Source organism: Stegostoma tigrinum, chromosome 16 (genome assembly GCF_030684315.1).
Source record: "Stegostoma tigrinum isolate sSteTig4 chromosome 16, sSteTig4.hap1, whole genome shotgun sequence".
Classification (NCBI taxonomy): domain Eukaryota; kingdom Metazoa; phylum Chordata; class Chondrichthyes; order Orectolobiformes; family Stegostomatidae; genus Stegostoma; species Stegostoma tigrinum.
In genome coordinates, this window is record NC_081369.1 from 47,929,591 (window position 1) to 48,001,679 (window position 72,089).

Here is a 72,089-nt window from a genome sequence, read left to right on the forward strand (position 1 = left end):
CTCAGGTTAAACTTGCCACCAGTCTTCTCTCTCTGAGAGAGTGAAACTGGGACTTTAAGATAATAAAGTGTGGAGCTGGATGAACACAGCAGGCCAAGCAGCATCTCAGGAGCACAAAAGCTGACGTTTCGGGCCTAGACCCTTCGTCAGAGAGGAACTGGGACTTTACTTTTTTTACACACACAACAATTAGTTCCTCGCACTTTGTGAATATTAAAATGAAATAACATTATGTAAATTAATTACCAATCCTCAATTTGAATTTTCTTCTGGTGCAGAATTTTGTTTTTTTCCCCTTTAACAAAGTTTCACTGCTCAATTTCTTAATACAAATTTCAATTAGTCAGTTGAAATAGGGATTTAAGCAGAAATTTAATATGTGGAGTTCTGCTGTAGAGGCCATTAAAACAGCATGACCGAAAGTTCAGCATCAAGGTTCTGGGGAAATCTCAGGCCACTTTATTTAAATGGCCAAAGAAAGTTCTTGTGTTGCCTTGAAGAAAGAACAACAGTAACTATATGTTATTAGTTGAATACTTTTATTTGAGGCATCACCCCCACCATCAATCTAATGCAGAGAACTGACAAAGAAAAACTCACGCAGTTTTGACTAATAATCTGATGTCTCTGTAAACTGCTGTGCCCTCCTTATATTCTATTCCTACAATAGAAAATTTCCTACAATATAAAATTATGTCTGGTGCTCAGCAAGCATAAATGCATTGTTTTTATTCCAATTAAAATTAATACTGCACAAGTCAGATACCAGAATGAAACCAGGTTTGATAAATTTTAAGTGTAATTTTCATTGCTCTCCACTGTTGTGTTTAGGTACTGAAAGTACACATGTGGAGGTTGTTACAGAACAATGTTGAGCCATCTTCTGGAATATTGTATCCAGTTCTGTTTGCTCAGTTATAGGAAGGATATTATTGAGCTGCAGAGGGTTCAGAAGAGATTTACTAAGATGTTATTGGGTATGGATGTTTTGAGTTATGAAGAAAGGCTAGATAGGCTGGGACTTTTTCATTTTAGGAGGTTGAGAGGTGACCTTTATAGAAGTTTATAAAACAACAAAGGTTATAGATATGGTTAATTGTAGATAGCTTTTTGTTTCTAGGATGGGGGATTTCGAAACTTGGGGGCACATTTTTAAGCTGAGAGGGGGGAGGTTTAAAAAAAACACTAAGGGCAATTTCTTTACAGAGTGGATAGTTCACGTGTGGAATGACCTTCTTGAGGAAATGGCGGATGTGGGCAAAATTACAATGTTTAGACGACATTTGAATAGGTCCATGAACAGGAAAGGTTTGGAGGAATATGGGTCAGGAGCACGCTGGTGGGACCAGTTTAGTTTTGCGTTATAATAAAATGTGAGGCTGGATGAACACAGCAGGTCCAGCAGCATCTCAGGAGCACAAAAGCTGACGTTTCGGGCCTAGACCCGTCATCAGAGAGGGGGATGGGGTGAGGGTGCTGGAATAAATAGGGAGAGAGGGGGAGGTGGACCGAAGATGGAGAGAAGAGAAGATAGGTGGAGAGAGTATAGGTGGCGAGGTAGGGAGGGGATAGGTCAGTCCAGGGAAGATGGACAGGTCAAGGAGGTGGGATGAGGTTAGTAGGTAGGTGCGGCTTGGGGTGGGAGGAAGGGATGGGTGAGAGGAAGAACCGGTTAGGGAGGCAGAGACAGGTTGGACTGGTTTTGGGATGCAGTGGGTGGAGGGGATGAACTGGGGTGGTTTAGGGATGCGGTGGGGGAAGGGGAGATTTTGAAGCTGGTGAAGTCCACATTGATACCATTAGGCTGCAGGGTTCCCAGGTGGAATATGAGTTGCTGTTCCTGCAACCTTTGGCTGGCATCATTGTGGCACTGCAGGAGGCCCATGATGGACATGTCATCTAAAGAATGGGAAGGGGTGTGGAAATGGTTTGCGACTGGGAGGTGCAGTTGTTTGTTGCGAACCGAGCGGAGGTGTTCTGCAAAGCGGTCCCCAAGCCTCCGCTTGGTTTTCCCAATGTAGAGGAAGCCACACCGGGTACAGGGGATGCAGTATACCACATTGGCAGATGTGCAGGTGAACCTCTGCTTAATGTGGAATGTCATCTTGGGGCCTGGGATAGGGGTGAGGGGGGAGGTGTGGGGGCAAGTGTAGCATTTCCTGCGGTTGCAGGGGAAGGTGCCGGGTGTGGTGGGGTTGGAGGGCAGTGTGGAGCGAACAAGGGAGTCACGGAGAGAGTGGTCTCTCTGGAAAGCAGACAGGGTTGGGGATGGAAAAATGTCTTGGGTGGTGGGGTCGGATTGTAGATGGCGGAAGTGTTGGAGGACGATGCGTTGTATCTGGAGGTTGGTGTGGTGGTGTGTGAGATCGAAGGGATTCTCCGGCATCTGCGCTTCCCATTATCACTGATATAGTTTTGCATTATGTTTGGCATGGACTGATTGGACCAAAGGATCTGCTCCATTCTGTATGGCTCTATGACTCTATGTCAAGCTGCAATGTTATTTTTAACAAAAGTCGCAGCTTTGTCAGTGGTGATGTTTTGAGTCCATATCAGGACTCTGGAAGCAGTGGCAAGTTGGTGATCTGGTAGCGGGGTTGCAGCTGTAGCAGTAGAAGGAGAATCCTGTTGGCAGGGCAATGAGGCAACAATAGCAGCAGTGGTGTCTTTATGCATCCAGAGTGAGGTTCCTGTCAGCAGAACAACAGATAAAGAACTAAGTTGGACTCACTTTCAGACTTTTTTTCTATTTTTAAGTTATTCAAAATGGCACCAGAGCATGGCCACAGTTGAGGCTCTTCACTGTATTTTCCCTTGAATGCAAGCAACAATAAATCATTCAATTTTAATTGTTTAATTAGGCATTTGCGCAGCACGGGTTTAAGATATCTGTAATCATAGAAATCTACATGTGAGACACATTTAGTGACCAACAACGTTGAAAAAAATCCTTACCACAAGCAATGTTGACCATACAACAGGTGACCTTATAAGTGTAGTATGTAGGCAGTACTTCAAAAAGACAGACCAAGGCCTCACATATTGCAGAAAGGCGCTGACCAGATTTCCTTTCATTTTGAACCAGAAGTGTATGATTACATGTCCTTCTATGTAACACTGCATTTCTTGAGTGACAAGGGGAGATGGTGTTGGTCAGAGTTTCAGCAATCCAGCTGGATTTACAATCTCCTGCAGGATTTGTTATTGCACTTAAGCAACAAGGTAATGATGTAAAGATGCAATACATTTACGAATGTGCGATTCTGTTCCCAATGTGCGATTCTGTTCCCAATGAAGTGTTACCTATGACACATATGTGCCCTCAGAATCTTAGAACATAGAACATAGAACATTACAGCACAGTACAGGTCCTTCGGCCCTCGATGTTGTGCCGACCTGTCATACCAATCTCAAGCCCATCTAACCCACACTATTCCATGTACGTCCATGTGCTTATCCAATGACGACTTAAATGTACCTAAAGTTGGCGAATCTACTACCCTTGCAGGCAAAGCGTTCCATTCCCTTACTATTCTCTGAGTAAAGAAACTACCTCTGACATCTGTCCTATATCTTTCACTCCTCAATTTAAAGCTATGCCCCCTCGTGCTCGCCGTCACCATCCTAGGAAAAATGCTCTCCCTATCCACCCTATCTAACCCTCTGATTATTTTATATGTTTCAATTAAGTCACCTCTCAAACTTCTTCTCTCTAATGAAAACAGCCTCAAGTCCCTCAGCCTTTCCTCCTAAGATCTTCCCTCCATACCAGGCAACATCCTAGTAAATCTCCTCTGCACCCTTTCCAGAGCTTCCACATCCTTCTTATAATGCGGTGACCAGAACTGTACACAATACTCCAAGTGCAGCCGCACCAGAGTTTTGTACAGCTGCAGCATAACCTCTTGGTTCCGGAACTCGATCCCTTTATTAATAAAAGCTAAAACACTGTACGCCTTCTTAACAGCCCTGTCAACCTGGGAAATCTTGTATTTTGTTTCCCTCCCAATATGTGTACTGTGATCTAATTTTCCCGCATGACTGTGCTTGACCCAGCACATATCTGGGCTCGAAGTATGGTGTTGCCAGTGCTAATACTGCAAGGTCCCATCAGTGCTGAATACTTCCACCACTAATGAGTGCTTTAATAGCATGAGCATTTTGCCATGGAAGTGTGGTATATGAATAATGAGATAAGAATTGTACAGGTGCATGGGAAACTCAGCCGAACTCTCAGAAAGAAATCATCCATGAAACTTTACAAGATGACACACACACAGGTTTTTGTAAAATTCAGCTCCTTACATTTAGTACCATCCAAATGAGCTCCTGAACTTTATAAAAAAACAGAACTGAAACTACACATGAGGTTTTATTTTAAAATTCAGTATCGTAAATGATAGTAACATACATTTCAATTCATTTATCACAAATAGATCCTTAACTGTGTCAGAGAAAATAGGAACTGCAGATGGTGGAGAATCCGAGATAACAAGGTGTGGAGCTGGATGAACACAGCAGGCCAAGCAGCATTTTAGGAGCAGGAAGGTTGACATTTTGGGCTTAGACCCTTCATCAGGAATAGGGGAGGGGAAGAGGGTTCTCAAATAAATAGGGAGAGAGGGGGAGATGGATCAAAGATGCATAGAGGAGAAGGAACTCCCTATATCCATGACACCACGCACGCCCTCCACCTCCCCAGAGCTTCCAATTCTCTGGTCCCCAACACCTCATTTCCACCATGGACGCCCAGTCCCTATACACCTGCATTCCCAATGCAGATGGCCTAAAGACCCTCCGCTTCTTCCTGTTCCACAGGCCTGACCAGTCCCCCTCCACTGACACCCTCATCCGCTTAGCCGAACTCGCCCTCACCCTCACCCTCAACAACTTCTCTTTCAATTCCTCCCACTTCCTACAAAAGGGGTGGCCATGAGTACCCGCATGGGCCAAAGTTATGCCTGCCTCTTTTTAGGTTACGTGGAACAATCCCTCTTCTGTACCTACACTGGCCCTAAACCCCACCTCTTCCTCCATTACATTGATGACAGCATCGGTGCTGTCTCGTTTTCCCATGAGGAGCTTGAACAGTTCATCCACTTCACCAGCACCTTCCACCCAAACCTTAAGTTCACCTGGACCATCTCTAACGCCTCCCTCACCTTCCTGGACCTCTCTGTCTCCATCTTGGGCAACCACCTAGAAAACATTTCAAGTCCACTGACTCCCAAAAACCTCGAATACACCTCCTCCCACCCACCTTCCTGCAAAAATGCCATCCCCTATTCCCAATTCCTTTGCCTCCGCTGCATCTGCTCCCAGGATGAGGCATTCCACTCAAGTACATCTCAGATGTCCTCGTTTTTCAAGGACCGCAACTTCCCCCATGCAGTAGTCAAGGATGACCTCGACCGTGTCTCCCGCATTTCCCGTAACTCATCCCTCACACCCTGTACCCCCAATCACAACCAAAAAAGAATTCCCCTCATCCTCACGTACCACCTCACCAACCTCCAGATCCAACGCATCATCCTCTGACACTTCTGCCATCTGCAATCTGACCCCACCACCAAAGACATTTTTCCCTCCCCACCCTTGTCGGCTTTCCAGAGGGACCACTCTCTCCTGTGACTCCACACTCCTCTCCAGCCCCACCACATCTAGCACCTTTCCCTGCAACCGCAGGAAGTGCTACACCTGCCCCCACAACTCCTCCCTCACCTCCATCCCAAGCCCCAAGAAGGCTTTCCACATCAAGCAGATGTTCACCTGCACGTCTGCTAATGTGGTATACTGCATTCACTGTACCCATTGTGGCCTCCTCTACATTGGGGAAACCAAGCAGAGGTTTGGGGACTGCTTTGCAGAACACCTACACTTGGTTCACAATAAACAGCTGCAACTCCCAGCTGCGAACCATTTCAACTCCCCCACCCATTCCTCAGACATGTCCATCCTGGGCCTCCTGCAGTGCCACAACGATGCCACCCGAATGTTGCAGGAACAGCAATTCATATTCCGCTTGGGAACCCTGCGGCCCAATGGTATCAATGTGGATTTCACAAGCTTCAAAATCTCCCCTCCCCCTATAGCATCCTTAAACCAGCCCAGCTTGTCTCCGCTTCCCTAACCTGTTCTTCCTCTCACCTATTCCCTCCTCCCATCTGAAGCTGCCCCTCCATTTCCTACCTACTAACCTCATCCCACCCCCTTGACCTGTTCATCCTCCCTAGACTGACCTATCTCCTCCCTACTTCTCCACCTACACATACCTTGACTGGCTCCATCCCCACCTCTTTAATTTGTCTGTCTCCTCTCCACCTATCGTCTCCTCTATCCATCTTCGATCCACCTCCAACTCTCTCTATATTTATTTCAGAACCCTCTTCCAGTCACCTAACTGGATTTAATGGCTGTCTTATTTGAAGTGTTATGCAGGCAGTTGGAATTTGTTTTACTATTCAGTGAGAGAAGACCTGAAAAACAGCCTGCTCATCTCATCTTTCCTTTTTCTGAAAAATTCTTGTTGAAAAGTAAGTACGAAATCTGATTATCCTCTTGATAAGAGACCAAAAGATTATGTTTTCTGAGTAAGTTGCATGTGCTGAGACACCAGAGACAACTGCCCTGTTTAGTGATCTATTTACTGTGTTAGATCAATGGCCATCTGAACACTTTGCACCTCATCCTTTTTGTTTCCTTCAACTACTAATCATTATTGGAGAAAAGCATTTCCCCCAAATTGAATATCTGTGGAAAGAATATCAATTTTTCCCTTTACCCAGTGTGCATGTGTTTGTATATGTGTGTGTCTTTTTGCTTTGTGTTATCTACAGGATTAAACATATATATTGTTACCATATAAACTGTGTGAGATAACCAATGCGGCATTTTCATGGAATAGCTTTTACTTTATAATAAATCAAGAGTTAGTACTTATTAAAGAAACCTAATCATTGAGTTATTTTATTCTCAGTCTAATACAGAGAAAGCACATAATTGACCATATCGGAACTGGTTAAAACAATAAACTTCAGTTTTGTCAATTGGTGATATCCTGAAATACGGAAAATGGAATGGCTAAGTCACAACAAGACATTGAAACAATTCCTTCACTGGGAGGAGGATAAACAGGTATACTAGGTAGTAAGGACTTTGGAAATGAGAGAGATAGTGAGAACAAGGGAGGAAGACTGAAAGTTCACAATTTCCAAATTGAGTCTCCCACCATCAAGTTAACTGACACTTAAGTATTAGGGATATTGGCCACCATGCCTTCATTTTTAGATATAGAGAATGATAGGACAGAACAAGGTGATTCTCAAAATTGAAAGGAGTTGAGAAGGACAAAGCAGGGTGTACAACTTTAGCCATATATAAAGATGATGTTTTAGAATCCTGTCTTATAAAACAGCATCCTTATCATTTAGGTCCGGAATATAGCCAGATGAAAGCAGAAATTCAACATAGTTTAGAAATTCACCTAAGATGACGCTTGCGACTCAATTTCTGTGTCCTCGCTCTGGACCAGGAGGCCTGGGTTCAAGTCCCACCTAGTCCAGAGGTGTGTAATATCATCCCTGAACTGGCTGATCAGAAAATATAAACAAAATCACCTAAACCAACCTCATCAAAGCAGCTGCAGCCATGTTAGAGCTTTAGATTGATGGTTCAATCAGATTTTGCAGAGATTACAGAAACATCTCTGCAGAGAAAGGAGCTCTGAGAGTACAATGCATTCAATTGTAACTTTAACTACAGCTATGAGACCAAGTAAAATCACTGCAATGAGTGGAGGGAAGTAATTCAGTAACAAAGAGAAATCCAAAATGCCAGACTGTTTCAGTGGATCTTGCTATAATAGTCACCTTATTTTTTACAGCCCCTTGTCACAGAGAGCTATGAGGCAAAGTCAATGTGTATATATAAAACTGATCTAGAAAGACTCTTGATCAGATGGGTAAGCAAGGGATACAGGGAAATGGCAGGAAAGTGGGTATGAGGAAGTTTGGATTTGGCCACAATCCTACTGAATCTTCAGCAGCTTTGAAGGCCAAACAGCCTACTCTTGTTCCTATTTCCTGCGATCTTATTGTCTTAATATTTAAAGATTGTTCACTCTGTGGGAAATAAAAGCAATGTAGTTGTCAATACTCTATCAATAATATAATTTTGAATTTTTCAAGTAGCAAAAAAGGTATGAGAGACAGCTGAAAAGGTTATATATAAAGAGTGATGTGAATGAGTTGGTAACGGACTTGGTTCATATATAATTTTTGTCTACATTTGTAATGAATTACAAGGTGTTATAAAAGCTTCATTTTTATTTTTTTGATAATTTGAATTTTGGAGGATTATAGAAAAATTGATTTACAGACAATTCTCCTATAATGTGATAGTTGCATTGTGTGACATTGTGCGACATTGTGCTATAGAAAATCACGCTATGGAATCACCATAGGGAATTGCTACAAAAAATTACTATACCTGTACAGGAGAAAGTTTGCTTTTCCTAACAGTGTCCACTATTCAGCAATCACATTACAGCCAACTCAGTTTCACAAAACACACGTTATAGCAGAACTATCTGTATTTCAAATTCTGTAGAGGTCCCTGGATTGATTTTTTTTTTTGAAAATACACATTGGAACCGTGTTTTAATAAGACATTTTCTGAAACCAAATGTTGTCATCTAATTGCTGGATTTGTTGCCAGAGATCACTTGACTACATTTTATTTGAACAGTGTTTCGGGCCAAAACCCTTCAGTCGGACTGTAATTTTTGATTTGTTGTGTTTCGCTTCCAGCAGAATACTTTACCTGATTTAGCAATATCTATCTCATCCCTTATAACAGAAGAAATTATCACATGAACAACGTGAGATGAAAAAATCCAACAGTATCTATTACATACAAATGTTATTCAGTTACTAGTGGTGTACCGCAAGGGTCTGTTTTGGGGCCACTGCTCTTTGTCATTTTTATGAATGACCTGGATGAGGGCGTACAACGTTGGATTAGTAACTTTGCAGATGACACTAAAGTCAGTGGAGTTGTGGATACTGCGGAAGGATGTTGCAGGCTACAGAGGCACATGGATAAGTTGCAGAGATTGGGTGAGAGGTGGCAAATGGAGTTTAATGTGGGAAAAGTGTGAGGTGATTCACTTTGGAAGGAGTAACAGGAATACAGAGTGCTGGGATAATGGTAAGATTCTTGATAGTCCGGATGAGCAGAGAGATCTCGGATTCAATAGATATGAAGCACAATAGTCAGACAGCATCCGAGAAGCAGGAAAAGGGTTGGGGGTTGAGTCTGATTGGGATGTTCATCGGAGGGTCAGTGTGCACCCGCTGGGCTAAATGGCCTCTATCTGCACTGTAGATATTCTATGACAATAAACCCAACCTATTCAATCTCTCCTCATGAGAAACTCCTTCCATACTTGGAATCATCATCATAAACCTTATTTGGACTGCCTCCAATGACAGTATATCTTTCCTTAGACATGAGGACCAAAACTGTTCATTGTATTTCAGGTGTGGCTTTCGTACTAGCTTGTACATTTTGAACATTCCTATTTACTCCATCCCTATTTATTCTCTGTTCCCTTTGAAATAAAGATCAAACATCCATTTGCCTTTCCTATTACTCAATGAACTTGTACGCTAGTTTTTGTGACACAAATCTTGCTACTAAAGGGTTACTCTCTGTGTATAAATTCAGCAAAGCAGATACTGGTTCTTTTGCTTTTTCTAAAAGAAAATGGCATTGTATCATCTTCAATTGCTGTTTGACTTTTTTAAAATATGGTTTTGCATGCTTTTAAAATCCAATTTGGAACCAATTCACTGAACAGGCTCACGCATCAACTACTCTCAATTTCTAGATGGATTTTTTTTTTCCTGGGGAGCCAGTGTATATGTATGACACTGATTCAAGTCTTGCCCAAGAACTCCTTCAGTTCTGAACCTTGCATCACTGTCTTTGTTTCCCATAAGAAAGCACCAATCGTCATTGTGTCATTGTCATTTGTAACTAACATAGATTAACACAACTGATCATGGCATAGTCACTGGCAACACAGATTAACTGGTTTTTGTGCAACCTTTTCATCTCCTTTCTAAGAGACATGTCAGTGCTCCATTGAAGCGTTATCGTTTCGCCCTGCTCTAAATTTGTGGGGTCTGGTCTGTCCTGTTTCCGGCATTGCACTGTATGTGGTATGTAGATGGATCTATTTCAACGTTTGCTAATTGCATCAGTGGTTAAAAACCAGGTTTCCAGGAATTCTCATGCTTGTCTTTGTCTCGCTAGTCTTGGTACTATTTTGTCCCAGTCAAATTGATGTCCTTCCATGGAGTGTATTAAAAGGAGTTGGTTGTGCTGTTTTGCTAAGAGCTGTTGTTCATGTATCCTAGTGGCGTGTTTCCTGCCCATCTGTCCTGTGTAGTGTTTCTTGCAATTGTTGCATGGTATTTTGTATAACACGTTTATCCTGCTCATTGCAAGAATAGGGTCTTTTGACTGAGAATAACTGGCAAAGTGTGTCTGTTGGTTTGTCTGCTACCCTTATTCCAAGAGGTTGTTGGAGTCTTGTAGTCAGTTCTGATGTGTTGCTAACGTAGGGTAGGGTGGCTAGTGTGTTGGACAGTATAGTGTCTCCTTGGTGGATGAAGCTATTAGGATCACCATTGTTTGCAAAGACTCTATATAGGTGTTCCTCTTCATTTTGCACAGCTCTGGGATGTTGCAGTGAATTACTACTCATTTAAAATGAGTCTTGACACAGTTCTGTTTGTGGACGCCAGTGTGGTTACTGTTGTAATTCAGGATTTGATTGGTGTGCGTAGTCTTTCTGTATACACTGGTAAGGAATTCCTGTTTGTTCGTTCCACCATTACATCTATAAATGGGAGTGATTGTCAGTTGATTGTTATTCTCTTCTTTCCTGGTGAACCTGATCCCAGTGAATATGCTGTTAATAAGATTGTGTGTTTCCTCACAATTTGCTCATTTAATGATCATGAAGGCATTGTCGAAATATCTAACCCACCAGTTTAGGCTGGATCTGGGGGAGGGCTGCGTATTCCAGTCTTTGCGAAACAGCTTCTCCTATGAGCCCCAAGTCTCATCTTCAAGGGCCAGGTATATGAACAAATCAATGGAACATCCATGGGTTCATCCATCTTGGGGCTCTTAGTGGAAGCTGTTCTGCAAAGACTAGAACGGACAGCCCTCTCCCAGATCCAGCCTAAATCATGGGTTAGATATTTGGACAATAGCTTCACAATCATTAAATGAGCAAATTGTGAAGAAACACACTACCTTATTAACAGCATATTCACCGGGATCAGGTTCACCAGGAAAGAAGAAAACAATAATCAACTCCCTTTTCTAGATGTAATGGTGGAATGAACGAACAAACACCTTACCAACAATGAGCAGGACAATATAAAATACCATGCAGCAACTGCAAAAAGCACTACATAGGACAGACAGGCAGGGAACTCGCAACCAGGATACATGAACACCAACTCTTGGCAAAACAGCACAACCAACTTTCCCTCATTTTGATACACTCCGATGTGGAAGGACATCCATTTGACTGGGATAAAGTTACAGAACAAGGATAAGCAAGACAAAGACAGGCATAAGAATTCCTGGAAGCTTGGTTTTCAAGCATCAATGCAATTAACAAACATGTTGAAATGGACCCCATCTACATAGCACTACAACACAAACAATGTAGCCGGGAACAGGACTGCCCACCATGACAGACTGGACCATATAAATTCAGAGTGGGGCAAATCAACAGAGGCTACAAGGCAAACAATGGCACCAAGAAAGGAGACGAAACATTTGCATGAAAATTAGTCAGCTTGGCAAATCAGCCAACTACACCAACCCCAAACCAGGCTACAGATTTTCATCAAAATATTAAACATATTAACTAATCTAATTGAAAATCTCAAAAAAGTTCATCCAGAAGCCCAGACTGCAACTCAAAGTTACTAATACTTATGAATGCATCCTGCTTTTCACATGCTGGATTGCACATGGCAGTTCGTCACATGGTTACATCCTGTTCCTTTGCTCATTAGTGTACTCAGCTCTTAAAGCAATAACGGACAGGAATTTGTTAGGGGAAAACTGTACAACAAAGACAGACATTTCCGAATGGGGAAATTAAATTCCAGCTTGATATCAGCAATCATAGTTCACAGTATGAAAACTACTCCACATTTCCAGTGGTTCACTCTTTTTTACTTCCTTGATTGGCTGCAAAGATTGTAAATACTTTTTAGCAGCCATACTTCACTCCAGTAAAAACACAGCTTGCCAGTTTACCAGAATCAAATAAGGCGGCCATTACAAAGTTTACTTGAGCAAAAAGAATTACTAAACCAGAGAACAGATGCGTCTCCAAAATTTTCAAAAAAAGGCAGCGAGAGCAAGCTTTCTCCAGTTCCAGTTTCCAAATCCATCTTTCTCTGTGCTGCTCTACCAAAGTAACTGGTAGAAATATAGCCAATTCAAACTGTCTGGGCTGAAATTTTTTTTTTGAAACTGGATAATTGGCAGGCAACTCTTTCATGACTAATAATACGAAACTTATCCATTAAGATATAACTTAAATAAGACATACAAACTGGAGTTTCACTATCTTTTGAAGATATTCATTTCCGCTCTGATTTTAAACTCTGATATCACGAAGCTGAGCTCACTTGTGGTCAACTGTTTACTGCAGCCTCTTTAATTGTCAGTGTTTTCACTTTATTAAAAACAGTCTATGAAGATCAGAGATCTTAAAATCAGATGGTAGAAATTGAAAATGAATAGTTCATATTTTACCAAAATCATGACATGTTACTGTTTCAAGGCAATAATGGATAAGTCACAATGCACAATTTTCCCTAAATCAAAATGTTCCCATTTGAACGACTGGATAACTGTGTCTTAATTAGTTCCATTTTTAAAAAAAATTCACTCCTGGAATGTGGGGGAATCTGGTTGGGCCATTTTATTTAATGCCCATCCCCAAGCTGTCAGCTTGAATCACTTCTTGGCAGGACGTGCATTAGACGGGGAGTTACCTTCTGTGGGATTCCTAACCTCTGAGCAGCTTGTGACAATGGTGTAGATGGGGATATAATATCAATTAATAGATATGTTCACTCTTTAGTGCAAAGCATGATTGTGTACAATATCTTTCACTGGCTGATGGATGATTATGTCAGGAACCACAAGGTTATAAGACGAGTTTTCCCTGACTTAATTTCTCTTTTGATGGAGTCTGTTCAGTTGTTGTTTATTTCATTTTTCTGAAACTTTTGTAACTCATTTCCACAGGTTGTTGGGGATAAATAGAACAACTTTCATGAATATGCAACTGTCCCCAACTGTCTAAAAGGGAAACATACTGACATAAGTGAAAGCCAAATATATAATCAATAATGAAAGCAAAGTAACTGTAGTATTCACTGCAAGTTAAGCAAACAATGCCAGGATAAATAATTAAATTTATTCAATTTAAAAACTCACCATGGCATGAAATTCTCTTACAAGAGAGGTAACAGTATGTAACGGCAATGTTAAATAGTTTTTTTTCCCAAAACCCTAAAGTCAATTTAAATCATCTTCATAGGTAAATTGCAGGTCGATACAGCAACAAATAACTTTTATCACAGAGGAACTTTCGATTTAAAATATATGACAATAGCTACAGAGTAGTATATGGAAGTCATGCAGCACTGTTGTAGTGTCCTTATCTCTGAGCTTGAGATTCCAGATCTGAATTCCATTTCAGCACTTGCCAGCTGTGGAAGATAAGTTCATCTTGAACTTATGATAACACGGCTTTGTGAGGGGTAGGTCATGCCTTACAAACCTTATCGAGTTTTTTGAGGATGTGACTAGAAAGGTTGATGAGGGTCGAGCTGTGGATGTGGTGTATATGGACTTCAGTAAGGCAGTTGATAAGGTTCCCCATGATAGGCTCATTCAGAAGGTCAGGAGGAATGGGATACAGGGGAACTTAGCTGCTTGGATAAAGAATTGGCTGGCCAACAGAAGACAGCGAGTGGTAGTAGAAGGAAAATATTCTGCCTGGAAGTCAGTGGTGAGTGGAGTTCCACAGGGCTCTGTCCTTGGGCCTCTACTGTTTGTAATTTTTATTAATGACTTGGACGAGGGAATTGAAGGATGGGTCAGCAAGTTTGCAGACGACACGAAGGTCGGAGGTGTCGTTGACAGTATAGAGGGCTGTTGTAGGCTGCAGCGGGACATTGACAGGATGCAGAGATGGGCTGAGAGGTGGCAGATGGAGTTCAACCTGGAGAAATGCGAGGTGATGCATTTTGGAAGGTCGAATTTGAAAGCTGAGTACAGGATTAAGGATAGGATTCTTGGCAGCGTGGAGGAACAGAGGGATCTTGGTGTGCAGATACATAGATCCCTTAAAATGGCCACCCAAGTGGACAGGGTTGTTAAGAAAGCATATGGTGTTTTGGCTTTCATTAACACGGGGATTGAGTTTAAGAGTCGTGAGATCTTGTTGCAGCTCTACAAAACTTTGGTTAGACCGCACTTGGAATACTGCATCCAGTTCTGGGCGCCCTATTATAGGAAAGATGTGGATGCTTTGGAGAGGGTTCAGAGGAGGTTTACCAGGATGCTGCCTGGACTGGAGGGCTTATCTCATGAAGAGAGGTTGACTGAGCTTGGTCTGTTTTCATTGGAGAAAAGGAGGAGGAGAGGGGACCTAATTGAGGTATACAAGATAATGAGAGGCATAGATAGAGTTGATAGCCAGAGACTATTTCCCAGGGCAGAAATGGCTAGCACGAGGGGTCATAGTTTTAAGCTGGTTGGTGGAAAGTATCGAGGGGATGTCAGAGGCAGGTTCTTTACGCAGAGAGTTGTGAGAGCATGGAATGCGTTGCCAGCAGCAGTTGTGGAAGCAAGGTCATTGGGGTCATTTAAGAGACTGCTGGACATGTATATGGTCACAGAAATTTGAGGGTGCATACATGAGGATCAATGGTCGGCACAACATTGTGGGCTGAAGGGCCTGTTCTGTGCTGTACTGTTCTATGTTCTATGTTCTATAATCCAATTGATCATCAGCCAGTAAATGGCTCCAGTAAAGGTGATGGCAGGTAATAAAAGTGGAAGCGTTTCCTGGTCAACCTTTCCGCAGAAAGAACTGGAAGATCACCCCAGTACTTCACCCATAAGCAGAGACTATTCCAAAGGGAGGCCACAAACCAAACCTTAGGAACAAGGACAAAGAAAAGATAGACAAACCACAAATGAAGCAGTGGTATACTGATTGTTGTCACCATCATGGGAGAGTCATTGCGAAACTAAAAAAAAGAGATAAAGAGAAGCAATATAATGAATAGAAAGTTGGCTCTGATAGATTTTTAAAATTGAAGAAACACACTGATGCCCTATTGAAAATAAGTACCTCTTTCTATCAGACTGGCAGATGTTACAATAACACTGGATGGCATTCAAGAGGAACTACAGATCAATATTACTTCATTGGCAGCAAGACATCCTGTGGCATCGAAGTCATCATAAAACGTTCATTCTTTCTTTCTAATGGTTTACAATTTATCAGTTAGACATTAATAAATTTACTGATTTGGAGACTTCAGCATTCATGTAGCTCATCATTAAATAGGTTTACATGATATATTACCAATCAAACTGGCCAAATAACATTGCTGTTTCACAACAAATTTCATGTTTAATTTTTTTTGTGGCAAGTCCTTGTTATCTAAACAATAACGGGTAATAATGATGGTTAAAGTTAATTCATTATTTTCAAAACAGTTCATTTTCCTGTGAAGCTCCAGTTAAAGTTTGCTGATTGTCTGACACTGAGCTACAAGACTCAGAATCTGCTCAGATGCCTCAATGTGCCTTGTTCTCAAGTACTGGACACTATTACGATTGGTATCTTCGAGGAGATATCGATAATTTGCCATAATTCCAAAGGATGATGAAAGACCACGAGAACTTGTGTCAGCCAGCCAGTTTATTCGCCACATCACAGCACCATTTTGAAGATGAAAGTTAGCTACTGGGTCAAGGGCACCCCCACGATGTTTTTCTCCATACAGGTACCAGGCACAAAGTCGCATAAGTGGTGTCTCAAGAACTCTAACTAATTTGTCAGACTTCACCCACTCATTATTAGAAAGTAGGTGGTGAAGTCTTTCTGATACAGGTCCTTCAATGATGTCCTGGATTTCCTTGAATTCAAGTTCCGTGAAAATCTTTTTTGCTTTCTCTTCCTTGATTTTGTTATTGAAGGTTCCAAGCAGCCATTTTTTGAAGTCGGGAATTGGAGACAGACTGGAGAATTGGTTCATTTGAGGAAATTCAGCCTGTAAAGCACAGACAAAACAAAACAGATAAATGTCAAAGTAGCATTGCTACAATCCTATAATTATTGCTTTGCTTCACCAAGTCTGTTTCTGCTATTCTATTCAATATTGTGAAAAGAAATTAAGCCATGGGGCTACATACATGTAAGATTTGAAACAAAAAGTTTCTTAATGGAAAAATGGAAAACGTGTCTAATTTCTTATACTGAGCTGTAGAACATTCATAGAGTAAAACTGATCTGAGTTATTATTCTGAAACAGACAATATTCTGAATTCCTTCCTGAAAAACCATCTCTGACACCTCTCACTCCTTCCTGGGCGCCTCTGTCTCCATCTCTGGCATCTGCCTGGAAACTGATATCCATTTTAAACTTACCGACTCCCACAACTACCTGGAATATTCCTCCTCTCATCCACCTTCCTGTAAAAATGCCATCCCCATTCCCAATTCCTTCACCTCTGTCCCATCTGCTCCCGAGATGAGGAATTCCACTCCCGAACATCCCAGATGTCCTTTTTCCAAAAACAGCAGCTTTCCCTCCACAGTGATCAAAAATGCCCTCGACCGTGTGTCCCGTATTTCCCGCATCTTATCCCTCACACCCCCCCATTCGCAATAATAACCAAAACAGAATCCCGCTCATCCTCACATATCACCCGGCCAACCTCCAAATCCAACGCATCATCCTCCAACATTTCCACCATCTCCAATCCGACCCTACCACCGAAGACATTTTTCCCTCCCCACGCTTACGTGCTTTCCGGACAGACCACTCTCTCTGTGACTCCCTTGTCCACTCCACACTCCTCTCCAGCCCCACCACCATCGGCACTTTTCCCTGCAACCGAAGCAAGTGCTACACCTGCCCCATACCTCCCCCCTCACCGCCCATCCCAGGCCCCAGGAAGACTTTTCACATCAAACAGATGTTCAGCTGCACATCTGTCAATGTTATATACTGCACTGCTGTTCCCGTTGTGGCCTCCTCTACATCGGAGAAACCAGAGGCTTGGGGACTGCTTTGCGGAACACCTACGCTCTATTTGCAACAAACAACTGCATCTTCCAATCCCGAACCGTTTCAACTTCCCCAATAACGCCTCGGACGACATGTCCATCCTGGGCCTCCTGCATTGCCACGATGACGCCACCTAAAAGATGCAGGAACAGCATTTTATATTTCGCTTGGGAACCCTGCAGCCCAGCTAGTCCCTGCCTCCCTAACCATTCCTCCCACCTCAAGCCCCACCCCCATCCCCTACCCACTAACCTCATCCTGCCCCCCCTAACCTGTCTGTCCTCCCTTGACTGACCTATCCCCTTCAACACCCCACCTACATTCACCTTCACTGGCTCTAACCCTGCCTCTTTGACCTGTCCGTCTTCTCATTTATCCATATTCTATCTGCCTCTCCCTGTCTCCCTATTTATTTCAGAATCCCCTTCCCCTCCCCCATTTCTGAAGAACGGTCCCGACCCAAAATGTCAAGTTTTCATGCTCCTCTGATGTTGCTTGGCCTGCTGCGTTCATCCAGCTGCACACCGTGTTATCTAATATTCTGAATGGACGTGTTTCTTCTCAACCTGATCAAAATTCACTCTTCAGTTAGAAAGAAAGGCTGGATCGTCTGGGACTTTTTCCACTGGAGTATAGGAGCTTGTCAGCCAAGCTGATAGAAGTTTATAAAATATAAAATGAAAATAAAAATAATAAAATAAAAAATAAAACAACACACGGCACTTTTCCCTGCAACCGAAGGAATTGCTACACCTGCCCCTACACCTCCCTCCTCATCCCCATCCCAGGCCTTAAGAAGACTACACACATCAAGCAGATGTTTACCTGCACACCTACTAATGTGGTATACTACATCTGCTGTTCTCATTGTGGCCTCAACATCGGGGAAATCAAGCGGAGACTTGGGGACTGCTTTGCAGAGCACCTACGCTTGGTTCACACTAAAAACTACACCTCCCAGGTGCGAACCATTTCAATTTCCCTTCCCATTCCTCAGATGACATGTCCATCCTGGGCCTTCTGCAGTGCCACAACGATGCCACCCGAAGGTTGCAGGAGCAGCAACTCATTCTGCTTGGAAACCCTGCAGCCCAACAGTATCAATGTGGACTTCACAAGCTGCAAAATCTCCCCTCCCCCTACCACATCCCAAAACCAGCCCTGCTTGTCCCCGCCTCCCTAACCTGCCCTTCCCCCCACCTATTCCCTCCTCCCACCTCAAGCCCCACCCCTATATCCTACCGACTGACCTCATCCTGCCCCCTTGAAATGTCCGTCAGCCCTGGACTGACCTATCTCCTCCCTACCTCCCCACCTACACTCACCTTTACTGGCTCCATCCCCACCTCTTTGACCTGTCTGTGTCCTCTTCACCTATTTTCTCCTCTATCTATCTTCTGTCCACCTCCCCCCGTCTCCCTATTTATTTCAGAACCCCCTTCCCCGCCCCCATTTCTGAAGAAGGGTCTAGGCCCGAAGCATCAGCCTTCCTGCTCCTCTGATGCTGCTTGGCCTGCTGTGTTCATCGAGCTCTCCATCTTGTTGTCTCAGGCTTTGGGAACGTGGGTTACTCGCTGCAAGATTCCTGGCCCTTGCAGCCACTGTATTTATATAACTGGTTCAGTTTAGTTTCTGCTCAAAAGTAATTCCAAGGTCGTTGAAAGGAGTAGATTCAGTGATGACAATGTCTGCAGTTGGTCAACAAATATTATCTAGCCAACCTCATGCATATCGCAATTGAATTTTTAAACATGCCCTTAATCTCAAAATGTGATTTTTTTTATTTAAAAAAAGACAAAATGACTGCAGGTGTAGATTTTGTGGCTTGTTGGCAAAAAAAATTGGTGAGTGACTGATGGGATATGATTAAAACTTTAAACAAACGGCTTTATAATTTCTTATAACTACAAAGAAATCGAACAGCAGATAACTCACCTGTTCAATAGCAAGCCAAGCCCTGTGAGTTACTTACATCCAAACCTGCCAATACACTGTCTTTTCCCCATGAAGGATACACAAGGAATAGGTTTTAAAACAAAACATTTCAACTCTACAGGAGTGTGCTGGTGGGAGTGAATATTCTTATATGTTGCAGTCTGGATTCGATTGTTAGACTGCTGTGATGATCACACTAGGAGGACAATCCTTTGTCATCCCTGTGGCTGTGTTGCAGGTAAAGGAACATGCACCTGCACTCATGAATGCTGCAATCCAGAAGGCCGTAGGGTTCCCAAGTGGAAAATGAAGTGCTGTTCTTCCAGCTTGCACTGAGCTTCACTGTAGCAAGCCTAAAACAGAGATGTTGGCCTGGGAACACACTTCAGCCAAAAGACACATAATCCCCACCCCTCTCTAATCAGCTTTCCACAGGAACTGCATTCTCCAGGGCACACTGGTCCACTCCACCTCCTTGCCCAACATGTTCCCCAACCCCCTAGCACGTTCCATCCAATCACAGAAGGTGTAAAACCTGTCTGTTTACTTTTTCCCTCCTCAATATCAAAGGCCCTGCACTGCACTCAATTTAGTCTCTTCTATTCACGGCTCACAATGTGCTCTGCTCTATGAGGCGGTGACTGGGTGATCGCTTTCTATGACACCTATGTTCTGTCTGCAAAAATGACCGAGTTTCCAGTTGGCTGCCATTTCAACACACCACCAGGTTCCCTGACCAATACCTCTGTCTCAGACTTGCTACAGTGCTCCAGCAAAGTTCAGTAAAAGCTGGAAGAATAACACCTCATCTTCTGCTTGGGAACGCTGCAGCCTTTTGGGCTCAACATCGGGTTCAAAGATTTTTAGCCTTAAGCACCTTCTCCCATGTCCTTACCCAAACATGCCTATTCATTACATGAGCTGCTCCCACAAATGGTCCACTGTCAGCCACTAATGGCCCCCATTAGCAGCTATTCATTCTCCCAGGCTAACCATTACCTATTTCTTTGTCTGTCGAACTATCATTTACATCTTCCCCTCTTTAGCATATATACCAAGCTTTTCCTAATTATAATCAGTTTTGATAAAGGGGCACCAGACTTGAAATATTAATTCTGTTGTCTCTTCACAGAAGCAGTCAGACCTGCTGAGATATTCCTGCAATTTCTGTTTTTGAATATTGAGTTGTGCCTACTGAATAAGCACAAATAAAAAGGGGAACATCTGCAGTAATCCTTTTAACGATTGCTGATTTATTATTTCTGCACTCAACTTCAAAATGATGATGGGTGGAGAAATAGCCTGGATGTAGGCACTCTGTGCAAAAACACAATTTGGCATTGCACAGAACTAGGAAGAAACAAATTAATTTTTAACAAGGCAATCATTTACTGGAACGCAGTCTTCACAAATTACAGATTTAGAGTCTTCCAGTTTATATGTCAATGCACAGGCCAACTGTATTGCAAGCAATACAGTCAGAACTGGTATAGTTTACAAAAATAACTTGCTACTTCATGGACCCTTAAAGAGAAAAGTTATGCCAAAAGATCTTTGAATTTTTTTTGGCTGTTGATCTTAAAACAGGTTAAATAATTTGTTAAGTAGGTGTGTTTTACAGGGAGGATTCAGAGAAGGACCGAAAAATGGAGACATTTAGGGGCGAAATTAAAGAGTGGGATCTAGGCAGCTTAAGGAAGGATTAGCAGTTGTATCAAGGAAAAAAAAAGACTGAATTACATAAAACTGAATGAAAACTGCAGATAGAGTTTCAGCCATAGAAACTAGAACACAGCAAACAGAAATGAAAAATACAGAAGACACTGGCAGATGTTCAATTCAGAAAAGTGAGGCACGTTCACAACATACACTAGAGATGTAGATTTATTAGGCAGGTTAAACAAGGATTCAACCTAAACACTGAGACGGAGGAAACAGTGCAGTAACAAAAGCTAAATACATAATGTAACTGAGATGTCAATCGTCCTGTAAAAGGTGGTGGAAATTAACACTGAGGTTGGTAATGTATGAAAGTCAGCTGTCGACATTATAATGTGAATGTCTATCAACAGGTTTAGAATGTCAGAATCTGAATTCAAAGCTGATTAGCTTGCATAGCTCAAATACCAAGGCTGTTCTTTCAACACATATCTAAATTTCAAGGTTACTGAATGAACCTTCGCCCTGAATAAATAAGAACATTTTACTGTCGGCACATATTGTCTCATTAGCACAAATTCTTTTTTTTTCAAAAATCTACTTTAGAAGGCTATTGTAACTCTGTCTGTCAAAAGCAATTAAAGAGATATTCCAAGCTCCAGGAAACTTCTATAAAACTTCAAACAACTTGTCTCTTATTCCAGATAATGCATGTCAATTCACTTTGGATTTTTCAAACAAAGTAAGCTAACAGGTCCATTTTCCCCCCCAAAGAATAAAAAAAATGCTGCTGACCATCACTATATCAGGTGGTCATTTTATGTGTTCATTAATTAAATCACGGCATGAAAAGTGTCAACTACGTCGTTCAGAGAGTTGGGCAGAGTGGCTGGTTCGAGAAATTTAAATATCACAATGGTGAAAGATAGCCTGCTTTTGTAAAACTTGGGAGCTTTAAACTGCACTTAAACCTTTGTGGTGTCAAATTGATGACAACTTACTGCTGCCAGTTGATACGAAAAATACTTTTCAGACTTTCCTCATTGTAATACAAACAAAAGTAGTAGATTTCTTCAGTAAAACAGTCAGCACAAAATAATAAGAGCGGAGGTTGGAATCAGTGACAAGCAGTTAGGTGGCTTTACCCACAGAGTTTACATTGAAGATTTTCATTGAAAATAAATGGGAAAGACTATGTTTGAACCAAAACAAACTGCACTGGACTCAACATTGAATGTTTTAAAGCTAGGACAGATAATTCATTTACTGTTCAAAAAAGTAAGAGTTATGGTGAGAGGGTAGGTAAGTGGAGCTGAAGCCACAAAAAGATCAACCATGATCTTACTGAATGCCAGAGCAGGCTTGAAGGGCCAGGTGGCCTACTCCTGCTCCTGGTTCTTATGTAGCACGTTAACTCTGTTTTTCATCTATTCATGTTGCCAGATCTGCTCAATTTCTCAAGCAATTTCTATCTGTGTCAGAATTACATCTTCTGCAGTTTATTTTTATTGAAGGCTACGTTTGAATTTTTCTCAATCACTCTCCCCATAACTACATGCCAAACTCCACATACAAATCACTTGAATAGCATCGTGGAGAAATGGTAAATGAGAGAAATTTGGTAAAAGATTTTAGATTTAAGTCTAAAAAAAACCAAACAGAATAATGATCATTTAAAAACGTGGCATGGATGGATACCAGTACAAGATGATACTTTAAAAAAAACTGTCCTGCATTTAAGAACATTTTGTTCACACACTCCCTGCGACATGACGTTTTTAACAACAGTAGTGCTTTAGATTTTTTCAGTTCTAGAAATTAACTTTTCAATGTATTGTAGTATAATGGCACCTGCTACAAACTAAAATCTTTCATTGTCACTGGTCTCAGATTGTAGGATGTTGCTAATTCCAGCCATATTTGACAAGAGTCATTATGATCTTTATACTTGTTGTGACTAAGGCCTACCTGAAGCTCTTTTACAACTCGCTTGATGAGGTATGTTCCAAGCTCTACCCCTTGCAGTCCTCTCTGTGAAGAGCTGATGGAGTAGAAAATAGCTGTGGTGATCTTGTTCACATCCTCAGTCATCTCCAGAGAAGGATCTTTTTGGACGATAGCCTACGCAAACCATCCCATTAATGTGATTTTTTAAAACCTGCATTTATTTTGTAGTTCATTTTATAATTAGGTTTTGGAAGATATGTTCTATCTTAAAACAACAATTTCTTGGCAAACAAAACAACTTTGATACTCTCTTGATGATAACTATGACTGAAAACAAAATGTGTTGATCCACTTTATTTAATACAGAATTTTATTTCTTCATTAATTAGAATGCAGACTAATTAGAATCATAACCAACCCAAATGTTTTACAAAGAAAAAAATGACAAACACTCATCTTAAAATATACTTTTTCTCTATCACACCCATTTCCACTGTACAATAGTGCTTCTGTCATTAAAGAATAAATATGAAAAAAAATTTCTACCAGAATAAATCAGGAAGAAAAGATCTTTGCAACATGTTATAAAGGATTACTGGAATATCTTCTATAGATTTGTAAAAACACCATAAAATAGCATAGACACACATTTTCAACTTTTCGCTCTTCTCTCGCTTAATCTCCCTAAATTGTAGGAGATTGGAATAAATTATTAAAATTGCACTAGTGTACAGGTCAGATCCCAGAATGAAACATGGCATGATAGGTAACAAGGTGGTTAGTTTCAGAAAATATTCATAAGTCTAAGATTCTTGTTAACAACAGAACAGATGTTTATTACATTGCGGGTCAGGGACATTAACGTTTGTCACCAAGAGCAGCACAACAACTGATCACGCAGGTAGAGTCGTAATGAAAAAAAATTTCTCACTGGGTCTGTGCAGGTGATGAAGACACTCACAAAACGCCAAAACATGCTTGATTTCTCCCCATCCAATGCAATTACTTCATATGGATTCTGTCCCTGACGGGGTTACTGAGTGAAGACAAAATCCAGTCTGTGCATTGGTGATAATGGGAACTGCAGATGCTGGAGAATCCAAGATAACAAAGTGTGGAGCTGGGTGAACACAGCAGGACAAGCATCATCTCAGGAGCACAAAAGCTGATGTTTCGGGTCTAGACCCTTCATCAGAGAGGTGAAGGGTCTAGGCCCGAAACGTCAGCTTTTGTGCTCCCGAGATGCTGCATGGCCTGCTGTGTTCATCCAGCTCCACACTTTGTTATTCAGTCTGTGCATTGATTTGATTTGACTTATGGTCACAATAACCTCAGTACAGAGAAAAGTTTTGTTTACGAGCTGTACAGATTACAGCAAACAAGGCCATACAGATCATTGTGTGAAAAAAAAAACTTAAAGGCATACAGGTTACATCACATAGGTCGCATTCTGGGCAAAAACAGCATTATTTGAAGTTTAGACAGTCTATTCATTAATCAAATAAAGGCTGGGAAAAAATGTTTCTGAACTTGCTCATGCGTGCTCAAGCTTCTGTATCTTCTGCGTATAACCTCTTCCGTCAGGCAGAAGATACAGAAGCTTGAGCACGCGTGAGCAAGTTCAGAAAGATTTTTTCCCAGCCTTTATCTTCTGCCTGACGGAAGAGGTTATACGAGAGAATTACGAGTGTGTGATGGATCTTTGATGACGTTGGCTGCCTTCCATGGCAACAAGCTATGTAAATGAAGTCCATGGATGGAAGGTTGGCTTCTGTGATAGTATGGGCTGTGCACACAACCCTCCGTAGTTTTATTTTAAACATTCTTGGGCACAGCAGTTGCCATACCAGGCAATCATGCATCCAGACAGTATGCTTTCAATGATGTATCGGCAAAAGTTAGCGTGGGTCCTTATAGACATGCCAAATTTCCTGAGCCACCTGAGGAAGAAGAGGCACCGTTATGTCTTCTTGACTACTGAACGTATGTGGGAAGTTCAGTATAGGTTGTCAGTTATCATCACTCCTAGGAACTTGACATTCTCCACCGTCTCAACCTCAGATCTGTCGATAGAGATGCAGAGATGTTTTCCTTTCTTTCTTAAGTTAGTGATCAGCTTATTAGCTTTGCCAACGGTTAGAGAGTTTGTTCTCAACACACCGCGTCACCAAGCCTTCTATGACAACACCCTCCATAATATTAAATAACATGATCACTGTGTTAAATATGACAAATGTCGATCCAGGTTTAGCAACACAAGCCTGGGGATCCACAAGAAACTGAGTAATCATCAGGAGCAGACTAGTCCAGCACAATCTGCAATCACATGGCCCAATTTATCTCCCTTCTGCTATTACATTCAAGCCAGAGAAGCAACCATGGAAAATGAAGAATGCAGGAAAGCATACCGGGGCAGAACATCACACGTAGCACGTGACATATAGAGCTAAAGGGATGCTCCTACCAGTAGATCACACCTAAGGTCTGTAGTCGCACCATATCCAGTTGTGAGGTGCATGGAATTAAACAAAACATTGGAGGAGGCGACTCCACATATGATAAGGCTACAACATTTGCAACAATCTTCAGCCAAGAAGTGTTGATAGGTTAATCCATCTCGAACTCCATTGGAGATCTGCAGCATCACAAATGTCAGTCTTCAGAACTGCCACATGATGTCTCCAGATGAAGGCACTGAGCACTGCAAGGGCTATGGGTCCTGACAACATTCCAGCAACAGTACTGAAGATTTGTGCTTCAGAATTTGCCACTCGCCTGGCTGAGCTACTTCAACACAGCTACAACACTGACATCAACTCAGCAAATTGTCTATATGTGTCCTCCACAGAAAAAGCAAGACAAATCTATCCCGGCCACTTACAGCCCTATCAGTCATGCTTGGTCATTAAAGTAACAGAAGGTGTCAGCAAAAATTCTACCAAGCAGCACTTGCTTAGCAATAAACTGTTTGTTAACACTCAAAAGTTCCACCAGGGCTATTCAATACTTTTAAGTTGCAAAATGGTATTTCAGTTCTATAGCAGGGTTCAACTTCCACTCCAGTTTGTAGGCCAAAAGATATCTTTCAGAAGTACATTACTCATGTCTAATTTTTTACGTTATGAGACAAAAATTTTCCATCAGGTACTAATGCTCTGCTGAAGGTAAAAGCACAACTACACCTTGCCAGGTCAATCGTGACTTTACTGCAATCCCTTCACGTGATCATAAAACTGTCACTTAAAGTCACACATATACCCCCTAAAAATCAACATAATTTTAACTGATCATAAAGCAGTGCTAATAAATTTACACTTGCTTTAACTACTTTTTAAAAAATCATTCACACAACAAACGTGAATGGCATTTATTGTCCATCCCTAATTGCCCTGAGGGCAGTTTAGAGTCAGCCACATTGCTGTGGGTCTGGAGTCATAAGGATGGCAGTTTCCCTCTCTAAAGGACATTAGTGAACCAGATGGGTTTTTCTAACAACTGACAATGGATTCACGGTCATCATCAGACCCCAGATATTTATTGAATGCAAATTCTATCAAATGCTGTCACGGAATTCAAACCCAGGTCCCCAGAATGTTATCTGGATTTCTAGATTAACATTCCAGCAATAATATCACCATCACCTTCCCTGCTAAAATGAATCCCGTTGACTCTGGAGGTTGACCAAGGGTGCGTAATGAAATTCTATTGAATGGCTGTGTCAACAACTGTAACTAAGCTGATTTCATACAGCAGTCTTGGAAACCAGCGAACCTTGTGATTGTCTCAAACAGTTGCACAACAAAATCTCCAGAGCTAGACATTTAAATCTTTGATATGTGTCATCTGTGCAGGCCTTGGAGGAGGGAAACAAATTTGTGAACAGAGCTTTAAAAATTAAATCACAGGGGCTATTTCCATACCCAAATCCAAATGACAGCACTTTATTTATTTCTGAATATCAGCACTGTTCAAAGCAGAACAGAAATTCCATTCACTTGATAATGTTGTCTACGTATCTAAACAGCTTTTCACTCTCACAACACTAGTCAATTATCATTTGCCTCTTCAAAACAAAGCCTTATCAATAATTCATAAAGCCCTGTATTAAAAACTATTTTTTAACATACCATACATCAAGACACACGAATTCAGCAATGTCTTTTGAACTTTCTGGTCAAGATTCTGGACTCCAGACTAGCGATCCCTGATGGTTCATAACTCCTGAGGTGTCACAAAATATGTCTCCATCAGAATTTCAGGGTGTGTGAAATTTCCATCCTTGCAATAAAACTGACAAGGCAGGATTATTGTGTGCAGATTCACAATTTGTACTCTTACGCACGCCATGAACAATTAGTGGCAATGGAAATTAGAGATGGGAATCCAGAATAAGGTCCTTCCCTATTGTATTGCCAATCCCCCACTCCTTTCTGGCATGGAAAGATGCATGAAAATCTGGTCCTTAGTGTCTGTCAATGAGGAGATGAAAGCATGCATGAGGCATAGTTGATGGAAATCTGTTGCAGAGCAGCAATTTTTTTTGTAACTTTCTAAATTAACTCTACAAAAATAAATTATTGCGTGTTCTGAGATGGTGTTCCCAAATATTTGATTGCTTTCAATCATGGACATTGTAAGGAATATAAATGTTCAAATTGTTCTCAAAACGTAGGTGAATTGAACACTTTCAGTTTTCAGATTGTTGCCTACATTTCACTAAATGAAACAAAGAATTTGTGTTATCTCTCACGTGGTGAGATGGATGTCTTATCAAATCAAATGTTTACTTTTTCTAAGCATTATATAATCAGAGGTTAGAAATCTGACAACACCAGATTATAGTCCAACAGGTTTATTTGAAATCTCATGCAATTGGAGCAGTGCACCTTTGTCAGGTGAAGTGAGAAAGAAGCACACAGACACAGAATTTCTATGGAGAGAAATCAAAAGGCCATACAAATGGTGTGAGTAGAGTGTCGACAGGCTAAATAACAGATTTCTCTGCAGGTGATCAAGAGCACCAGGCTCTGAGAGTAAAGTGTCAACAGTTGAATAACAAGTGAAGGGATGATTAAATGAGGCAGAAAAATAATTACAAAAAATTGAAAATAAGATGGTGCTGGAGATAAATTAAATGGCTAGAACGACATAAAAACCGAAAGAACTGTGGATGCTGTAAATGAGGAACAAAAATAAAAGTTGCTGGAAAAGCTCAGCAGGTCTGGCAGCTTCTGAGGACCTAAAACATTAACTCTGTTTTTCCCCATAACGGATGCTGCCAGACCTGCTGAGCTTTTCCAGCAACTTTGGCTAGATTAACATGACAGGTATAAGAGTTGCATGCCAAGGGTCTAACCAAAGTAATAAATAACCCAAAACTGTACAAACTGATTAAGGTAGAGAGGTCATAACAATTTATCAGGGTGATGGTGTCAAAACAGGACAGTAAGGAAGATTTTACAGATACAAAAGAGTGGTAGGGGTCAAATATAGTGTGACACAAACCTATGATCATGGCTGAGACCGTCTTCAGGAGTACAGAAGTTAGCTATCAGTTTCTGCTCAGTGATTTTGTGTTGTTGTGTAACTCACAGGCCGGCTTGGAGGTCGCTTACCCGAAGACCAGAGACTGAACGTCCCTGACCACTGAAGTGTTTCCCAACTGACAGGGAGCATTCCTGTCTGGCGATTGTTGCAGTGACCATTCATCAGAGGTTGGTTAGTTCAAAGCTACCCTTCTATCCAAACCAATGCAATTACTATGACTCCCTTTCTCTGTCTCTTAGCTTAACGCAATTTTCCTGCCTCTCACACTCAATGCGCACTTTCCTCACAGAATTCCCCAGCTCTTTTGCTAAAATTTCATGCGATCATTGAAAATTTCATTCAATAGGTAGCACTTCCAACAGTGCAGCAATCTCTCAGAGCTAGTCAGTTTCAATTTTTGCTGAAGGCCCTGAAGTGAGACATGACTTCACAAACCTCTGGGTCAGATGCAAGAGAGTTATCATTGAGTCACAATCAAATGCAAGAAACATTTTTCCATGGTATAATACTCATGTGCTTTCTGAAGATTTAAATAGGATATTTACATAAAATCATCGTCAAAATCGGGCTTTAGTTGATGTACATTGTAGGAAAACTGCAATAGTGAGTTTACCTGTATATTGTTAGAGATGTCATCTGTCAGTGCCACATGTAAAACGATCAGCGGCTCCCTTGGCATAGCATTGTGAGTAAAAACATAGCACCTTCGGTAAGGTCCAACTCGGCGTTTAATATCTGCCCAGTTTCTGACAGGATGCACTGCCTCATACCTGAGAGAAATAAATGTGTTTAAGCTACTTTCACCGAGGGACTGGAACTGAAGTAAATCCCTCCATAGGATGGAGGCTGAACGTGAAAGGGTGCAGAAAAGATTTACAAGAAGTTGCTGGGCCTGGAACGTTTGAGTTTTAGGGAGAGGCTGAATAAGCTGGGGCTTTTTCCCTGGAGCATCAGAGGCTGAGGGATGACTTTATAGAGATTTATAAAATCAAGAAGGACATAGATAGGGTGAATAACCAATGTCCTTTCCCTAGGGTGGGAAGACCAAACTACGGGCATATGTTTAAGGTGAGAGGGGTAACTTTCATGCAAGGGGTGGTGTGTGTCTGGCATAAGCTGCCAGAGGAACTAGTGGAGGCTAGTACAATTACAACATTTAAAAGGATAGATAAATGAAGAGGAAAGGTTTAGAGGGACATGGACTAAATGCTAGAGAATGGTTCTAGGTGAGATTGGGCTGTCTGGTTGGTGCAGATGAGTTGGACTAAAGGGTCAACAAACAAAAAGCTTGGCCAGTAGTAAATAAAATAAATACTGTACACTCAGCTTCTGAGCACTGATAATTTATTAAAAATTCATTAAAAATAACTTCAGGGATTGGAACTTTGGTTATTTGAGCAGTGGAACAAGTTAGAAATTCACTCTAATCACACAAGATCAAACCTTTTCAAAAAAAGACACTGGGACCTAATTAAAATCAGACAGAAGGCCATCCTACTCTATTTGCTGATGGCAGTCCTATCTGCTTAGTACAATTTCAGACAGGTCGCTATAACATGTACACTGTCCATGCTGGCTGTAGTCTACCTACAAGTAGAATATTTTTTTCCACAAGTATTTTTCAGTATCAAAACTAAAAAGTACAGAAAGTCAGACATATGAGTGTACTTAGTTATGGCTCACCACTAAATATATTTCATTTGAAGAGCTGAAACACAAAGAAAATGGGACTAATTGCTTAGCTGTTTTAAGCAGTCAGCACAGGCACAATGGGATGAACGGCCTCCTCCACTATGTATCATTTGATGATTAGTTTGGCCAGAAATTAGCTAAAAGTGAGCATTAAGTGAAGTAATACCATTAATTGAATTTGATTTTAGTGAGACTGATCACAAATTAACTTGTAAGTCTGCTGGCAAAGTAGAATTGCTGTAATAACTACTGAAAAAAAGTGATTAAGAAACACTTACTCGCTAATCTTCTGTAGCAGATCACAAGAGGACTGCCAAGTGATGCGCTCAAGGTTTAAGAATCCTATTGAAAACCAATCTGACAGCAGCGTCTTCAATATTCCATTCATTTCCTGAGAATCAATGCAAAGTCTGTGAGTGAAAGTGACCAACTTCAGAAGCTTAGGGCAATATTTATTTCTGATAAAACAATTCAGTAAAACCACACAGACTGCCTTTAGGTGCCCCTGTCATCGCCATTCTCATTATTGCTACAATGAATAGCATTCAAATGTTCTATTAATCGACCGTACAGTTTGACTAATGGACCCCTATCAGATGCCATTACAATGCTATATAGAACAGCAACTAATGGAACTCTCACACATGAAAAATTGCATTTTTATTTGAATATGAACAGACTGCATTGCTTCTTTCTAAACCAATATTTTGGTCACAACGAAATGAATAGTTCAAGCAAATTTAGACAAATGCTGCTGGTTCCATGAGATTAGTATTCAAAATAATTATATTCATAAGCACAAATACAATAGTGCTTTTACTTGGAATAAGGTGCAATGTCTAATACGGCTGCTCAGAATCACCTGTATGGTAGAATTTTGGAAAGGTCTACCAATTAGGATTTCAATGCAAATATCTCTCAAAAATGGATCTGTATAGAGAGAGTTATGAGCAAACTAAAGACCAGCGTATGTATATTTTTGCTTCATATATCTTTACAGACACAACTAGAAATTTTTAAAATGGACCAAAAAAGGACAATCAACATATTTAATTGAAACTATTCAAAGATTTGCAGTTCCACAAAAATGATTATTCTTTGCATATAAAATTCAGATGCACTGAAAAATAAATGCATTCATTTATTTCATTTTTTTATGATTACTAGACAGCTCAACACACCTTATGGTCAATAAAGTAATATCTGAACTACAGACACTGTCACGAATCAAGAAATGCCACATCTAATTTGCACTCAGGAAATACCCCAAAACAGCAATTTGATAATGACCAAATAAATCTGTTTCTTGTCAGGTTGATAAATGAGTAAATAGTGGCCATATAAATATTAATGAATAAATTCTGAAACATTCAGATGCAGCACATTCTTAATGTTGCCACAATAAACCTCTGAACTTGATATTAGCAACGTCTTGTGACCTACAAATGATCCTTTAAAGGGTTACATTACATAATAATTTGCAAGAAATCAATATAAACAAAAGGAGTGCTCCAAACAAAGTTGGACCAAATTCTAGGACTCTAAATAGCATGTTTTGAGTTAAGAATTGGACGCTAAATTTGAAGTAGAAATCTAGATATACACTTCTACTCTCTATGCGAGGACAATACATCCCATGGCACACAATCTCTGGCTAAGCTCCAGGTGTTAGAATCGATATGCAAAGCATCAGTAAGATAGACTATAATTATGTTACCTATTTATTATAATTTCAGGGTTGCTGCACATGCAATTTTGTTATTCATAAAGTAGAAATTAAGATAATGCCAAAGCTATCCCATCTGCTCAAAATCAGAGCAATCTGTTGACCATGCTATTAAACGTGTTTAGTCTATCAAATTTAATTTTTTAAAAAAATCCTATTTAGGAGATTGCAGAAACAAAATTATTCCCAAATATACAGAGGTCTAGTTGTGAAAAATATTGGAACTAGCTGAAAACAAAATAAAAATTTCTCACACGCTACAAGATAAATTACTGGAAAAACTCAGCATCTGTGGAGAGAAAGCAGAGTTAATGTTTTATCCCTCTGCTCTTAGAACATAAATTACAATTGTTATAATTTTAGTAAAACTGGATGTAAGAAATGTTTTGACATAAACCAATTTTTAAAAAAATCTGATAATAGTGATCAATTATAACCCGAACTACAGTTGTGTCCAACAATATTTGATTTCTCCTGCAAATATCTATAATGACCTGGTGAGATGGAAAAGCTATGTACATTGGTTTCATTTTGCAGAGTTTATTGACTTATTCAGTCTCACAACTCTGATTCAACATCCTTTGCCATAGCTGTTTCCCATTTATATGTCTGAAGGCCACCTGTTTCTCAAACTTCACAATAGCAAACCTTGAGCTTATGACTGACAAGACAATGACAATCAGTACTCTCTCAGCGCTGTGTTTAATTGACAAATTAAGTTACATGCTGAAGACCAAAATTGGGGATTGAATGAGCAATTAGAGATCAGAGGACAGATTTTTATCACTGAACCACAGCACATTGAATTGTTTTGCACATGCTGGAAGGTCACCACACAAACAGAATGACAACAATACACAAGCATCCTCAAGTGAATCCTTTCCATATGGCAGAACTGTCCAAGACCTGGGCATAAATTCATGGTGAACAGTAAGTAGTAGAGAATATCTGAGAAAACCATTTTAGGTAGAAATACAGAATGCACTGCCCAAGAGGGTGGTAGTAAAAGGTTCACCTGCAACATTTAAAAAAAAACACGTGGATGAGCACTTGAACTGCCAGGGCACAGTAGGTTATGGACCAAGTGCAGATAAATGGGATTAGTGCAGTTTGGCGTTTGTTGGTTGGCATAGACACTTTGGGCTCAGTTTTGTTTCTATGCTATATGACTCTATGACGTCAGTGCATGCGAGACTGAAGTCAGTTTGTAGCAATACCAAGCTTCTGTGAGTGCACATTCCAGCTGGCAAATACACTTCAAATTGGTAACTGCAGTGTAACTGCAATCAATGGAACAGCATGATAAAAAGGTTTGTAACAGCCTATATAATCAACAGTTTTAATCTCAGCATGGCACACAGAACACAAGCTAACAGAACACAATTATAATGATTATTGACAAATAAAACAGATTGGCCAAATTACATGCAGTCAAAAACATTTTATACTGCTTTAACTATTTAAAATAAATTCTCAAATAATTAGAAGTACCCAAGTGCTATATATACATATCTACCTTGGCCTCATGAACAAACAAACCTAAACTAGAAAGTTTTTAAAAGTCCCTACACTTGTGCAAACCTTCCATCAGATTCTTCACTGAATCCACATATAGTTTTTAATAGCTTTTGAAAACTAAGACAATTTCTTTCATTATTTTTAAAAGAATAATTCTTCCACATATTCTAATGTTGCACTGGAAGAGTAATCACTGCATAACTATCAATCCAATTCAACTTCTTTTCCTAGATTGAGTTCAACTTTGTAAATTCACACAGCATAGACAAAAATAAAATGCGTACTTTGATAAGGCATACCATCATAAAATTTGTTGCAAAGCTAAAGGAAGAGCCTATTTCCTAAAAGGTTAGAATTGGCCTAGATCCTACAGAATATTAAAGCTTCATCAAAAATATGAGACAACTTTCATCATGGAGGTGAACATTTTAGATCCTCTCAGCTTGCAGCAGGTTCTACAAATACCACTACAAATGTGTTAAACAACACATTCATTTCTTTCACTTGTAAATAAAGCCTTGCTGAGGGAAGGGGGCATGAACATTGAATGCCCAACCACATGACTAATGATGCTAATCAATTGGCTATGTTGATGTAGAACAAAGATGAATGCATCTTAATATAGCACTGAGTTTAAAGGACACCAAGAATTTTATTAGTTTATGGTAAGGCTACCAAATACTGTAAATTGAAATTTTCTACTTGATAAACATTTTTGAATACAATGATTGGAGAAACAGCAGAGATTTAGCAGAAAGATGCTACGAAAGAGACTTCATGTGGAGACTAGAGAACCTTAAGTTGTTCTTAGCACAGAAGAGATAAAAAGAAGGTGGTTTTATCAAGGCATTTAAAATAGAGCAGGCTTTCTAAGAGTAAATAAGAAGAAATTATTCCAAACATGTAGTAGGTCAGTACAAAAGATATAGATTTAGACAATTAGTTAAAGAAAGAAAATAAGGAGAAAGTTTTTTTTTGCCTAATAATGCATGATATGGAAAGCAGCAAAAAAAAAGCAGTGGAAGCAAATTCAATTGCAGCTGTCCATGTTTGACACACACTTGGAAAGAGAAAGAATATCTGACAGGTGACAGAAAAAAAAAGGAGCAGGACTAACAGTTAGCTCTTTCAAAGTACAGAAACAACACGAGTTGGCCTGCATTCTCTGCAAACTGATTTATGCTAACCTTGGAATTTACAAGGGAACATAAGCGTTTCTTCCAACGATAATTTCCTCATACGTAAGTTATCCTGCAGCCACCTGGACTGAAAATACATAAATGTGACTTACAACGCTAGTTGTACTGAGTGGCACAGTACTGCTGCTGCCTCACAACTCCAGAGACCTGGGTTCAATCCCAGTCTTGGTGACTGTCTGTGTGGAGTTTACACAGTCTCTTCATGTTTGCATGGGTTTCCTCCTGATGGTCTGGTTTCCTCCCACATTCCAAAGTTGTGCAGGTTAGGTGGACTGGCAATGCTACATTGTCTCATACTATCCAAGGGTGTGTGGATTAGCAATATAAGTGGGGGAGGTTACAGGGACAGGGATGTGTCTGGATAGGATGCCATTCAGACAGTCAGTGCAGAGTTGATAGGTCAAATGGTCCCCTTCTGCACTGTAGGGGTTCTTTTTAAAAAAGTTACACTTAAGGAACTTTGTCTAGCAAACTTTATTCTACTGGCCATTTATCATCCTACTCCAATTATCTCACAAGGTAAGATTGCGATGAAAGATGTGAGATTTTAGAATTTAGATTTTAAACTAATGGCATATGGGTGTTGGTCTACTTTTGTGAATTCTAAACAAAAATTAGGTTATTATTTCTTGAATAAAACTCTAAAACCATAAGTAAGAGGAGCAAGGAACCCTGAAGTGTTTAAGGATGGTTTACATTACAGGCTGTATGGCAGGAGTGAAATAAAATTAGCCTATTAACTGCAACAGAATTTAAGATGAGCAATGTTTTATTAAATTAGTTCAAATTCATGAAGAATCAGTCCAGAGGATCTGACTGGGATAAGATGCAGTTATAATATCTTCCAGAGAAAGGAGATTTTCAAAGTAGGTAAGGAAATGGATTATGTCAGTAAAAGAGTGTAATTCGTGAAAATTCTAGAAAGAGAATTTTGTTAGAAATTTGTATTGGCTGTTCAAAGCAGAGAAGATCTAAGCTCTTGGTTGTGAGTATTCAAGCATAAAAGCTTCACAGCTCAGAGGACAGGAACTCAGAAGAAGCAGTTAAGTTAAACCTTACAGTTTAGGCAGGGAAGGATTGTGCAAACAGAATTATATTCATTGAGCTCCTATAGATGTCTAATTAGGTTACACAACAATTATATTTGAGATTTTCCATTCTTGGTCTTGCTCTGACATCTGATTTCATGGATTTTCCTAAAGCAGTTGATGTGGATTGCATTTCAAAGTGGTTCATCTTGTTTGCTCTCAAGTAGGCCTCATCCTTTAAAGGAAGACAAGGGTTACAGATGCCTTATAACTAGGTCACCTGAGTTAACATGCAAGTGTTCTTTTTCCCAGCGTTACAGAGGCTTGAAACTTGGTGGAATATGCCTCATTATTTTCATTGCTTACTATGTAGAGCTATTGCAATCATGTCTTTTTACCATACCAAGATAGATGAATTCTAGCGCTGTTCTAATTTATCCTTGTCTAATTTCATAGTCTGAACCTTTGTGTATTTTTAATTCCATGACTGGTTTCCTAGTTGATAAATTCAGGTTTCTGTGCTTTCTGATGAATTTCTTCAAACACTGCTGTTACTACAGATGTTGAGGAGTAGATGCTACATTGCCTGTATAACCTACATCTTCAATCAACATGTCACCCGGTTGAAATACAGTTTTAATAACCATCTCTTCAATATTCTAATATACGTAGCAGTCAGCAGCTACACAAAATGTGGCTTCTGATAAGGTACAAAGCATTATGAATAAGATGCATATTTTAATTTTATTTTCATGCATCCAACTTACAAAACACTCTTAGTTGACTCCTATGTTCTACCCTCCAGAAACATAAGATAATCCACAATTCTGCCAATAAGGTTTGAACTCCTGGTGATCCAGCACCTAGCCTACACAGGCCCATGGTTAAGTATAGACTTTTATAAATCTTGTCTTTCCTACAAGTCTTGAATGGCCCTGGTTTTCCTTCTCAACGCCAAAACAACCTCTAACTCCATAACTATCAGATACCTGTGTGCGTTCAGTTCTCACCTCTTGAGCATTTCCAATTTTAATCATTAATCCTAATCCTTCCTTTCCCAAAGCTCTAAAGCTCCAGAATCCCCTCTATGTCTCTGCCTCTCAATATATTTCTCTTTCCTCCAGTAAGGTGTTCCTTAAAATATTATTCTAAGATTGAGCCGTAATTAATTTATCATAATACTTCTTTGAGTGCCTCAGTGTAAAGTTCTGGTCTTATGAAGTGCATTGGAATATTTTAGTACATAAAAAGGTACTACATAAATACAAGCTATTGCTGGCACAAAAAGAGAAATTGCTGAAGAAACTCTGGAACCCATCTGGGCCTTTTTGCCTATAATCATTTCAATGGTCATTGCAGTTACATCAGAATTTTTTCAGTGCTTAGTGTTTCCTCAGAGATACACGTTCTTCATCCTTTCGAGCCACAATCCATAAATTTCATTCAGACAAAATTTTCTGAAACCAAAGATGTTACTTCAAGTTTCAAGAAACAAACTTTTGCCTTTAAATTAGTAACATTTAATTAAGCTGCAAGGTTTGAATTATAAGGAAAGGCTGGATAGGCAGTGATGGTTTTCACTGGAACCTAGGCGGTTGAAAGGTGACCTTATAGAGGTTTATAAAATAATGGGGGGTATAGATAAAGTGAATGGCAAGTGTCTTTTCCCTAGAGAGAGTGAGGAATTTCAAGGCTAGGGGGCATTTTTATTAAAGTGAAAGGAGAAAGATTTTAAAAAGACATGAGGGGCATTTTGTTTTTGACAGAGAGAGTGATTCCTGTGTGAAATGAAGTAGTGAGCGCGGGTGCAGTTACAACATTTAAAAGACATTTATATAATTATATGAATAAGAAATGTTCGGAGGAATACTGACCAAGCACAGGCAGGTGGGAGTACTTTAGTTTGGGATTATAGTCGACATGGACTCTTTGGACTGAAGGGTCTTTTTCCATGCTATGTGACTCTTAGTAAATACTACTGTCAATGGGCATAGCAGAAGTGGATCTGAAGAACAGTCTCTGGACTCAAAACAGTAACTCAAGTTTTGTTGTCACAGGAGCTGCCAGATATGTTAAGTTTCCCCTGCAATTTCTGTTTTTATTTCAAATCTTCAACATCTGCAGTTCTTTGTTTTATTTTAGCTATTGCTCTGACTTGGTAAATTTCAAAAAGTATTTACAATTGAGTCCTTTAAACTTGCATATTTTCCCCCCCAAGGCCAGTTGGTTCTCCTGTAGAGTTAGAATCTACTAATGCCATACATTGGCCCGATTCACTAGGCAATCTATGGTCTTGACTGACACTACTGTATAGCAAGTTGATTTAATAGGATTCTTGCCCATCCTTATCAGTGCAGCTGACACTTTTTTAACCTGAGTTAGCAAGCTGCAGTGTATAAAACAGTCATTCAGCTTGCTGGATTAAACTCTTGGGCCAGATTACTTTACTAGCACATACTCCAACCAGTGTGATCATAAAATGATTCGGTGGTGTCCTGGGACTGCTCTATTTTCTTATGTAAGGGGCCAGCCAGCTGAATCAAATGGTTACATGACACCGAGCATCTTTCAAATTGGTGCTAACCACCTCTGAGATGCTAAAAAGGCAGTAAAGCTTCCATTTTGAGCCCAGTTAATGCCAGGCCAAGCATGTTAAAGTCAATGTAATATAAAGATAAAATATCGCAAATGCTACAAATCTGAAGTAAAAATGGAAATTGTTAGAAAAAAATATTCAGGTCAGGCAACATCTGTGGAGAGCAAAACAGCTTAATTTTTCAACCCAATGACTTTTTGGTCATAATAACTTCAAAGATCAGTGCATTACAAGGGAATTTGTTTCAGTGTTTAGTGCTTCCTCAAAGGTAAATGTTTAGAGTCAGAATCTTTAAATTTCATCCTGACAAAATTTTCTGACGTCAAAAATGTTATTGAAGTTTCAAAAACAAACATAATTTTAAAAGATAGAAACTAACACAGAGTACTAAGATGAAATAACATCTGGAAATACAAAAGTCACTGGGCTACAGTTGCATGCGGCTACTGTTGCATGCAAACTCGTAAATTATTTTTGATCTTTTAAGAACATTTTTTTCTGAAGTCTATAAACATTCCAACTATGGGCTACTTTTGGTCCTATGGTGTTATGATCGTTATACTTTGATGTTCATGATTGTCAGTACAAACATCAAACAACAAGGATCAAAATACCACAGGAGCAGAAGTGGCCCATTCAGCCTCCAGCATTCAATGAAGTCACGGTTGGTCTGAATTCTCAATTCCACTCTACTGCCTTATACCCCAAGGTTTCTTACTGATCACCGCAGCCTTGACAATACTTAGAACATAGAACATAACAGCACAGTACAGGCCCTTCAGCCCTCGATGTTGTGCTGACTTGTCATACCAATCTGAAGCCCATCTAACCATGTACGTCCATATGCTTGTCCAATGATGACTTAAATGTATTTAAAGTTGGCGAATTACTACCGTTGCAGGCAAAGCGTTCCATACCCTTACCACTCTCCGAGTAAAGAAACTACCTCTGACATCTGTCCTATATCTTTCACTCCTCAATTTAAAGCTATGCCCCCTTTGCTCGCCGTCACCATCCTAGGAAAAAGGCTCTCCCTATCCACCCTATCTAACACTCTGATTATCTTATATGTCTCAATTAAGACACTCAACCCTCTTCTCTCTAATGAAAACAGTCTCAAGTCCCTCAGCCTTTCCTCGTAGGACCTTCCCTCTATACCAGGCAACATCCTAGTAAGTCTCCTCTGCACCCTTTCCAAAGCTTCCACATCTTTCTTATAATGCGGTGACCAGAACTGTACGTAATACTCCAAGTGCGGCCGCACCAGAGTTTTGTACAGCTTCACCATAACCTCATGGTGCCGGAACTCAATCCCTCTATTAATAAATGCTAAAACACTGTTTGCCTTCTTAACAACCCTGTCAACCTGGGTGGCAACTTTCAAGGATCTGTGTACATGGACACCAAGATCTCTCTGCTCATCTACACTACCAAGAATCTTACCATTAGCCCAGTAATTTGCATTCCGGTTACTCCTACCAAAGTGCATCACCTCACACTCGTCCGCATTAAACTCCATTTGCCACCTCTCAGCCCAGCTCTGCAACAACTTAACAACTAGTTCTCTATGGTAAAGAATTCCAGGGATTTCTTATCCTCTGAGAAGAATAATTCTTCCTCATCTCCATTTTAATGGTTGAATCCTTTGTCAGAGATAGACCAGTTTGACCCTAAAATGACCAGGTGGGATCATAGAACTGCTTTATTTTCTGGTCTGAGATTCCTGCACAAGGAGAAAGAAATTCCCAGCATCTATCCTGTCAAGCTTCCTGTTCCAGTAAAGTCTTCTCTCCTTCTAAACTCCAATGAGTACAAGCCCAACATATCCAAACTCTCCTCTTGTGAAAATCCTTCTATATCCAGAATCAACCTAGGGACCTGTCAGCATATTTTTCCTTACATAAGGGGACTAAAACTGTTCTCAGTATTTAGAGTACATTCTGGCTTGTGTCTTGTATAGTTTTAGCAAGACCTTCCTATTTTTGTACTCTACTCCCTTTAAAATAAAAACCAATAGTCCATTTTCTTTCCCTACAACCCACTGTACTTGGATGCGAGCTTTTAATAATTCATTCACAAGGATCCCCAAATCCTGCCACGCTGTAGTCTTACTCTTTTGATATTCAACCCTTATAACCTTAAATATTTGCACGTTATATCAATCTGCCTATTTTTGACCACTTAACCTGCCTAGATTCTTCTGAAGACTCCTGGAGTCATCCTCAGTATTTGCCTCCGATCTATTTTTATGCACTCCACATAATTGGTGACAGTCCATTCACTTCAGTTATCCAAGTAAATAATATATATTGTAAATAACTGATCCCTGTGACACTAGTTACAGGTTGCCATTCTAAAATTGACTCTGCTGGGTAGTTCCCTGAGCAGACTGTTAAAGTCATTTAGTCGAATGCCTCAATCCCAGGACTTTCCAACGAGCACATGACATCACTCAGCTGGTGGTGAAAAGGGCACTAACTATGAGATCCTTCGCGTACACCCAGATTCTCTGCACCACCACATGCTGCCCTTGAAGCGACTGCAGGAGGTTGAGACTGTTGCACATCTCCTTCTGGAATGTGCCTTTGCAAAGTAAGTCTGGAGAAACATATAGTGTTTTTGTTGGGGTTGGTCCAGCACAGCTCCATGACACAGGACTCTGTGCTCTGTTCCCCAGGACACACACCGAGACAAGCAACAAGTGTACCTGGTGGACCACCAACTCTCTGAAAAACACTCTTTGGTCTGCCCAAAAGCTGTTGTCTTCCAGAGTAAGGAGCTGACACCAACTGAGTGTTACAAACCTGCACATTCCAAGGCACCCCCCGCCCCATTGCCTCAACTATATGTAAACATATTCTTGTACAAGAAAGAAATACCTTTGGTTTGTTTGTTGAATAGAGTCAAACTCATATGCTACTATACAGAACCAAACTGCTTCAGTGGCAATGTATGCATATAAATATATTTTATGAATAAAGTATATTTTTGAAATTAAAAAATGAGCTGGGGTCTGAACTTTAAACATTACAACACATCAGGTGGAAAGTTGCTTGGACGTTGTGTTTTAGAAGGCAGTCACATTTCTTGGACTAACTGCGTCAAATTTGGTCAGTACTATTGGCAGGTAAAGGGATCCAGGAGGTAGTCCTGATGGAGTCTCAGCACTTGAGCTTGTCTAACAAGTTTACGATTCTTGCTCCCTGCGTGGATGAGAGTGGGGACTGTACGGAGGATGAGCAAATTGACCATAATACCATGGTACACAGAGCCATTCAAGAAAGGAAAAGAAAAATGTAGTTCTAATTGGGTATAGTATAGTCAGTGGAATGGACACTATTCTCTGTAGCCAGAACCAAAAGTCCTGCTCGGTGTCCGTGTTCAGGATATCTCATCTGGGCTGCAGAGGAACTTAGAGTAGGAGGTGAAAGATTTGATCATCATTGCCCACGTAGGTACCAACGTTATACGTAGAAAGAGGAAAGAGGTTCTGCTAAGGGAATATGAGCAGCTAGGGGCTAAATTAAAAAGTAGAACAAAAAGGTACTAACTTCTGGATTGCTACCTGAGCCACAAGCAAATTGGAACAGGGTCAACAAGTCTAAATAGATAAATACATGGCTCCAAAACTGGTGTGGTAGAAACAGGTTTGAATTCACGGGACATTGGTACCAGCACTGGGGAAGGAGGGAGATGTTTCGATGGGATGGACTCTACCTGTATTGTGCTGGGACCAGATTCTGGCATATTGCATAATTAGGATTGTTGATAGGGGTTAAACTAAATGCTGGGGGATGCTCTAATGCATGAAAGATTAAGGAAACTGTAAATGCGGGAGCTCAGAGGAGGTTAAAATTTCCAGAACAGGTAACAGGTCAGAGAGTATAGAAAGGGTCATGAATCTAACTTCAAGCATTGCAGAAAAGGGCAGCACGGTGGCTCAGTGGTTAGCACTGTAGCCTCACAGCGCCAGGGATCCAGGTTCGATTCCAGCCTCAGCTGACTGGCTGTGCGGAGTTTGCACATTCTCCCCGTGTCTGCGTGGGTTTCCTCCGGATACTCCGGTTTCCTCCCACAGTCCAAAGATGTGCAGGTAAGGTGGATCAGCCATGCTAAATTGCCCGTAGTGTTTAGGAGGATGGGTCTGGATGGGATGCTTCAGGGGGCGGTGTAGACTTGTTGGGCTGAAGGGCCTGTTTCCACACTGTAGGGAATCTAATCTAAGAGGAGAACTATGGGAGGGGGCAGTCAATACAGTAGTGAGGGTGCTGCAATTAAATGCACACTTTTCGAATATCGTGGGCAGTTTTGGGACCCCATATCTGAGGATGGATGTGCTGATCTCGAAGGGGTACAGAAGAGAATTGCAAGAATGATCCTGGGGATGAAGGGCTTGTCATATGAAGAGCAGTTGGGGACTCTGCGTTTGTACTCAATGGAGTTCAGAAGAATGGAGAGTGAATGTGATTGAATTTTACAGAATACTGATGGGCCTGGATAGAGTAGATGTGGAGAAGATGTTCCTAAGAGTAGGAGTCTAGAAACCAAGGACAGGACCTCAGACTAAAGAGACAATCCTTTAAAAATAAGACGAAGAGGAATTTCTTTAGCCATAGGGTAGTTAATCAGAGAACAGAGATAGAATGGTTCTTGACTGATAAGGGGATCAAGTGTTACAGGGAGAAGGCTGGAGAATGGGCTTGAGAAACACACCAGCCACAATAGAATGGTGGAGCGAATGGGCTGAATGGCCTAACTCTACTCCTATATCATGTGGACCTATGGTCCAACAAGTTTCACTACTCACTTCTGAGGTTCCCTTGATTCTTTTTACCACTTCTTCACAAGTTGTTGTTGGAAATTACAGGAGTTAAGTTTGTCCATCATTCCTCCATTTTAGAGAGTACCTTCACCCACACTATGCAAGATGGCAGAATCTTCACTCTGGTTCTGGCACTGGATATAAGTCAGGATAGAGGCATGAAGCACAGAAAAACTCTTAGTATCAGCCCAAATGACAGTGCAAACCCATTTGTACCAAAGTCATGTGAATTGATCAGTGCAAATTAACATCCATTACTGATATCTCCAACAATTAAAAGAGAGAGAGCTGTTTTAGCTATGTGCCATTTCAGAAATACATTGTACTGATGAAATAGCTTCTGAAAATTGATTCCACAGACTTATAGCATCATCACAATGTATGAAATATCAGTCCCATGTAATCAGCTTACCCTCTTAACACACTATTGCTGTTATTATCCTACATACAGCACTCGCTCACATTATGTTTTCCCCTATTTATAACAGTCTAATTAAAAGCAATTTATGTGTATGCAAAGACATTTTACCTTCACAATAACTCAAACTGGGTAATGGAGTAAAACAACAGAGTTCAGTCAGATGCCCATCATGATTTTGATGAGGTAACTGTATGCAATTTTGGCTTAGTTATAAACTACATTATCAATTTTGGACCAAAACAGGATGATAATGACAGATCTGTATTTCTTTAATCAAGTAGCCTTGAGTCTAGGCCTATGCTGGACCACTGGAGGTCAAACATATTCACTTCACACTTTAAAAGTAAATATATTCCTTGACCTGTATCAATCAAATGCCTAATGGATGAATGATTTTACAATTTGACATCAAGTATAGGACTTAGGGTATCCAAACAAACTGAACCAAGTACAGAATTGATTCAAAGTCATTGGATGCCACTGTAAGGAAATCTGGAAATACCAAAAGTGCTAGGCCACACAGAGGTTACCGGGCCAAAGTGCTTGATTAGGCAGGTACAGTTTGTCCTTATGTTGAAACCTGAATGTGCAACAGTTCTGCCCTCACATTTATTCTAACATTTTTTCCCCCAATTTATGCTGTCGTTTGTGAAGCTAATGGCAATGTGATTCAAATTTTCTGGAAATTTATGGGATTTGTACTTCATTACCTATCTCCTTTCTTTAAAAAAAAGCTCATTACAGAACGTTAATATCTTTAGTAACTGGTCCAAACAATACCCCTGCTCCAGGCATATCAGCATCTGTTCTTTTAAACGATTAGCATGCATGCACTTCATGTGTTCTGTCTACCATGTTTGTCACTTCCTTACTGCTGAATCTCAAGATGCAAAACTAACTCCAAAACTTGACAACAAAAAAAAAATCACGACTGTGTCACTCAGTGCAGTACTTAAGAGTATTGTGCTGTTTAAGGTACCTTCTTTCAGACGAAATCTTAAATTGATACCCCCTCTGCCTTCTTTCATAGGTGAATTTTAAAAAAAGGTGTTATCCCTGGTGTTTCAAGCAACAGCTTATCCCCCAATCAGCATCACAAAAACACAATGTTGAGTCATCTCATTGATGTTGGTGGTGCTTGCTATGCCCAAATTTCCAATTCCAAATCACACCAGACTACACTTCAAAAAGTTCAACATTGGTTAGAAGTAGTTTCCAGGAAAACCACTGTGGTGAAAGGTGCTATACTATAGTTATAATTATGTAAGATTTCATAAAAAGGGATAACCATAAGATTAAGATGAAATCTTACCAGCTAGTACTATAAGACACATTTTAGCAGACACTAGTGTGTATAAAAGATTCCAGAGGGCAGGAGAAGAGAAAAACCTAGGATGGAAGATTTAATCTTCTTAAAAATTAATTTGCGGGATGGGGAATGTCACTGGCTGGCCAGCAGTCATTACCTGTCCCTGGTTGTCCTTAAGAAGGTGATGGTGAACTGCTACTATGCACCTGCTCAGGATTGAATCACAATGCCATTCAGGACAGATTTCCAGAATTTTGATCTAGTGACAGTGAAAGAATGGTGAACTTGAAGACTGTGGTATCCCATGTATTTGCTGCTCTTCTCTTTCTAGGTTGAAGTACTCGAGAGTTTGGAAGGTGCTATCTGAGGATATTTGGTGAATTTCTACAGAGTATCTTGTAGATAGTACACACTGCTGCTACTAATGAGCATTGGTGGTGAAGGAAATGGATGATTGCAATGAGTGGTGCCAATCAAGCAGGCAGCTTTGTCCTTGGTGCTGTCAAGCCTCTTGAATGTTGTTGGAGCTGCAGAAATCCAGGCAACAGTAAGTATTCCATCAGACGCCTGACTTGTGCCTTATAGACTGTAGGCAGCTTTGAGGAGTCAGGAAGTGAGTTACTCACTGCAGTATTCCTAGCCACTGACCTGCTCTTGTAGCCACTATGTTTATGCAGTGAGTCCAGTTGTTTGCTCAATGGTAGCCCCCAGGATGCTGATAGTGGGAGAATGCAGGAATGGTAACACCACTGAAAGTCAAGGGACAGTGGTTAGATTATTTCATATTGGTGGTGATGGTCATAAACCTGGCACTTGTGCAGTGCAAATGTTACTTGTCAGCCAAAGTATGGATGCAGCCCAAATCTCATTTCTGTTTATGGTTCAAAGAATGAAATGGAAACAATGCACACAATCACAAGGGAAAGAGATTTTGGGTTTTCTGTACGTATAAAGTTCTGTTTAGCCAGCCTAAGTCAGACTGACTTGGTTCGAATATACACAAAGCAAAACTGATGATATTCCCTATGGTTTGTATTCATCACAACAATATAAAGGCAAGCGATAATGGGACAGCAGATGCTGGAGAATCAAAGATAAACTGTGGAGCTGGATGAACACAGCAGGCCAAGCAGCATCTTAGGAGCACAAAAGCTGACGTTTCGGGCCTAGACCCTTCTGACGAAAGTAAGTTTTCTGACGAAAGTTTTCTGACGAAAGTTTTCTGACGAAAGTTTTCTGACGAAAGTTTTCTGACGAAAGGTCTAGGCCCGAAACGTCAGCTTTTGTGCTCCTAAGATGCTGCTTGGCCTGCTGTGTTCATCCAGCTCCACACTTGCTTATCTCCATTATAAATGCAAGACTTTTATTTTTATTTGGTTGGGTAGTCCCTCTTACCCTGACTTGAGGGGTGTCCGCTGTTTTGCTCTGCAGGCACTGCAAGATATCCGCCCGCAAGTCAACAAGAAACTTCACTCCTCCCTCCTGACGGCAGATGTGGCTGACGAGGAATTTATAGCGAGGAGTTAGCCAGTGCCGCAGCCTATCCTCGGCCTTCAGCAAAGTGCCCAGATCCCGGCTCTGGGCCTCCGTCAGCCGACCGCACACCTCGGACACCATGCCGTGGTCAGTGCCGTAGTCGGCCGCAAGCTTGGCGAGGAAGACCGGCCTCTCGGCGTCTCCCAGGCACCGGTAGAAGCGCACGAACTCGCGGCTCGGCGCTTCGTGCAGCGCCGGCTTCTCCCGGATCTCGTAAGGGGGCACGGCCGCCACCGTGCGGCGGAGGACGTCGTCCATGTCGGTGCCCGCGGCGCTCGTTGAGCTTCCTCGGGGGGACGGGGACAGGCTCAGCCAAAGAGCCGCCGCCTTCCGGCGCTGCGCCCACAACAACGGCCAGCGCACCATTTTCCCCAGGCTCCGCTGCGCCTGCGCGCGGCCTGACTGCCCTGGCAACAGCAGCCTGTTCAGACCGGTTTTTCCCGGAGCTTGGTGGGGCGGGGCGACGATGCAGGGCAGGGGGTGTGGGACAGAAGGGGGCGGGGTTTGGCAGGCGTAGGGAGCGGGGCATGAGGAATGGCAAAGGGGTGGGGGAGGATGGAGAGGGTGGGGGTAGAATCCTTCCTCCAAGTCCTGTCCCTTCACCAAAGGTGATAATGGGATCTGCAGATGCTGGAGAATCCAAGATAACAAAGTGTGGAGCTGGATGAACACAGCAGGCCGAGCAGGAGCTCAAAAGCTGATGTTTCGGGCCTAGACTCTCTTCCTCTCTGATGAAGGGTCTAAGCCCAAAACGTCAGCTTTTGTGCTCCTGAGATGCTGCTTGGCCTGCTGTGTTCATCCAGCTTCACACTTTGTTATCTTCACCAAAGGTGGCAGCTTCTCAAAGACACACAGCTGGGCCCCAGGTGACACAGACAGCTGTTACCACTCCACTCCCCACCCAATCCACCTTTATAGACTGACTGATTTGCATTTTCAATCATGGCCCTCAAAATTCCAGCAGAGACATGGGAAGGAAACTACAGGCTTTGGACAATGCATTTAAACCCTAATGAATATAAAGAAAAATAATGAATGAGCCTGCAAAATAACCTTGACCTCAAGTTTTATAATTCTAAACTTTCATAAGTCCCAACCCAGCCACCTCCTCCCTACATCTGCCATCTCCTTCAACCAAAGGCAGAATTCCTAAAATTTACAAGAACAAAAATCAGTGCAGCACAAGAATAGGCCCTTTGACCCTCAAATCCAGCATCAACACACTAGGCCTTTCTAAACTAAAAGCTTGTCTCTATGTGTTCTGTATTCTTCAGTTCCAACAGAGATGATGGGAACTGCAGATGCTGGAGAATCCGAGATAACAAAGTGTGGAGCCAAATGAACACAACTGGCCAAGCAGCATCTTAGGAACACAAAAGCTTTTATGCTCCTAAGATGCTGCTTGGCCGGCTGTGTTCATCCAGCTCCACACTTTCTTCAGTTCCATGCCTATTTATGTATCTATCAAGATGTTTTTTAAACCTTGCTATTGTAACTGTTTCTACCACCTCCTCTGGCAGCACCTCCCACCTTCTGTGTTGGAAAAAGCCTCCTTTTACTTTATGTCCGCTAGCAATTGACATTTCTACCCTGGGAAAAAGACTCCAATTACCCATTCTATCCATATTCTCATAAATTGAAACTGTAGGCACATCTCAATTTTAAAAGTCTCACCCCCATATCTCCTTCAATCCAACAACATGGAATTCCCAAGACTATGTAAACGTCACCTCAATTTTCAAAAGTATCACCCTTGTTCCCACCCTGGCCTTGCCCTTTCTTATCTGTAATCTCCCACAATCATCCAACACATATCAGCCAGATTTGCGAATACCCCCAGACTGGCAGGATTTCTCCTGGAATCAGCACCTATTCCCTGGTTAATTAGAGAGCAGGCAGCTATTCTTGAGTTGATAGCAGCTTGGTGTGGCTGGCAGCAAGATTGGGAGCTAGCAGCCCAAGGTAGATGCTGGAGCAGGGACAGGCTGCGATGCAGTGAGAGCAGGCAGCTGGGCACAGCAGTAGGGGTGAGACCAGGTCGGGAGCAAGGAAAGTCAAGCCCCAAGTGAAGAATGCAAGCCCAGCCAGCTAGGCACTTATGAACAGTGGTGTTGAACTGTTAACTGTGTTTCTTTGGTTTTGTAGCTTTTATTAGGAAGGACTGTAATAATTAACTTTTTTAAATGTTGTTTTCTTTATTTTTCTACTTTGCACTAAGATTCTGTATCTAGATCAACACAGTGTGGAGCTGGAGGAACACAGTAGGCCAGGCAGCATTAGAGGAGCAGGAATGTTGACATTTCAGTTTGGGACCCTTCTTCAGAAATGAGGAGGGTGAAGGGAACTGAGAAGTAAAGAGAGAGAGGAGGGATGGTGGTAGGTGAGTGCAGGTAGTGGTGAGTGGTGAGGATTGGTCAATGAGATGGGTGGGTTGGAGAGGTGGGAGAGACGTCTATCTCTCTCCTGAGAGGCTAAAGCATGCAGCTCTTACTTTCAGACTTCCCCATGGCATAACCTTAGCTTTCTGCCTTTTAAGAGACAATAGTGGAAGAATAGTAAGAAGGAAGTGTCAATGAAGAAATAGATTGTCATTTGATTTCACATTCAATCTCCACCTCCATTTTGGCCATGGCATATACATTAGAGGATAGATTAGAGCTGAACAGTAAGCATTAGTAACTATAGCCAGGGGAAAGAGCAAATGTTGCACTGGTGCCAGCTTGCCAGAGGGAGAGATTGCACATGGGATCCACTGCAGATGGCTTAGATGAAGGCTTCGACGGAAGAGGTATGAGAAAATATTGATGGGTTGTGATATATTGGGAAGCCTGCCAGGCAGCTTGTATTCCATGTCAAGGAATGGAGAAGATTCCAGAAGTAACTTGGCAAAGGACTCTGGGCAGAGTTATGAACCACTCTTTTCTAACTCTATTTGACCATTGGTGAACCCAATTGTCAGGCAACACCAGATGACTGAAGCTGCAGCTTAAATTGCAGCACAAGTCTGAGGGCTAAGACCAAGGTCATGAAAACACTGCTTGCTTCCATTTAAGCTTCGACTGTATATGTCAAAGCTGTGTAATAGAGTGTACAAATGAGCATGCAGTGTTTCACAACAGTCTAGCAATCAGTCCTCAGATATGCCAATAAAATTGTTGAGAATGTCAACCTGAGGAAATAGCATTGGCGTCATGGAACACAAACCTGATGTTCGGTCTCAAGACTCAGCATTCATCCTCACACCCCTACCTCACCATGAGTGCCTCTGCTGTTTCCATTCCACCAGCTAGCCTGGTCTTCTGCTCCGGCCATGATAGTGCTGTTGATTGCTGGATTGTATTGTACCTGGATCTTCTAAACCTATGAGATAGTAAGAACTGCAGATGCTGGAGTCAGAGATAACACAGTGTGGAGCTGGAGGAACACAGCAGGCCAGACAGTATCAGAGGAACATCTCTGATGACTGCCTCGAAACTAACATCCATTTCAAGCCCACTGACACCCACAGCTACTTAGACTACATTTCCTCTCACCCACCTTCTTTCATGAATGTGATCCCCGACTCCCAATTCCTCTACCTCCGCCATCTTTGCTCCCAAGAAGTGATGTTCCACTCCCGCATATCCTAGATGTCCTCTTATGTCAAGGATCACAACTCCCCTCCCCACCTTCGGTGGTCAAAAATGCCCTCAACCACATCTGTTCCATTTCCCGCACCTCTGCCCTGACACCCCATTCCCCCAACAAAAATAAAGACAGACTTCTCCTCGTCCTCACATATCACCCCACTAACCTCCATATACAACGTATCATTCTCCACCACTTCCACCACCTACAATCCAACCCCACAACCAAAGATATATTTCTCTCCCCACCCCATCTGCCTTTTGTAGGTACTGTGTTCTCCGCGATTCCATCGTCTGCTCCACACTCCCCACTAGTTCCACCACCCCTGGTTCCTTCCCCTGCAACCATAGGAAGTGCTACAGCTTCCTCCTCACTTCCACTTAAGGCACCAAACAAATCTTCCACATTAGACAGACGTTCACCTGCACATCCATCAACGTGGTCTATTGCCTCTACTGCTCCCGATGTGGCCTCCTCTACGTCAGTGAGACCAAGAGAGGCTCAGACACTGCTTTGTAAAGTACCTGTGCTCTTTTTGTGACAAATGACAACACGTTCTGGTCACGAAATATTTTAACTTCACCTCCCACTCCCTGAGTGACATGTCCATTTTGGGCCTCCTCCAGTGTCACAATGACACACCCACAAACTGGAGGCACAGCACCTCATATTCTGCCTTGGGAGCCTACAGCCCAATGGCCCAAACATGGAATTCACCAGGTTTAAAATCTCCCCATCCCTGGCCTCATCCCATGACCAACCCTCCCTCTCCTCCTCACCTCCTTAACCTGACGCAACCTATCCATATTCTCTCCCACCTAACCGTCCCTCCATCTCACTAACTAATTCCTGTCATTCCCCACCTGCACTCACCTATCACCATCCCACCTACTTTCCACAGCCCCACCCCTCCTCTCTCTCTTTATTTCCTGGCTCCCCACCCCTTCCCAGTTTCTGAAGAAGGGTCCCGACCTGAAATGTCAACTTTCCTGCTCCTCTTCTAAAGCTACGATTGTTCAAGAGTGTACTCCAAGGCCATCTAACATCTCGACTGATATGTAGCAACAGCCTTCCACTAGCTCTGCTGCAGGCAGTAGTGTTGAGAGCACAGAATGGGCAAAAACCTACAAGACTGACAATAAGCAAGTGCATTCACTCAGTTGAGTCCCTCACAGTCTGGTGCACAAAGAGGTTGTCTACATTACCTCCTCTTTTCCTATGTCTCTTCTTCCTCCTTCCTACTCAAGCTGCTGCTGTGGTTCAAGAACTGTTCCCTCTTGAACAAAGGAACAGGTATAGCCCCTTGCACCTATTACATCTTTCATTGAGACCAAGGCTGATCAGTGACCACTTTCTTAAGAAAAGAAAAGATATTCCACATTTCTTAAGACCTCTGGTTAACAAAAATATATTAATCTCAGATTTAAAATTAACTGTTAATCTGGTATCAATTATGGCACATGGGTCATAATTTCAAACAACCACAACCCTTCCTGTGCAAATTATTTCTTTATTTTACTGCTGAGAGTGTCTGACTCAATTTTTTTTTGGCTCTGCCACCTGGTACCAAGCTCCTCACATATGAGAAATATAATTGCAAGAGAGAAACTCTGTTCCCCTTAAAATCATGAGTGGACAGAGAATATAACTTTAATTTATGTAATCGCTCCTCTGAATCCAAGTATAATTCTGCATGGACCTCCCTCTAATATATCTTCCCTAAGACACGGTTCCTAGAATAGCTCATAGTAGTCAGGTGTTGTCTGTTGAGGGCTTTATATAGCTGTGGACCCACTTGTGTACTAATCTTCGAAATGTAAAGGCCAGCATTCCATGAGCTTCTTTCATTATTTTCTTTACCAATTCATAAAAAATATGATTGTGTAGTTGGACCTCCCTAGTTTCTAGCTTTTCATTGTTTAGGTAGTATTCTGTTCTATCTTTTTCAGATTCAAAGTGGATTTGTTTATATCAGTGATAATGGGAACTGCAGATGCTGGAGAATCCAAGAAAATAAAATGTGAGGCTGGATGAACACAGCAGGCCCAGCAGCATCTCAGGAGCACAAAAGCTGACGTTTCGGGCCTAGACCCTTCATCAGAGAGGGGGATGGGGTGAGGGTTCTGGAATAAATAGGGAGAGAGGGGGAGGCGGGCCAAAGATGGAGAGAAAAGAAGATAGGTGGAGAGGAGAGTCTTCAGGACATGGTCAAGCAGTTTCAAGGCTGAAGAGATTACAAGAGAGTTGCAGTGGGAGAGAGATTCCCTGAGGTTGGTCCGGAGGGAGGAGGGTAACTTCTTCAGGTTAGGCATCCCTGGAAGAGGCTTCGCAATGAGGTTAAAATTGTATCAGTGATAATGGGAACTGCAGATGCTGGAGAATCCAAGGTAATAAAATGTGAGGCTAGATGAACACGGGAGGCCCAGCAGCATCTCAGGAGCACAAAAGCTGACGTTTTGGGCCTTTTGCCTTGATTAATTTTTTTTGCAGTTTTGGCCTTCATTTAATGTATAAAAATTTCTTTATAATGTTATTCTTCTGTCTATACTACTTAGAATGCTGCCTATTGTGTTATTCAAGCATGAATATCTGTTTTTCTATTCCATCATCTAACTTGTTAACATACTTTCTAATCAACCAGTTCAGAAATGTAATTGCACAGCTTTGGAGTGGGTGGAACTTGACGTGGGTCTCCTGACTCTCATAGGGACATAGGAAAATAAGTAGGCCATTCAGCCCTTCAACCTGTTCCACCATTTAATGAGATCATGACTAAGTTATGGCTTAAATCCATGTATTTGCCGTTGGTCCATATCCCAGAATACCTTTGTCAATAAACATGGAACTGGGCAAACACAGCAGGTCAGACAGCATCAGAGAATCAGGAAAGTCAATATTTTGGGCCGAAACCCTTTGTCAGGTTTTGGCCCGAAACGTTGATTTTCTTGGCCCTTTGATGCTGTCTGACCTGCTGTTTGTCCAGCTCCCTGTTTATTGAGATAACAAAGTGTGGTCCTGGATGAACATCATCATGAGAAAAGGCTAGGCCCGAAATGTCAGCTTTTGTGCTCCTGAGATGCTGCTTGGCTTGCTGTGTTCATCCAGCTCCACACTTTGTTATCTCGGATTCTCTAGCATCTGCAGCTCCCATTATCTCCACGTTTATTGACTCTGGCTTCCAGAATCTGCCATCGTAACTGACCCTTAATACCTTCGCTTAACAAAAATGTATCTATTTCAGATTTGAAATTAACAACTGAACCTGCATCTAAGAGAGTTCCAAACATCTGCCACACTTTGCGTGAAGAAGTACTTCCTAATATCTCTTCTCAGTGGTCTGGCCTTAATTCTCAAGTGATTCTGAAGTAGGGCCACTACCACTCTGCCACAAGAATCCCTTTTAGCTGTTAACAAAATGCCCCCAATGCAGACAATTAGTCACTGCCTGCAATTTGTCTACTTACCCATTTCCCCAAATGTGTCTTTTGCTGCACAGTTTCCCAACAAGAGCATTAATACACCATTTGTTCAATGTGTTTTATCTTTTAGCTTTGACAAATGCTTTCTACAAGATCTCATAAATGTACATTCCTCTGCCATTACTTCATCACTGTTGCAAAATTTCAATCAGGTTAATCAGGGATCACTTGCATTTAACAGATCCATGTTAAATCTCTGCCATTAGCTGGAGATTTTGGTGGGCTCAGTCACTATAAATTGTAGAATCTATTCATTTCCCAACAACAATTGTTAAACTAATGATCTTTGGTTTATATCTGTCACTGTCCTTGAATTGTGGAGTTAAATACAATTTTTTACTGGAAATACCCTTTTTACTGGAATACAGACAAAGCAAAATATAGGGGTCTTTAAGGTCGAACTCATAAGATACTGGGAAATATGTTCCTTTGTGGAATTGTACATTATAGAGTCATATGTTAATACAAGACTGACTTGAAAGAATACTCAATCAATCATTTCTCAGCAATTGTCCACAGACTGCAAATCAACATGGACATCTTGCAATATACACTGAAGAGGTTTCAGGACTTGTCATGAATGATTGAAAGTGTATAAAGTAGCATTTCAAATTGAGGAAGGAAAAAATATGAAATAAGGTATCAAACAATAAAGCAACGCTTAAATTCTGCAAACATGTAATGGAGATATTGATGTGTCACTTCCTTTTCACAACAGTTAATTACAGAAAACAGGCATTTCTCTGGAACACAAAAGTGGAGTAATTTGATTTACTAATGTCTTTGCATGACTATCATAATGTAGTCCAACAAGAAATGAAAAGTAAGAATCAGCCTTCAGCTAGAAAAATGATTATTTTTCTAAAATGTTTCTACAGAAGTGGTACGATGCAGAGATAGTTCATGACTACATGGCTCTCCGTACAAGCAACATAAATAATTATTTTACCTCTTATACTTCTTTCAGTTATCCCTTTGAATTCCAATATGGTTAGAAATGTTTTTAACATAGACCATAGATTGCACCTTGAACTTTCCTGATCTACTTACTTAATTTCTAAATGAAGAAATGACTTTGAAACAAATCCATTGAGGGAATCTGGTTTACAGACTCTCCTATTGCTGCATCTAGTAGTTAGTCCTGCCAAAAGATCTGCTGTCATGGCCTGCCACATTTGCCTGTCTTGTGCCATTTCACACAACAATTGTAAATTCACTGCAACGACTCTGTAACTTGCATGCATGAGCGTCCTCACCAGTCACAGGCAATGCATTCTGGAGAATGTTGCAAGTGACAAAATCACGAAGTGACAAATGTGTTTTGTAGTATGAATTAATGGGACAGATTCCAATCAACCAAAATTTTGATATCTGAAAGTAATATTTTTGGTAAATATGTAGACTTACCAGTGGAGAAATAAATTATCTTATTTACAGGTCAAATCCTTGGTGTGATCAGTCAATAATCCCTTTAACTGCCTCATTATAGCCTCATTGAGTCCCAATTTCTCACAAATTCATTGTATCAGGCTCTATTCCCACCCTTTGACAAAATGGGTCATTCTATTTGAACTTTCTTTTGTTTGGAAAAACAGCTATGATGCAACTGTTTTAATGTATTTCACTGTTGTCATTACACAACACATGTTTAGACTGAATACATATTTAGCTGTACAACATCCAGAATCAACATGAGGCAGATAGGAGTAAACAGACCAACAGGGTGAATACCATACGAGACGTAACAAATGCAGTCAAGGCAGAGCCCACAGATTTCCATCAGCCTCCATTCCTCAGATGTCAGTGGCACTGTGGGCCACCAAGTTTATCAGAACTTAAAAGGGATTCCAGTTCCTCATTTTTAAAGCTTTAAAACATTCTCAAAAGGCATTACATCATGAACAGCCTCAACATCTGCTCACATTTCTTGAGACTACTAACCTGGATTCTGGATACTGTACTCCAGCCATTACACATGAGCAGGATTCCATTTGTCTGCAGGCAGCTAACTTCACTAAGCCAGTAATGTGTTTGAGTTTCCCTAAAGTTTAATATTGATCAGGTGCACCAAGCAAATTTGGTTTGTGGGCTTCACTTGTTCCTCACTGAGCTATTAGTAGTTTGCAGGTGGCTTTTTTGAGTTCCCCACAGCTCCTAGAGCTTTTCCTCGGCCTTCAACCCAATGTTGCACTTACGAACCCTCCTTTCAAGATTTAGTTTTCAATGAACTCCCTGGAATTGCCTCCATAGAATTTCTCCTTTCAGTGCAGAGAAAGGCCATTTCACCCATTGTCAGTGCACTGACAATCTAAAGAGCATCCTGCCCAGACCCAGCCCCCATAACCCCACGTATACCATGGCTAATCCATCTAGCCTGCACATCTTTGGACTCTAGGAGGAAACCTGGCCACTCAAAAGAACACATACAGACACAAGGAGAATGTGCAAATTCCACACAAATGGTCACCCAAGGCAGGAATCGAACCTAGGCCCTTGCCACTGTGAGGCAGCACTACCAACCACTATGCCATTGTGCCGCCCAAAGAACTTAGGCAGCAGATATTATAGTGGAACCCATGTTCTCCTGTGCATTAGTCTGGTCCTCTGGATTAGTAGACCTATGACTTTACCACAACACAACCACCTCACCCTGATTTTTCCTGAGTGCTGAGTGGAGCAATCAAACAACTCTTGGCAAATCCCCCAGAGCCCAAGCTACACAGTGGCTTTCAGTTCCCTTCTTAGCAGCACAGGTTATGGCACACTCCCTGCATGGAGGCTGCTCCATACTCTCTGTCTATTTGCCTTGCTAATGCCAATTGATTCCAACCCTTGAATTTTTCTGATGACCTATTGAAAATCTCACGATAAACCGCATCGCTGTTGCTGGACAAAATTGAAAATAACTAATGTTGGCAAACCAAGTTCCCTGAATGTTACAGTTTTGCATGGACACAAAAGAAAATGGTTTTCATTACAATACCTAGTTGCAGGTGCCTCTATCAGTCAGAGTGTTTTTACCCTGTGTGATTTTACACAGTGCTATCCCTGTGGCTGCAGCATGCTTGGTGGAAGGCAGATAATTTTCATGAGGGGAGACTGCAAATTGCTTTACTGAAAGCTCTTGAGCACTTTGAGTCTCCAAAACCAGACTCTGATGAGATAGAGTATGTGAGAGTGTTAGACATGAGGCTCGGATGGTTTTAATTACTGTAGTAGAGGGAGTAGTAGAGTTTTGCTGAATGAGACCAGCGAAAGGCTGATGATTTGAAGGGAATGAGATGTGATGTGAAGATGAATTCTTTACCATGCATGTGAGGTCATGCAATACCTTTACGCACTGATGCTAGATCTTCCTGACCACACTGTAGGAATTGCCCTTGCTGCCCTCCCGCTCCCGCTCCCACTCCCACACCCACACCCACACCCACACCCACACAATAACATACCTTCAGTTCCCTGCTCCTCCTCAAAGAAATAATCCCACTCTCATCTACCCAACTTCATTCCCAGTTCTTCCATAGTCTGGTGTTTCCATTATCATTTGCCTTGAATGTTTCTGTTTCAGTTATTTCCGTCTTGAAATTCCAATGCTGCTGCCCATTAAGAGGGACATACTGTCTTCAAGAGTGAAACCTAGCTGGAACACCTGCTAGCCACGCATGTGCTTTGGTCCCTTAGTTTGTGTTTTATCAGGCAAAAGCATGTTCATGATATCAACAAAATTTGTGTGCTCAGTCAAATCCTGTTTGAACTAATTGAAATCCTGAGCCCTTTCTCCTGTTAGTTTGTCTCTTTGTTAAACTGAAGCAAAGGTGCCATTTCTGCTCATAAATCAAGGTAAAAAGGGCTAAGCTAATATATAGAGGGGCTAAGATATAAGAGAAAACTAATAAAGAAATTTGACTAGGCCACATTTGATTTAGATTTTAATATTGATTGTAGAATGAAAAGGGCAGTGAATGGGCTTAAATTTTGTTCTGGGGTCAGGGCCCTGACAAACGGTGAATTTCTGGTTACTGACCATTTGTCATGTCAACGTGTGATGCTAGTGCAGGTTTTTGAACAGCAGGCCAATTAGTGGACAGGGTATGAGCTTGTTACCCAATTAAAGATGGCGAACGGGCTCCCAAGCCTGTCGAGCCAACTGAAGACCTTGAGCCACAACATAGCAGCAGCGACATCATCAGAGGCGGGAGCTGTCAACGTCAGATGGAGAACAAAAAGGTGCCTTAAGATTGAGATGTCTTCTGAGGAGAATTTTTTATTAACTGAACAAGGAACAAGGAAAGAGGTCAAAGCTGTAAGGCTGTCAACCCAAAAGGGCAACCCTTCCACTTGACAGCTCATTTTTGCAGCAGTAGCCAAGGCCAGTCTTATACTACAAGGAGTACTACGACCTGTAGCGTCCATGAATACTCCTAGATGAATTACTCAACCTCTCGCATATTATAGGTTGTAAAATAAACTGGAAAAAGGTGCAGATTACACGGCATAGGGTTACATACTTGGGAACAATAGTCTGCTATAGGAAAAGAGAGATAGACCAAAAATGATTAGATTCCACAGTGCAACTCCCACTCCCAAGATGTCAGTGCATTCTGATCTTTCTTGGGTCAAATGAGATACTTCAGGAACTACATTGATGGGTTCGCCAACAAATGCAGTAAATGATTTGAAGTATGCTCTCGCAACAACACCAGCTTTCTGAGTTCCCAACCCTGATTTACCGTACACCCTTGAAGTTGCAGCCCCAGACCATACAATAGTTGCTGTTCTGCTACAGGAGTGGCACATTAGGCTAGGCCCAACTGCTTACATTTCCAGAGTCTACAGGCCATAGAACAAGTGTTTTCTGTGCTAACAGCCATTTGGGCTCCCTATACACCTGTATTCCTCATGCAGATGGCCTCAAGGCCCTCTGCTTCTTCCTGTCCCGCAGGCCCGGCCAATCCCCCTCCACCGACACCCTCATCCGCCTAGCCGAACTAGTCTTCACCCTCAACAACTTCTCTTTCGATTCCTCCCACTTCTTTCAGACAAAGGGGGTGGCCATGGTTACCCGCATGGGCCCAAGCTATACCTGCCCCTTTGTAGGTTATGTGGAACAGTCCCTCTTCCGCACATACACAGGCCCCAAACCCCTCCTCTTCCTCCATTACACTGATGACTGTATCGGCGCCGCCTCTTTCTCCCCAAAGGAGCTCGAACAGTTCATCCACTTCACCAACACCTTCCACCCCAACCTCAAGTTCACCTGGGCCATCTCCAACACATCCCTCACCTTCCTGGACCTCTCAGTCTCCATCTTAGGTAACCAGCTAGAAACTGGAGCTTCTAGTGAAAAGGAAGAAGGTAGCTTACATAAGGTGGAGGAAGCTAGGGTCAAGTTCAGCTAGAGAGGATTACATGCAGGCAAGGAAGGAGCTCAAAAATGGTCTGAGGAGAGCCAGGAGGGGGCACGAGAAAGGCTTGGCAGAAGGAATCCGGGAAAAGACAAAGGCATTTTACACTTACGTGAGGAATAAGAGAATGGTCAAAGAAAGAGTAGGGCCGATCAGGGATAGCATAGGGAACTTGTGTGTGGAGCCTGAGGAGGTAGGGGAAGCCCTAAATGAGTTTTTTGCTTCTGTCTTTACGAAAGAAACAAACTTTGTAGTGAATGAAACCTTTGAAGAGCAGGTGTGCATGCTGGAATGGATAGAGATAGAGGAAGCTGATGTGCTGAAAATTTTGTCAAACATTAAGATTGACAAGTCGCCAGGCCCGGATCAGATTTGTCCTCGGCTGCTTTGGGAAGCGAGAAATGCAATTGCTTCGCCACTTGCGAAGATCTTTGCATCCTCGCTCTCCACTGGAGTCGTACCTGAGGACTGGAGAGAGGCAAATGTAATTCCTCTCTTCAAGAAAGGAAATAGGGAAATCCCCGGCAATTATAGACCGGTAAGTCTCACGTCTGTCGTCTGCAAGGTGTTAGAAAGGATTCTGAGGGATAAGATTTATGACCATCTGGAAGAGCATGGCTTGATCAAATACAGTCAACACGGCTTTGTGAGGGGTAGGTCATGCCTTACAAACCTTATTGAGTTTTTTGAGGATGTGACTAGAAAAGTTGATGAGGGTCGAGCTGTGGATGTGGTGTATATGGACTTCAGTAAGGCATTTGATAAGGTTCCCCATGGTAGGCTCATTCAGAAGGTCAGGAGGAATGGGATACAGGTGAACTTAGCTGCTTGGATACAGAATTGGCTGGCCAACAGAAGACAGCGAGTGGTAGTAGAAGGAAAATATTCTGCCTGGAAGTCAGTGGTGAGTGGAGTTCCACAGGGCTCTGTCCTTGGGCCTCTACTGTTTGTAATTTTTATTAATGACTTGGACGAGGGGATTGAAGGATGGGTCAGCAAGTTTGCAGACGACACAAAGGTCGGAGGTGTCGTTGACAGTGTAGAGGGCTGTTGTAGGCTGCAGCGGGACATTGACAGGATGCAGAGATGGGCTGAGAGGTGGCAGATGGAGTTCAACCTGGATAAATGCGAGGTGATGCATTTTGGAAGGTCGAATTTGAAAGCTGAGTACAGGATTAAGGATAGGATTCTTGGCAGCGTGGAGGAACAGAGGGATCTTGGTGTGCAGATACGTAGATCCCTTAAAATGGCCACCCAAGTGGACAGGGTTGTTAAGAAAGCATATGGTGTTTTGGCTTTCATGAACAGGGGGATTGAGTTTAAGAGTCGTGACATCTTGTTGCAGCTCTATAAAACTTTGGTTAGACCGCACTTGGAATACTGCATCCAGTTCTGGGCGCCCTATTATAGGAAAGATGTGGATGCTTTGGAGAGGGTTCAGAGGAGGTTTACCAGGATGCTGCCTGGACTGGAGGGCTTATCTTATGAAGAGAGGTTGACTGAGCTCGGTCTCTTTTCATTGGAGAAAAGGAGGAGGAGAGGGGACCTAATTGAGGTATACAAGATAATGAGAGGCATAGATAGAGTTGATAGCCAGAGACTATTTCCCAGGGCAGAAATGGCTAGCACGAGGGGTCATAGTTTTAAGCTGTTTGGAGGAAAGTATAGAGGGGATGTCAGAGGCAGGTTCTTTACGCAGAGAGTTGTGGGAGCATGGAATGCGTTGCCAGCAGCAGTTGTGGAAGCAAGGTCATTGGGGTCATTTAAGAGACTGCTGGACATGTATATGGTCACAGAAATTTGAGGGTGCATACATGAGGATCAATGGTCGGCACAACATTGTGGGCTGAAGGGCCTGTTCTGTGCTGTACTGTTCTATGTTCTATGTTCTATGTTCTATCTAATGTCCATTTCAAGCCCACTGACTCCCACAGCTACCGAGAATACACCTCCTCCCACCCACCCTACTGCAAAAATTCCATCCCCTATTTCCAATTCCTCCGCCTCCACCACATCTGCTCCCAGGATGAGGGATTCCACTCCTGCACATCCCAGATGTCCAAGTTCTTCAAGGACCACAACTTTCCCCCGAGGTGGTCAAGAATGCCCTTGACCGCATCTCCTGCATTCCCCGCAACACATCACTCACACCCGCCCCCGACACAACCGCCCCCAGAGGATCCCCCTCGTTCTCACATACCACCCCACCAACTTCCGGATACAACGCATCATCCTCCAACACTTCTGCCATCTACAATCCGACCCCAACACCCAAGACATTGTTCCATCCCCAACCTTATCTGCCTTCCGGAGGGACCGCTTTCTCCGCGACTCCCTTGTCCACTCCACACTGCCCTCCAACCCCACCACACCCGGCACCTTCCCCTGCAACCGCAGGAAGTGCTACACTTGCCCCTACACCTCCTCCCTCAACCCTATCCCAGGCCACAAGATGACATTCCATATCAAGCAGATGTTCAGCTGCACATTTGCCAATGTGGTATATTGTATCCATTGCACCCGGTGTGGCTTCCTCTACATTGGGGAAACCAAGCAGAGGCTTGGGGACTGCTCTGCAGAACACCTCCGCTCTGTTCGCAACAAACAACTGCACCTCCCAGTCGCAAACCATTTCAACTCCCCCTCCCATTCCTCAGACAACATGTCCATCATGGGCCTCCTGCAGTGCCACAATGATGCCACCCGAAGGTTGCAGGAACAGCAACTCATATCCCGCTTGGGAACCCTGCAGCCCAATGGTATCAATGTGGACTTCACAAGCTTCAAAATCTCCCCTTCCCCCACTGCATCCCAAAATTAGCCTAGTTCTTCCCCTCCCCCGCTGCACCACACAACCAGCCCAGCTCATCCCCTCCCCCCACTGCATCCCAAAACCAATCCAGCCTGTCTCTGCTTCCCTAACCTGTTCCTCCTCTCACCCATCCCTTCCTGCCACCTCAAGCCGCACCTCCATTTCTTACCTACCACCTCATCCCACCTCCTTGACCTGTCCATCTTCCCTGGACTGACCTATCTCCTCCCTATCTCCTCACCTATACTCTCCTCTCTACCTATCTTGTTTTCTTTCCATCTTCGGTCCGCCTCCCTCTCTCTCCCTATTTTTTCCAGTTCCCTCTCCCCACCTCCCTCTCTGATGAAGGGTCTAGGCCCGAAATGTCAGCTTTTGTGCTCCTGAGATGCTGCTTGGCCTGCTGTGTTCATCCAGCTCCACACTTTGTTACTTTGACTATGTTGTCGGTTTAAGTCCCCTGACTATCTTAACTGACCTTACCCCAATCCAGCTCCTGCCGAATCAAACGCAGCTCAGTCAGCCAGCCCCAAGCTGTGGAATGGACTCTGTTGCTTCAAGGTCGTGACATCCTGGTCAAACATACCAAAGTGCCCACCTTCCTAAACAATAACCTAAATTATGGGGGAGACCCACATGACGGCCAAATAATATCAGCAAAACACCCCGCTGGCCCTTTCATGCCAAAACAACTGGAGGACACAATATTATTGTCCCACGGAGACAGAGGATTCAGAACAAACTCATGAGTCTCTATTGGGTGCCTACTCAATGAATTTATTGAGTCATTAACCCAGATGATGAAACAGTTACTGGCGTCCACCCCAGGCAAGGTGCAACTCTTTCTGATGGTCGGCACTCGTATACAATTCACATTTCTCTATAGGTCCTGTGAGACCAACTCATGTTCTTGTAAATTCTAACAGAATTAAACACAATTGCTTGTTTACACCTGAATCAAATATGAATGTTCATTCAAAATAGAGGAGAGTGGAAAAGGGTTAGGGTGTGCATTACACATGTTATAAACTATTCAGATATTAAATAAGGATAACCACAGAAATGACCTTCAGCTTCCCTCAGGGCAACCATGACCATACAAAACATAATCAGTGTCTACTTCATTGAGATTATCATCATCACCGGCAGCAACACACGAGAAACACTGGACAAACCAAGGTATTTGCACCCAGGAACAAAAATATAAGTTGCTAGAAAAGCTCACCTTGTCAGACACCTGTAAGGAAAAAAGCAGAGCTAATGTTTCAGATCTGGTGACCCTTCCTCAGAACTGATGATAGCTGGGAAAACATCAGCTCATATGTAGAAAATAGGCAGGGGGTGGGATAGAGTAGGGAGTAAACGATAAGATAGAGTCTAAAGAGAGAAAAGAGCAGTTGGGCAGACAAAGGAGTTGCTAACGATCAGGTTGGGAGGGTGAATAGTTGTTAATGGGACTGTTAGTGACTGACAACAGGGGTGTATAATGGCAGGCTATGTGGTAACAAGGCCTAGAGTGTGCGGTCTGGGAGGTGAGGAGAGTTTAGGCCGTAAAATTATTGAGCTCAATGCTGAGTTCAGAGGGCTGCAGGGTCCCCAAGTGGAAAATAAAGTGTTGCTCTTCCAGCTTGCGTTGAACTTCACTGGAACTCTGCAGCAAGCCCAAGATGGAGATGTTGGCCAGGGAGCAGGATGGAGTGTTAAAGCTGCAGGCAACAGGTAACTCAGGATCTTCTTTGCTAGCAGAGCATAGATGTTCTACGAAGCGGTCACTCAGTCTACACTTTGTTTCCCCCATGTCGAGGAGACCGCATTGTGTACAGCGAATGCAGTAGACTAGGTTCTAGGAAGTGCAGATGAAATGTTGCTTCACCTGTCAGGTATGTTTTGGGCCCATGGATATTGGGACGGAGGAGGTAAATGCGCAGATGTTGCACCTTCGCTGGTTACAGGGGAAGGTGCCATAGGACTGGGGGGGTGTTGGAGGTGAAGGAAGTATCGACTAGGGTGTCCCGGAGGGAATGGTCCCTGCGGAAGGCGGACAAGGGAGGGCAGGAGAATATGTGTCTGGTGTTCTCCCCAAAACTAAAAGACTATATCTCCACTTGGCCCGTCGATTGTTGGGATGAGTTATGGGGACAGATGAAGGGAAGACCAAACTCGAAAAGAGGAAGCGACTTAAAAGAGAAATAATGAAGACTCAGCAACAGTATATGGGACAGGGGTATCAAACATTAATGTCCTTGATTTGGCCCACCTAGAGAATAAACTCAGGATCCTGACCCAACAAGTAAAACAGACTTTGGACCCAAGTAATGAGAATGGTTGGCAGGATGCCAAAGGTGATCGAGTTGGGAATAAAGCAAGTAGCCTTATGGTAGCTGTGTTGGAAGGACATGCCAAAGCAATAATCAATAATAAAAGGGAAATTGGAAAATGACAGCAGGCAACAGAACCAGACCCTGTGCAGTATACATGGACAGTGGATGATAGAACAGTTGAGAAAGAATCTCGATCAGGATAGTCAGGGACGGGTTCCATCATGGATCAGCAACAAACAAATAGAGCATTTACTTAAGGGAAAGAAACACCTCGGATTGTCAGGCTGTCAACTCAGGCAGCTGACTAGAGTCTGGTTCAACAGTGACTGTAAAGGGGCTGCTGGGAAAGTGTTAGGGATGGTACTAGGACACCCAATAATCATTGCTAACAAGATTGGAGGAAGAGTGTTCAAAGTAGAAAACATAGGTGTTACTCAAGAGCATCTATAGACAGAATATGATGGTACCTTGTCAAACGTAATGGAGAAGGAAGGGAGGCTCATAGGCACCATTCTGGACTGATGTTGACAAATTAACACGGTGATTACAAGCCCATATGCAATTTATTTGAATGAACATACACTATGCTCTTCTAGACAAACACCAGCCTAAGTGTCCCATGTGGACTCACAACCTGGACATTGGCATAACCCAAGTATGCTACACAGGAGAAGGGAAATATTGTCTCACAACCTCACTTAACCACATATCAGAATGGGACGGCACAATGCGATATCGCTCACACCACTTTCCATGGTTAAGCCACACATACCCGCCAGGGTAGGCCTAATTCAGCTGCTAAACATACACAAACAGGAAAGGATGGAGCTTAATGCAAGTGAGGAACTCTGGCAAACTCTGAGGGAATACCTGGAGAAATACAACACTGGTCTCAAACCCCTGCCAGAGGACTTACACCAAATCTGAACCAATTAGCCACAGCCCACAGAACCTTCACCACAGTGATACAGCAGACCAACAATGTCTAAGAACAAATAAAATAAATAAAAGTTACAACTTGGTGGGAAGAATCCTGAGATTGTGGCTCCAACATACCAACCCAGCCTGGGCTCATCTTGAGTGACATTTGTTTGTGCTGTTAATCCGAGTTACCTAGGTATACCTCATCATCCTCACTGTCAAATTTGCACGGTGGAAAAGCGAACTGTCTCATTGGCTGAATAGAGAGACCTCACTCAATTCCTGGTCTCCACGAACCTATTGCAACACCAGTTTTATGTGTTCTTACATTGAAATTACATAAGTTTATAACCTAACTGTTACTATACAGTTGATTACATTAAGTCTGTAAATTAATTACGTCAAATTTATGATTCAATTAGCCAGGCATTTTAATTGCACCAAATCACGATACAATACATATCTAATAATCTTCTTAAAACATTTTATGCTATGATTCTGTGAGATATTGTGTCATAGTGTTCTTTACCTTTGTATTATAGGTTGTTTTTACCAACCCATTTACAAACACTCTATATTTACTACTACCGCACCTTTGACCATTCATAACTTTACTAACCACTCACCAACGCCTTATGGTTACTATTACTACATTCCATTCATTCATTTATAAAGCCGCTTCTGTGAAATTGAATGAATGAATGAGTGAACCGGCAATCGTAAGTGAAATCCCAAGACCCAGCTGCAACATTCTGTTTATAATTCTCTCTACTTTTGTTAAGTGCATGTAAAATTCCCAACTTAATGAAATCATATAAGCCTAACATCTTTTCTTTCTCCAGTATTCTCTAATGTAAAGATAAAAGGACTAACATTTATTAATCCTATGGATTATTTGTTCATGGGTATGAACCTTGTTTCATCACTTCTGATGTATATGTATATGACATTTATTTTGTAATGCTTGTTGCTATGAATTTCCAATGTCTTATTTATTCCTAGTTTACCATGCTTGCTTGATTAGCCATCAAGTTTGAATTTTGATGTTCTATTTATGTAAACTCTGATGATGTTGCTTGATCTCATTTAAGTGTCATTTCCTAACATGTTATTGGTAAGAGTTTAGTTGTTTGAGTGTATGTTGTGCTTTGCTTAAGCTTGGATGATCATACAGTCACCATACGGGAATTGGCCTGTGATCACGTGATACATCATGCTTCATGTAGCTGGACAGACCACTCAAAATGGCAGAATTCGATAATAAAAAACACTGAGAAATTGAGCCAAGAATTGGTCAAAATGTCCAGACAAAAGACACTGAAATAAACAAGCAGCAGACCCTGGCAGGTGGGCTGCAGCTGCAGACAACACAATATATAATTGACTCAGCCTATTTACAAGGACGATAGGAAACATTGAGCTGTTTCTGGGACAAAGGGATACCTCATACTCTTCGATCATAAAATGTGAGGCTGGATGAACACAGCAGGGCAAGCAGCATCTCAGGAGCACAAAAGCTGATGTTTCGGGCCTCGACCCTTCATCAGAGAGAGGGATGGGGTGAGGGAACTGGAATAGGGAGAGAGGGGGAGGCGGACCGAAGATGGAGAGAAAAGAAGATAGGTGGAGAGGAGAGTATAGGTGGGGAGGTAGGGAGGGGATAGGTCAGTCCAGGGAAGATGGACAGGTCAAGGAGGTGGGATGAGGTTAGTAGGTAGGAGATGGAGGTGCGGCTTGGGGTGGGAGGAAGGGATGGGTGAGAGGAAGAACAGGTTAGGGAGGCAGAGACAGGTTGGACTGGTTTTGGGATGCAGTGGGTGGAGGGGAAGAGCTGGGCTGGTTGTGTGATGCAGTGGGGGGAGGGGATGAGCTGGGCTAGTTTTGGGATGCGGTGGGGGAAGGGGAGATTTTGAAGCTGGTGAAGTCCACATTGATACCATTGGGATGCAGGGTTCCCAAGCGGAATATGAGTTGCTGTTCCTGCAACCTTCGGTGGCATCATTGTGGCACTGCAGGAGGCCCATGATGGACATGTCATCTAAAGAATGACAGGGGGAGTGGAAATGGTTTGCGACTGGGAGGTGCAGTTGTTTATTGAGAACCGAGTGGAGGTGTTCTGCAAAGCAGTTCCCAAGCCTCCGCTTGGTTTCCCCAATGTAGAGGAAGCCACACCGGGTACAATGGATACAGTGCACCACATTGGCAGATGTGCAGGTGAACCTCTGCTTAATATGGAAAGTCATCTTGGGACATGGGATAGGGGTGAGGGAGGAGGTGTGGGGGAAAGTGTAGCATTTCCTGCGGTTGCAGTGGATGGTGCGCATGTGGTGGGGTTGGAGGGCAGTGTGGAGCGAACAGGGGAGTCACAGAGAGAGTGGTCTCTCCGGAAAGCAGACAAGGGTGGGGATGGAAAAATGTCTTGGGTGGTGGGGTCGGATTGTAGATGGCGGAAGTGTCGGAGGATGACGCGTTGTATCCGGAGGTTGGTGGGGTGGTGTGTGAGAACGAGGGGGATCCTCTTTGGGCGGTTGTGGCGGGGGCGGGGTGTGAGGGATGTGTTGCGGGAAATGCGGGAGACGCGGTCAAGGGGGTTCTCGACCTCTGTGGGGGGAAAGTTGCGGTCCTTGAAGAACTTGGACATCTGGGATGTGCGGGAGTGGAATGCCTCATCGTGGGAGCAGATGCGGCGGAGGCAGAGGAATTGGGAATAGGGGATGGAACTTTTGCAGGAGGGTGGGTGTGAGGAGGTAGCAGGGGAAGGTGCCGGGTGTGGTGGGTTTGGAGGGCAGTGTGGAGCGAACAAGGGAGTCACGGAGAGAGTGGCCTCTCCGGAAAGCAGAATACACCTCCTCCCACCCAACCTCCTGCAAAAATTCCATCCCCTATTTCCAGTTCCTCTGCCTCCGCCGCATCTGCTCCCACGATGAGGCATTCCACTCCCGCACATCCCAGATGTCCAAGCTCTTCAAGGACCGCAACTTTCCCCCCATAGTGATCGAGAACGCCCTTGACCACGTCTCCCGCATTTCCCGCAACACATCCCTCACACCCCGCCCCTGCCACAACCGCCCAAAGAGGATCCCCCTCGTTCTCACACACCACCCCACAAACCTCCGGATACAACGCATCATCCTCCGACACTTCCGCCATCTACAATCCGACTCCACCACCCAAGACATTTTTCCATCCCCACCCTTGTCTGCTTTCCGGAGAGACCACCTCTCTGTGACTCCCGTTTGCTCCACACTGTCCTCCAACCCCACCACACCCGGCACCTTCCCCTGCAACCGCAGGAAATGCTACACTTGCCCCCACACCTCCTCCCTCACCCCTATCCCGGGCCCCAAGGTGACTTTTCATATTAAGCAGAGGTTCACCTGCACATCTGCCAATGTGGTACACTGTATCCATTGTACCCGGTGTGGCTTCCTCTACATTGGGGAAACCAAGCGGAGGCTTGGGGGCTGCTTTGCAGAACACCTCCGCTCGGTTCGCAACAAACAACTGCACCTCCCAGTCGCAAACCATTTCCACTCCCCCTCCCATTCTTTAGATGACATGTCCATCATGGGTCTCCTGCAGTGCCACAATGATGCCACCCAAAGGTTGCAGGAACAGCAACTCATATTCCGCTTGGGAACCCTGCAGCCTAATGGTATCAATGTGGACTTCACCAGCTTCAAAATCTCCCCTTCCCCCCCCTGCATCTCAAAACCAGCCGAGTTCGTCCCCTCCCCCCACTGCACCACACAACCAGCCCAGCTCTTCCCTTCCACTCACTGCATCCCAAAACCAGCCAAGCCTGTCTCTGCTTCCCTAACCTGTTCTTCCTCTCACCCATCCCTTCCTCCCACCCCAAGCCGCACCTCCATCTCCTACCTACTAACCTCATCCCACCTCCTTGACCTGTCCATCTTCCCTGGACTGACCTACCCCCTCCCTACCTCCCCACCTATACTCTCCTCTCCATCTATCTTCTTTTCTCTCCATCTTCGGTCCGCCTCCCCCTCTCTCCCTATTTATTCCAGTTCCCTCTCCCCATCCCCCTCTCTGATGAAGGGTCTAGGCCCGAAGCGTCAGCTTTTGTGCTCCTGAGATGCTGCTGGGCCTGCTCTGTTCATCCAGCCTCACATTTTATTATCTTGGATTCTCCAGCATCTGCAGTTCCCATTATCACCTCATACTCTTACTTGCCCGTGACACTTTCAGAAATGGGGGACCAAAGACCACCCCACCTTCCACATGGCACTGCCTGATTGGGTCTGATCAATCAGAGGATCGATTCCTGATCAATCCACTGGTGGGAATCGAACATCCTCCCAAAAGGGTGCAGAAGCTTCCAAGGATAAGAATTGCTGCAATAGCCCCCTCAGCATCAGTAACTTGAGACCAGTCACCATAAGAAGAGGCGCCCCTGAAACTACTGGGAGAGGATGACCAGATGACCATCACCATGTGGATCAATGGCAAGTCGAGTGTGGTGATGTTTGATCATCCCAGGTTAAATTATAGTACAAGATATTGACTTAGATTTACAGTGTTAACTGTCAGATTTATAGTGTTAATTGTTAGTTTGTAGCATAATCGTTATTACAGTGTTAATGGCATAATAATCAATAAAAATAATTTCCGGTTGCTATTAACACTTGACTCACAGTCCTTTGTGAGATATACAAACTAAACATACTGTGTAGTGAACTCAACAATACTTTCCTGGATCTGCTGCTGAGAGGCACATCTATCACCATGTTTTGTATTCAGTGAAAGATCCACATGTCACCTGAAAAAAATTCAGCTGACTGGCCATATAGATAATATCTCCACAGGCATTTAAAATCAGTTTCAACAATTCCACAATTTTAAGACATTGTGATACAAATGAGTTTAAATGCATGCTAATGTAATTAGTTTGAGGTTAGCACAGAATCCTGAGAAGTATATAACAAAATCTACAGATTTAGAAGGCCAGAACAATAAAGCAAAGAAATGAGACAGAAACTGAAGCTAAATCTTAAACTAAAATAACAAGGTGTAGAGCTGGACGAACACATCAGGCCAAGCTGCATCAGAGGAACAGGAAGGCTGACGTTTTTTGCCCAGATCCTTCTTCAGAAGCTTTTTTCTGAAGAAGGGTGTAGGCTTGAAATTTCAGCCTTCCCACTCCTCTGATGCTGCTTGGCCTGATGTGTTCGTCCAGCTCTGCACCTTGTTACCTCAGATTCACCAGCATCTGCAGTTCCTACTATCTCTAAGTCTTAAACTAGTTAGCTTTAGACAGCTGTACGAACAGACAGTATTTCCAACTGCTGGAAAATGCAGCCAATATGGTACAGTATCTAGAAGACAGATGTAGTTGCTTCTCTAAAGTAAATAAAGCCTAATCAAATTGAATAAACAAAAATTTGCTTTCACTGTCAAGATGGCAATATGAATGAATGCAAAAACAAAACAAGAGCATTGATTCTACGCTCACGTGAAGGGTAAAAGTGTAACTAGGGAGAGAATAGGACGTCTTAAAGATTAACAATGTCATCTATTTGTGGAGCTACAAGAGATGAGTGAGATCCTGAATGAATATTTGTTGTCATTATGTAACAGCGAGAAAGGTATGGATGCTTGGAAGGGAAGGGAACTTGGGGAAGTGGTGATGTCTTGAAGAATGTCTACATTACAGAAGAGGAGGTGCTGGAAATCTCTAAACTCTTTATGGTAGATAAATCCCCAGGGCTTGATGAAGTGTATCCCAGGACTTTGTGGGAAGCTAAAGTGGAAATAGTGGGACATCTAGCAGAGATATTTGTATCATCAACAGCCATGGGTGAAGTGCCCAAAGATTGAAGGGTGACTAATGTTGTACCATTATTTAAGAAAGGCTGCAGGGAAATGCCTGGGAATGACAGACCAGTCGGCCTAATGTCCATTGTGGGTAAGTTGTTAGAGGGGATTCTGAGAGACAGGATCTACAGGCATTTAGAGAGGCAAGGACTCATTTAGGATAGTCAGCATGGCTTTGTGCATGGGAAATAATGTCTCTCAAATTTGATTGAGTTTTTCGAAGGGGTGATCAAGAAAGCAGATGAGGGCAATTCAGTAGCCATTGTCTATATAGACTTTAGCAAGGCCTTTGACAAGGTACCACATGGTAAGTTGTTGAGCCATGTTAAATCTCATGGGATCAAGGGACAGCTAGATAATTGGATATAAATTGACTTGATGGTAGAGGACAGAGAGTGGTGGCAGAGGCTTGCTTTTTTTTTCAGATTGGAGGTCTGTGACCAGTAGTGTGTCACTGGGATCAGTGCTAGGTCCACTGTTACTCATCATTTCTATAAGTAATTTAGATGAGAATTTAGGAGATATGGTTAGTAAGTTTGTGGGTGACACCAAGATTGGTCAGATTGTAAACAGTGAGGAAGGTTATCTGGGAATGCAAAGGGATCTCGATCAACTGGGCCAGTGGGCTGAGGAATAGCAGATGGAATTTAATTTAAAGGAATGCAAGATGTTGCATTTTGGTAAGACAAACCAGGACAGAACTTATACAGTCAACGGTAAGATCCTGGGGAGTGTTATAGAACAAGGAGATCGACGGGTACAGGTTCATAGTTCCTTGAAAGTGGAATCACAAGTAGACAAGTTGGTGAAGAAGAGGCATACTTTCATTGGTCAGTGTATTGAGTATGGAGTTGGGAAGCCTTTTCACAGCTGTGTAAGATGTTGCTTGCAGTTCTAGTTGCCCTGCTATAGAAAGGATGTTATTGAACTAGAAAGACGCAGAAAAGATTGGCCAGGATGTTACCTGGACTGGAAGGTTTGAGTTATACGGAGAGGTTGGATAGGTTGGCACTATTTTCATTAGAACCTCGGGGACTGAGGGGTGACGTTATAGACGTATATAAAATCATAAGGTAGGTAGCAAACAGCTTCTCCCCATGGTAGGACATGGGTTTAAGGTGAGAGGGGAGTGATATAAAAGAGTCCAGAGGGGCACTTTTCTTTCACACAGACAGTCATGAGTGTCTGGAACAGGCTGCCAGAGGTAGTGGTGGAAACAAACACAACTGTGTCATTTAAGAAACATGGAGATAGGTACATGGATGGGATAGGTATGGAGGCATATGGACCAAAAACAGGCAAATGGGACTAATTAAATTGTGAAATCTGGGCAGCAT

The 72,089-nt window shown here is 42.4% G+C and overlaps 1 protein-coding gene across 1 annotated transcript; it reads right to left on the bottom strand.

The window, feature by feature from the left end:
- Positions 1 to 13,518: 13,518 nt before the first annotated feature.
- mlycd (malonyl-CoA decarboxylase) lies at positions 13,519 to 49,667 on the bottom strand. The gene is made up of 6 exons (XM_048547175.2): positions 49,610 to 49,667; positions 46,215 to 46,801; positions 30,479 to 30,591; positions 29,122 to 29,278; positions 22,983 to 23,135; positions 13,519 to 16,400 (listed from the first exon to the last, which is right to left on the bottom strand). The coding sequence occupies exons 1-6, from the start codon at positions 49,665 to 49,667 to the stop codon at positions 15,867 to 15,869; spliced, it is 1,602 nt and encodes a 533-aa protein (XP_048403132.2). The 3' UTR covers positions 13,519 to 15,866.
- Between the last annotated feature and the right edge of the window lie 22,422 nt (positions 49,668 to 72,089).

Excerpts from the sequence above, each read along its gene's own strand:
- mlycd (XM_048547175.2), bottom strand. The coding sequence starts at position 49,667 with ATGGCCGGAGCAGAAGACCAGGCTAGCTGGTGGAATGGAAACAGCAGA. Across the intron at positions 46,802-49,609 it reads AAACAGCAGAGGCACTCATG|CTCCGGGAAAAACCGGTCTG; the intron begins GTGAGGTAGGGG and ends CGCCCCACCAAG. Across the intron at positions 23,136-29,121 it reads ACATCTCTAACAATATACAG|GCTATCGTCCAAAAAGATCC; the intron begins GTAAACTCACTA and ends TGGTTTGCGTAG.